The sequence below is a fragment of the Pleurodeles waltl genome, chromosome 9 (genome assembly GCF_031143425.1).
Source record: "Pleurodeles waltl isolate 20211129_DDA chromosome 9, aPleWal1.hap1.20221129, whole genome shotgun sequence".
Taxonomy (NCBI): Eukaryota; Metazoa; Chordata; class Amphibia; order Caudata; family Salamandridae; genus Pleurodeles; species Pleurodeles waltl.
This window is the reverse complement of record NC_090448.1, coordinates 351157437-351229525: the sequence shown is the minus strand read 5'-3', so window position 1 is coordinate 351229525 and position 72089 is coordinate 351157437.

Genomic DNA, 72089 nt, shown 5'->3' with positions numbered 1-72089 from the left:
ATTCATGTGCTCTTGCAGACCGGAGTCCTATGGTGTCCTGTGCCGTTAGTAATTGAACAGACCTCTTTAGCCTTCTGGTAAACATATAGGTAGACATCAGTAATAATACACATTTCCCCGTATCCTCCCAGCGAGAGAGTTGTTCAGGTAAGCAAGTGGCAGATGGGGTTGCGGGGGCTGTTTAGGGGCATCAACTGAGGCAGTTGGTAAAAAGGTATATTAAGAAGCAACAGTGTGTTGGTGGAATTCTCACTGTCAAACAGTGCCTAGCGGTGCAGTTCAGAGTAAGATAAGTAGGCTGTGCTGCAGTGCAGGGGTTATTGTTAGCAATAGTGACTTTAGTAGAAAAAGGACTAAAAATAGTGATGATAAATGATTTTCACCTTTTCTTTACAGTCATGTATCCTGAGCAATTGAGCGCAGCTGCTGCAGGATAGCATGCAGCAGTCTTCAGAATTACTGTCTTCTTTCCTCATGCCTCAGCCCACAGTCTAAGAGTGGAAGTGGAAGCCCTCATGGCAACTTCTACTTTATGAATAGCCTACCATCTATTTTGAGGAGATGTTGTGGCAATAATTGTTTGTGACTGCAATTGTGGTCGCAGGGAATTGATACATTTCAGTGTGATTGTTAAGAGTTGGTGGCACTCCTATCACTCCCACTCTTCCTTCTGATTAACAAGGAGTTGTAATGTCTACATTAGTTGCCTAGATATTTGTGACTCATAATATACTTTGTGTACATTGCTACTTAATATTTTACAGTCACAAAATCTGGGATTTTGTGAATTTCAGCTATGTGACTGTGAAACCCTGTAATACTTGTTCTGTTTGCTACCTGGGGAAGCCTGGATTTCTTTGTTGACAGCTGGAAGTCCAGGCAAGGAAGTGTAGACAGTATTATATTTTGAGAGTTGTTTTCAAGTTAATTCACAAGCAGATATTAAAGTTACTGCAGAGATAAACTCCTTGAGGTAGCATTTACAAAAATGATATTAGAAGAAGCACAATATATATAGTCCAGAAACAAAACAGTGCATTATTACAGTCCACGAAAGGATAATAACTTCAGTGCAATCAAATCTGATAGAGATTGAAACAGAAAAAGATGTTCTGCTCTGGCAGGTCTCAGAGGACACCAAGCCACTATATGAGCACAAACAAAACAATATTCAAATATCAGGAACAAACATTATGTGATTTCCTAGGTTCCTAAATGACATGTGCATACAGACCTCAGATTATCTCATACTTTCAACTTACCCTTCTATTTGTACATTTTTCAAGAACTGTTCTGTGTTGTAACCACCACCACCTTCACCATCTTTTGGTAATGACTTTAACACATACGTAGAGAAACTAGAGTATACAAAAAAAGTGACGGATGGAATGCTTGAATTAGTCTCAGCCACTAACAATAACTTGTGTCCCAACCCAATCCATCATTATTTTTTACACAATGTCTCCTCAGTCTCGACCCAGATATACACAAACCAGTCTTGACCCTTCTACAATCGAACAATCCAGCCCGAACTGTCAAGCCAGCTCCTCCCTGAACCAGAACACAAGCAACCCAGGACTGGGTTCACCCTAGTTAAGGGCTCATCAGCCGGATACAGTTTGATTCAATTGACGCAGTGTGCACAGAACAGATGTCTGGGCATAACCATCTCACTTTGGGCTACACACTAAAGTATGCAAAAAAGTGATAGATGAAGTGCTTGAAATAATCTCAGTCACTGGTAATTACTCGGGCGCATCCCAGTCCTTTGGTTTTTTGCATACCAATGCACCTCAGTTTGGATCCAGCTATATGTAAATAAGTCTTCACCCTGCTCCAATTGGAACAGTCCAGCCCAAACTACCAAGCCAGGTTCTCCCAGAATCAGAACACAAGCAACGCACAACCAGTTTTGCCCTACTTATGGGCTCATCAGCCCAGTACGGTTTAGTTCCATTGACACAGTGTGTGACATCCTTCCAACTTAGGGCAACACACTAAAGTACACAAAAACGTGATGGGTGAAATGCTTGAATTAATCTCAGCCTCTGGTAATTACTCTGGGTCGCATCCCAATCCATTGTTATTTTGAAAACTATGACACCTCAGTTTGGACCCAGCTATATGCAAATCAGTCTTGACCCTGCTCTAATCGGAACAGTCCAGCCAGGACTAGCAAGCCAGGTCCTCCTTGAACCGGAACAACCCAGGGCTGTTTTTGCCCTAGCTATGGGCTCATCAGCCAGGTACAGTTTGGTTCCAGTGACACAGTGTGCACGGCACCCACTTCTGGGTATACACGTCCCACTTAGGGTGAAACTCAACTATACAAAAAAGTAGAATGAATCACAATCCCATACTAACAAGCCCATACAAAATCTTTAGCTGTTATGGTAAAATTGGTATTAGCCATAACAGGAATGCCAGAATAATCAAATACCAATGCCCCCCACAGTGTCAAGAATTCTGCAATTATATGTTAATGCTCTATTGTGTCTCTCATTTGGTATGCAAGCCAAAATGTGTTTTGGATTGTCACTACTTCTTAATTCAGAAATCAAGAGTGCTATAAAGTAAAAAAATGAGGATAAAATGGATTGTCATTTTAATACATCATTTTCCAGGGATGAAGAGTATTTAGTGGCTCCTTGTCACACTCTCACTGCTGGCCATTCAACAGAACATCTTTACAAGGTCAGATGCTTTCTTAGCTATAATAATGTGAGTGCTTCCCTTAAGTGAGTAGTAAGAGGTGATAGTATACGGCAACCACCTATAACACACTTGATGCCACTCCCCAGTCTGCATTTGCAAGACTGGCCTTCGTATTGATGTACTGGTTTGGTGACAAATGTCTGAGAGGGACACAGAGAATAGTGATTCTCCATATTATTTGGTAAGAGAATCTGAATTTAATTAAAGACAAAGAGGCTAACATTATGCATAAATCTTTTTAATGCCTCTCCATGCAGCACTTGAAAATATGTTACATCATAAACAACGCATATACAACAGAACACTGTTGAACAATCTTATTCTTGAATGCACAACTTCTTGAATCATGCATGCTTGCTCTCTTTCTTTTAGCTAGATGATGAGAATATGAAAGCCATCACAACCATTATAGTATACTCAATTACTGCGTATTATCTGAAAAGAAAATATTGTTAAAGATTTTGCAATGAAAAGTGACAAAGGATTATCATATTCAATAAATATTTCTTAAACCACTGTTATAAATTATTGTCATGAAAACACATTATTTCTCTCTCATTTGGTTGTATTGTTTTTATGTTATACGGCTATATGAAACCATGCACAAGGGAAGGTGAGGGAGGAATAATGTTAGCCTCTGTATCTTTATTGAAATTCAGATTCTCTTAGAGTATAATTTTGAGAATCACTATTTCATTGCAAGACCGGAGGCTACCATTATACATGTTGGTAGCTCTCTAGTACCACCAATAGGTTTACAATAATGTTTAGGAAACGTGGAGGCATTATATCAATCAGCTGCTTTCATAATGTCCTCCAATCTACCACCATTCCAGAGGGCTTGACTAGCCATAGCACCTCTCAAGGAATGTGCCCCAAATATATTTAGATCAACACCTGCTTTGTGCATAGTACACATCACTCACCTGACAATAGTTGCTGTTGTCACTGCTTTAAAAGGTTTTCCAAAAGAAATCAATAACTGCTTTACCATCAGGGTGAAATTCGTTCATTCTGGAATCATATTCTCTCATGCAATCCACAGCACACAATTTCTTGTATGAATTATAGCTAGGATAAGAGATGGTATCAGACATAGGCCCTCATTATGAACTTGGCGGTAATCACCGCCAACCGACGTGCTGACGGGAACAGAAGACCACTAGTGGCGGTAGACTGGGCACCGCCGAATAATGATGCCAAAAAGTAAAACTTCCAAAAATCCTGCGCTCACCGCCTACAATGGCCAGGGCCTACAATGGTGGAAAGCCAATACACCACACCCCGCCACCGCCATGCAGACAAATCCTCCGCCCACCAAATAATGAAGCACAAATCAGCGTGGCGGATAGTAGATGCCGAACAACCATTGGCGGTACGGACTGTGATGGCCAGCAATGGGAACCACCAACTTCAAATGCACACATTGGCATCTTTGAAACTCACACACCTGACACACATCCACAACATTATAAAACGCCCACACACATACCCCACGATCCTTTGCATCGCCACCGGCACGACTGAGTTTGACAACACAATAAGCATACAATGAACACAACATAACACAAGTCACACATACAAATACACCACCAAAACACATACAAACCCCAAACACCCTTATAAGCCACACACACAACCACACAACAGCACCCACACCAATACACCCACAACACACCACCCACAACACACACCATGGCACCCCCTAAGCACCCCCGCTTCACAGATAGGGAGCTAAGGACCATGGTGGATGAAATTCTCAGGGTCGAGACACAACTATTCGAGGCACAGGTGCAGCAGACACCCGTGGCCAGGAAGATGGAGCTATGGCAGACAATAGTTAACAAGGTCAATGCAGTGGGAAACCATCCACACACAAGGGATGACATCCGAAATAGATGGCACGACCTGCGCGGGAAGGTTCGGTTAGTAGAATCCAGGCACAACATCGCCATACAAAAGACTGGTGGCGGTCCCCCACCTACACCCCCAGAATACACCGACTGGGATGAGAAGGTCCTGGCTATCCTGCACCCGAAGGGCCTAACTGGACTCACTGGAGGACTGGACTCCAGTAAGTCAACTACAATACCTTAACATTCACCCCACCTCTAATGCATGTATCACCCCACCCCTCTCGCTCCCACCAGGACCCCATCCCCAGTCAGTCACAACACCCACATCCAACTACCTTGCATGCCCACTATCCCAAAAACAGACCTCCATCCTTCCCCCTGTGCACAGCCACCTACCCCTGCATGGATTCCCAGTGGCACTACATCACCCACAATGCACCTCCACCCCCCACAAAAATGCAAAGAAATGTACACGGAGGGACCTTGCATGCCACAACAGGGGAATATAAGCACAAATAAGGCAGAGCAGTGCATCAATTGCCGAAAAAGTACCTGACACCCACATGTACATTCATCCCACAGGTGCCACCACCCATGCCACCCAGACGAAAATGTCAAGGAGTGCCAGCGCCCCACATGAAGACAGATGCCCCACTCAAGAGAGTGCAGAGGGATGTATGGAAATTGAGGAATACCCTTGCCCATCACACAGTCCTGGGCTGTTACCCTTCAGCAACCCACCCAGGATACCACTGACAGCCCTACCACCCAGCCACCAGTATCAGCTCTGGCCAAACGACCCCACACCAGTGTCTCCCAGCCACAGACTGGCAGCCCACATGTACAGAGGCCAGAGAGGGCATCAGTGGCCCGGGGGGTGGCCAAAGGATGGACGCAGCAAACCAGGAGGTGATATCTGAGGTCCTGTGAGCATACCACCTTACCCATGACAGGATGGGCCAGATCCTGGCCACCTTGGAGCAGAATCAGAGGCTGCAGGTAGCATACCACCAGGAGGCCATGTAGAAATAAAAACAACTCAATGCCACCATGGCAGACTGGAGAGGCCCAGCTGGGGAAGGCCTCCCAACGAGGAAGGGGTGCCCGTCAGACCCTAACCCCCTAATGGCTCGCATTCTGGTGGTGGCCTATCCTGATTTGGATGGGTGCTTAAGGGCGGCACAGCAGCCACAAGGGGGTAAGTACTACACCGTTGTGGAACTGCTGAGATAGATGTATGTTGGTGCTGTGATATGTATGCAATCTCGTGCCAGGCACTTGGGCAGTTGTGTTCCTGCAGTTCTGCCCCCTCAAAGTCCCTGTTATGGTGTGAGGGCTAGTTTGGGCTGTCTCAATAGGCCCATGGGGGGTCCCCTTTCTGTCATCTGGTATGCTTTGTGGCCTCATGGACTTATAAGTGCATTGGCTGGGAATGGTCTCTCACGGGTGTACTCCACACAGTGTATCAGGTCAGTGATTTATGTGGGTTATGTGGTGTATTCTGCGGTAATGGCCACTAGTCAGGGGCACAGTCGTGATGTATGTAGTAGGTGCTGCGTGTTGGTGTGTGAGCTGGATAGGAGTGTATGTGGGCCAGAGATGTACATATATTCAGTTTTTGACAAAGTTCTCCCTTGTTTTGTCTCTCCACCCGTGTGCTCTTGTGTCCTTTGTGTACATCAGCATCATCTGGCGAGGGAGCAGTGGCACCGGTGAGTGGGGATGCAGCAGCCAACGGTTCCAAGGAGGCAGAGTCGAGCGACTCCAAGGGGACCAGTGGGTTGGAGGGTGAGGAGAGTACCATGGGGAAGGCAACTACCACTGGAGGTAGTGACTCTGATTCCTCCTCCGATGGGAGCTCCCTGGTGGTGGTGGACCCTACTGGCACACCCATTCTATGCCATCTTCCGCCACCCCCATGCCATCACCTCCCTCCCAGTTGCTCCCTACCCATTTGCCAGTGCCCACTCACCCAGGAGGGTGGGCATCTCCTTCGCCCCAGGCACCTCATCCCCTGCCCCAGTCAGCCCTGCTGCCCTCACGGAGGAGGCTATTGACCTCCTGAGGACCATCTCTGTAGGACAGACAACCATTGTGAATGCCATCCAGGGGCTAGCATCCCAGATGCAGCAATGCAGTGCATATCTGGAAGGCATTCACAGTGCCATGTCTGGCCTACAGAGATCTTTTCAGGCTCTGGCTTCCTCTTTGATGGCAGCCAGTATCCCTGGTCTTTCCATCCCCCTCCCACCACCTCTACCCCTTCCAGCACCCTACTCCCTTCACCCATCCCAAGCACACATACAGACAGCCATGCACATAGATCAACACACAAGAAGCACACAGACAAACACAAGCACCATACTTCCCACCACAGGCAGGCACACACCCAACATACCAAAGCACACACAACAACATCCACTTCCCCCAGTGTGTCAACCTCCCCCGCCACCCTGTCTGTCACCTCACCATGCACACCCACACACACTGCACTTTCAGTCACTGCTGCTGCCCCCATTCATGCAGTCACCACAACATCTGACATCCAGACAAGTACCCCAGACACCACACCTGCACTTACCACAACTACATTGACAGACACTTGCAGCACACTCACCAAACCTGCAGAAACCCAGACAAAATCCATGTATACTGGCAGCTTGTCTTGTCCCACTGTACCCACCCCTCCTCCCAAAACACCCAAACATTTTCATAGATCCACACCACACACATCCACCACACATCAGCATACTTTACAGGCACCTGCATCCATGTCCGGCACATCTACTCCTGATACAAGCACTCCCTCAACCTCTATTTCCAGACCTGCCTCTAAATCCCCTCCAACTGCCCCTAAGAAGCTTTTCCTCTCCTGTATTGCCTGTTCGAACCCACTGGCCCACCCCGTCTCGTCCCTAAATGTGCCCATCTCCTTGCCCAGTCCACTCCTTCCACGTCCAAGTCCGCCCCAGTCCACCCTTCCCATTCCTGTGCCCCTTCCCCAGGGAGGAAGAAGCCCTGTGTTGCCCAGGTCCCTCTGCCACCCCCCAGTCCAAGCCCTCTCTCCTTCCTTCCGAGGGCAAGCCCAAACCCCCTCCACCTACCAAACCTAAGCCCAAGCCCCCCCTTCCAGACATAAGTCCCCACCCCGCCATCCCCTGCCCCTGTTCCCTGAGGTGCCTGGCTGCCCCATTGATACCCCTTTCCAGGGAATACCCTTTGCAGACGTGGGAGTCAAGTTCGAGCTATTGTGGCCCTTCAGGGACTTACAGATGGACTGTCCAATGGCCTTATTTGGACATTCGTTTTTAATTGACAAATCAATATCAGTGCCCAGTAGTGCTGCTGGCAAAATATAAGGACGTTCTTCGCATTTCACTGTAGGGGTGTGGTGTGCACATGTGTGTTCTTTGGTGCAGGTCTTTGTTGGCTTGTATCTGGTAAGTATATTTTGTTATGGTATATTTGGCTTGGGATGTGCGAAGGGTTTGGAGTGTGTTGCACATGTAACTGTGCCCTTTCTTCCCATGTACTAGGCTGTGTTACTTACCGTCATCGTCTTCGCCGCCGGTCACGGTCCTGGAGGTCTCTGGCAAGAGCGGCACTGGCATTATTTCCAACTCTCTCTCCATGTCTGCGTCGGCATGTACTGTGTGCCTTTGGTAAGTGTGTCCTTTTATATTGTTTGTTTCTGCCACGTTTTGCCTGGCAGTGGTGGCCCCAGAACTGCTGGCGGTCTTGTGTTTCATTATTTGGTGTGCGGGTAGGACCTTCCCGCCGGCCTGTGGGGGGCCTCCTCCGTCCTCATCGGGACTACAAAGATGGAGGTGTATGGATGGACCACTACTTGCTTCTCATTAACTCATTATTTGGCGATCCAGACCGCCAGCATGTTGGCAGTAGTTACCGCCACCGCCGGCAGGGCAGTGTTTAACGCCATGATCATAATCACCATAGTCTTAGTTCTTCTAGTAATTTCAGATTTAACTCCAAAGGGATCATAAAGTCAGTTACTTACCTCTAATGCCTTAACGTCAGAAACTCTACGACAAGGGATCAGACAAAGTAGTGAAGCAAGCTTCATAGTAAGTCTTTTTGTTTCCAAGTACCTATTACTCTGCCAAGCGGATTGAGAATCAAATTAATGTCCTATAGAGTCTGATATCTAGGTCTAGGCGGTCATCTAAACCTAATGCTCTTAAGTACTCAACATACTAATACGTTTTTACAAAGCTCTTGCCATTAATCAAACTATGGCTCGCAGATATTGCAGACCTGTAGCAGTTATTAGTCCAATCACTTAAACACTTGTCGAACTGCTCTACTAGGAAATTAACAATCTCAACTACAGTGGCCTCCACAGGATCCAAGTTCCTTTCCATGCCCCAACGTACTCCAAATCCCTCTATACCTGTACTGGGTACCCGGGGCCCAGGATTCCTGTAGGAGGTCTTCAGCTCTTCCCGAAAGGCCTGACATCACTGAAGATCGGCTGACAATTTCCATGCAAGCAGGTTCAAAGTCTGTGTCTGGACTTTGAGGATGTTCCTCTCCATTTACTTCCTTCAGAAGCCCTTCTGAAGCAGGATGAAAAATGAAAATTTGCAAGCCAGTTCCAGGGTCATTGGGAACCATGCTTGTGAGGTGCAAAACGGAGTTACTAGTACAAGGGAGCTTCTCTCTTCCCTCTGTGTCATTGCAAAAGGAGGGAACGCGTCTGCATTCGCCCTTTTCCAACTGTGTAGAAAAATGTTCACCACTAGTGCTCCCACGTCTGGTATCCAACTGTAGTACTTCTTCAGTTGAAAAGCCAGTCTTCTGGCAAATCTTTTTCTAGTGGACACCAGCCTCGGACTAGCCTCCTGAAGCACTCCACATTCAACTTCCAATCGCTATAGTCCCTCAAAAATCTTGAATTCCAGTCCGTAGAAATAGCCAAATACTCTGCCCTCAAACTTATTTTGTGCTCTAAACAATAAAGCCAAAGCTTCTTGGCTAAATCGGCCAGATCCTACGATCTTGTACCTCCCAAGTGGTTTATATATGCCATTGCAGGAACATTGTCCATTTTCAAAAGAACTGGCCGCCTTGTAAGCATATCCTGAAACTCATGAGGGAATAAAGACCTGCTTCCAATTCCAATAAGTTTATATGAAGCAACCTGTCTGTGTTTGACCACTATCCACCAATTTCCTATACACCCAAGCGTGAACCACACCAGTTAGACTTGCATGTGACTACAAAATGAAGTCTGGGGAACAACATAAGATTGCTTGCCCATTCCAGGTGTCCAAGGTCTTCAACCACCAAGTCAGCTCTATCCCTGCCTTGTGATATAAAGATACTCTGTCTCCATATCATAATCCTTGTCAAAGAGCTCTCACCTTTATCCTCTAAAGGGAGCAGTAGTGTAAAGGGCCTGGAAATATTGCTTGAATATAAGAAGACTATAGACCTAAAAGTCTTGCTAGTTCCCTCAGTGTAAGAGAGTGTTGTCTGAGGGCGTGTCTTCCCTCCCTCCGAATCTTGGTTATCTTCTTCAGAGGAAGGAGAAAAACCATATTCATTGCATCTATTGTGAAACCTAGGAATTCTAGTGAACAACAGGGGATAAGAATTGACTTTTCCTTATTTACTATAAAACCCAAATCTTCCAAAAGGCACATGACCATGTTCAAGTCTTTCAGAATTTGTGACTGGCACTGAGGGGTGATTAGGATGTTGTCTAGATAAACTATCATTCGGACTCCCTTCACTCTGAGGTAGGAAGCTACTACTCTCATTATCTTGGAGAAACACCAAGTTACTGGGGCAAGACCAAAGAGGAGTGAACGGAATGGGTAAAGAAAACCCTGCCAAAGAAACTGAAGGTAAGGTTGATGTTCTTTGGCCATTAGAATAGTAAAGTAGGTGTCCTTGAGATCCAACTTCACTAGCTACTTATCCTTCAGCATCAAATCCCCTAACAGATGAATCCCTTCCATCTTGAAGTGCCTGTACACCAAGAACTTGTTAAAGTCTTTTAGGTTTATTACCATTCTCCAATTTTGACTTTTTTCTCCACTTGGAAAAGGGTACTTACGAAGACTTCATTGTTTTTCTTTACTTCTGTAATTGCCCCTTTTCCTAACATAGATTCCCCTTCTTTCTCTTCAAGTTCTTGTTGATCCATCCTCAGGTTTAATTCTCTTGGAATGAGAGATTGAAAGGGTTTTTCTAAGAAATTTCCTTTGAAATCCTGAACCGTTTGTAGGATCCAAGGATCTTGAGTGATAGACTCCCAAACACGGGTAAAGAGTTTTAGTCACCCCCACTCTTCTCCAGGAAGAAGAAAAAAGAGATATTATTGTACTCACCCTGAAAACTGAATGAACTTTGACCACAAGGTCTACTTCCTCCTGCCTGTTGCTGACGTCTGCTCTGGGGGAAGAAGCTGGGAGGTGCTCTGCCTTGGCAGCCTGTACCAAGGCCTAATCTTTATCTGAAGTTATTAAACTGGGACCTTTGGAAACCCTGGCCGGTAGAGAGTCCCCTTCTACCGGCCATTTCAAAAACTCCTTGTCCTAAAACTCTACTGAAAACTCTACGTATACTGGACTGGGCCTTATTGAGAGCAGTGAAGGTAGCAACTTATTTGCCTAAAGTCTTTATCATATTTAGGGCTCCTGAGTTGGGACTAATTTTCAACAGGACAGCTTTGCGTCTCTCTGTGTTCAAGCTGGCATTTGCATTTCCTAGGAGAACCATTGCCTGCTAGCTCCAGCCTCAGGGAAGATCTAGATCTATAGGAAGACCCTTAATATAAACTTCTTCGGACATGTGTATTATCCTAGCCAGGGTTCCAACAATATATAACAGGTGATCCTGACAATGCTTTAGGGATTTTTCTAGTCCTTTTCTGGGATCTCTGCTCAATTTGAAAAGGAACGTGATGAGTTCAGGATCAAGGTTCGATGTAAGACAGACCTTGTCATGGGTGACCGGTCTAGAGCATTCCGCCTTGAGTACATTGCGTACTTCCTTTTCTAAGGGATCTATGATCCATTGCTTGATAAAGTTGCTTACATGATCAAGAGGCCAACATTCAGCACTCCTGGGATGCTTAATGTAGTGGGGAGAGAACATCTCTTCCCCCAGAGGGTTTTTAATGGTGTCTTTAGAGCACAAGGGGGTTGACTCATCATTGAAGAGGTCATCCCCATCAGTATCCTCTTGATCAAGATCAAATACATATTCATCATAGATATCTCCTTCATCAAGTTGGTTGTTCAGCTACTTGTGTGCCACTCTTTTATGAGTTGCTTAGACCTCCTGTCTTGTTTGAAGTGCCTAGACCTCCCATCACAATTGAGGTGCTTTGACCTCCTAACGATTTAGTGGGGTAAATGTTAGACTTGGCATCATTAGCATGGTCTCCCCTAACTTTTTGTCTCCACTTCCCAGGTTGTTTCTCTGTGCTGGACTCTGTTTTTGCTGTTTTGTTTGCTCTGCACCCTTTACCACTGCTGCCCAGTGCTAAAGTGTAAGTGTTCCCTATATAAAGTATATGTGTACTTTGGCTTATCCATGATTGGCATATTTGATTTACTAGTAAGTCCCTAGTAAAGTGCACTAGAGGTGCCCAGGGCCTGTAAATCAAACAATACTAGTGGGCCTGCAGCACTGGTTGTGCCACCACATTAGTAGCTCTGTAAACATGGTTCAGACCTGCCACTGCAGTGTCTGTGAATGCAGTTTTAACTGCCAATCCGACTTGGCAAATGTACCCAGTTGCCAGGCCCAAACTTTCCCCTTTCTTACATGTAAGACACCCCTAAGGTAGGCCCTGGGTAGCACCATGGGCAGGGTGCAGTGTATGTTTAAGGTAGGACATATACTAATGTGTTTTATATGTCCTGACAGTGAAATACTGTCCAATTTGGCTTTTACTGTTGCAAGGCCTATCTCTCTCATAGGTTAACATGGGGGCTGCCTTTAAATATGACTAAAGTGTAGATTTCCTTTGGGAGGAGATAGACATGTGGAGTTTGGGGTCTCTGAACTCACAATTTAAAAACACATCTTTTTGAGAAGTTTGTTTTTAGATTGTGTGTTTGAAATTGCCACTTTTAGAAAGTAGGCATTTTCTTGCTCAAACCATTCTGTGACTCTTCTTGTTTGTGGATTACATGTCTGGGTCAGTTTGACAGTTGGGCTGTTTGCACCTCTTCTCTAGACAGTGACACAAAGGGAGCTGGGGTGTAGCCTGCATATCCTGATGAGCTGAGGGGAGGAGTGGTCACTTACACCTGAAAGGGCTGTGCCTGCCCTCACACAATGCAGTCTCCAGCCCCCTGGTGTGTGTCTGACGCCTGGCCTGGGCAAGGCAGGATCTTAAAAACAACAGAGACTTCTCTTTGAAGAAGGCCTACTTCAAAAGCATAAATGGGTATAAGAAGAGCACCCAAACCATGGAAATCAGATTACTTCTGAAACCAAGAGGAACCTCTGCCAAGGAGAATAGCTGGAGAAGCTGGAGGAGTACTGCCCCTTTGCCTGTGACTGTGCTTTGCTGGGTTGGCCTGCAGTGGCTGCTTCTACCTGAGAGACTGAGAGAGGAAAAAGACTGACTTTTATGTGACTTCCCACTGGTGAATAATCTCCAAGGGCTTGAAACTGAGCTAGCCTCCTGTTGTTGAAGTCTCAGGGACAGCAAAGACTTCGCTCTGCCAGCTCTTGGGCTTTCTGCTGAGAGTCCTGCCTGCCAAGTGGTGCCGTAACCTGTCTCAGGGTCCTTTGAAAGGTGCAGCTGGTGGAAAAGGACATAAATCCACGCAAAGACCACCATGCAGGGAAACTTTTGACGCACCACCCGCTTTGCGGCTGAAAACTGACGTGCCGCTGGCCTCGCAGCTAACTCGACGCTCCACCTGCATCGCGGCTGGGAGATCCACGCAACGTGGCTGTGGAAACGACGAGCAACACCCGCAGCAGCTGCTGTTTATGACACAAGCCCCACGCAGTGCGGTTTCTTGAAACTGTGCGAATGGTTTCAACGCAACATCGCTGGGCGCAGAAAATCAATGCAAAGCCTGCCCGGACCCGAGATGCCTGTCCGGATCGATGTATCACTCTCTTGCAGAGAGGAAAACGATGCACACCGACCCGACTGGAAAAGGATTGATGCACGGTCTCGCTTGCGAGTGAGAAATCGATGCATCGCTGGCCTTTTCCGACGCAACCCAGGTACTTTTTCACGCTCACAGTGGTCTCACTGTTTTCTAAAGGATTCAAGACTCTTATTCTTTAAAAATTCATAACTTGACTAGTGTATGTTGGATTTTTGTTTTTTTTTGTCTTGTTTTGTTTAGATAAATATTACCTATTTTTTGTAAACCTGTGTTGAGTCATTTTGTAGTGTTTTCACTGAGTTACTGTGTGTGTTGGTACGAATACTTTACACATTGCTTCTTAAATTAAGCCTACCTGCTTGTGCCAAGCTACCAAGGGGATGAGCAGGGGTTAACTGAGGGTAATTCTCCTTACCCTGACTAGAGTGAGGATCCTTGTTTGGACAGGGGGTAACCTGACTGCCAACCAAAGACCCCATTTCTAGCAATAAAGACCTTATCTGTACCTGCTTGGTTGTTGCCTTCTTTTTAACCATCTTGTTTGTGGTATCGGACTCTGTCTCAGAGTTGGAACCACTCTCATTCTCTGATTCTCTATAATATCTCTTCCTACTCATCATTTGGATAGTAGTTTCACATACACACTTACACATCTCTTGGAGTATAATTTTCTTGATAATATCCTCATTATTCCTACCTTCAGGAACATCAGGAGAATCTATTCCTTTTTGAGACATGGTGTGCAAAGTATTTTGCAAGCACCAATAATATATACCAAGCACCAATAAAATATCCCAAGCACCAAGCCTAATATATTTAATAAATAACACCTTCTTTAAATAAGCAACTAATATATATTTTTTACAAATATGCCTCCCGAATGCAATCGATATATGGGGACAGACGAGGCTTAGACGTGCCAGCAATCAGCTGAGATGCTGTAATGGCCAAAATGCATGTGACGCATAACAGTGTCTCCAGCGGTAATCTAGGGGTAATTATAGCCTTGCATACCAAACTGAAAAGTCTACAGTCTCACAATGAGACAATCCCTTTGAATGTCTCCTGAACGAGAGATGCGCTCAAGCATGTCCCTGTGGACCTGTAATCCAGGAATGGCCTTCACCTTCTCTGCGGTATGCCCAGCCAAACAAGGTTCGCTGCGCTGGCCTGCCGGCTGCAGTGCAGGACCCATAACCCCCAAGTATGGAAACTGCACTTGGTGCCCACTGGTTAAAATGGAATCAAGACACCAGTGCGGTATGTGGGGCCATTATGGCCGCAGGTTAATGGTTCTTGGGAAAACTTAGGTAAATAAACAAGAAAAAATTATTCAGAGCAACGCTTACTTGAACATTATGATACGATTAAGTTAAATGGTATGATAGTAAAGCAAAGAGTGATTATCAAGTTATATATTATGATAATAATATATAGCAAATAGTATTAAACAAGGAGAGCAAAGTGCTACTTATCTTGTAAGGAGCAGCATTCAAAAGAAGACGATTGTCCTATACTTGGCCTGGTTATGTGTTGCCAATGTTCTGTTCTGGACTGTTCCTGATGCAACATACTTTCAGGTGCTGCGTGGAGTTGCATTAAAAAGATGTATGCATAATGATAGCCTCCAGTCTTGTAATGAAATTCTGGGCAGTATAACAGAGTAACTCAACCTACATTTTGCAGCCCCTTTCTTAACTTCAGTACCAACTTAATATTTTGCACTGTTGAAGTACGTAGATCACATGTCCCCAGGAATAAATGTCATCCACCTTCTTATCCTTTCCCAAGGACCGTGAGGGCCTTTGGTGCCTCCTTGCCTTGCCCTGTATAGGAAGAAATCGGCCTCTGACAATCCGTCCAAAGTCCTCTGTCTCTCCTCACCAGCAATGCCCAATGGCCAAATAGAAGATGTCAGCTTCTGTTAATTTTGTTTTTCACAGAACTTACTCCGTCATGTGTCATGTGTTGCAGGACTAAGGGTCATTAATGCTTTTGGGTATTGATGTTCATTACTGCCTGTGGAAATTGATGTTCCTCATTGCTTTTTGCCTGCGATGAGCGTTAATACCTGCGGCAGTGCGGCCTAATTACTGCTACAGTTTCATGATCTATGGCTTGGGCTCACCCCCCTGTGCCCTGTGAGCATGTGAGCACAGTGCTGTAAACTCATGGGTGCTGAGTTTGTTCTGAGGTAGGAAAAGCTTGCATTTGTCCTGGAAAGTTGGTGTCATTTGGCAAAGGGATTTTTGTCTCTGGAGGACACATTACACAATGATGCCCGAATGCAAGCTACAATTTCTGTAAGTCATCTAAACTCACACGTTGTTAGAAAATGGCAGCAGTTTTGAGAAAACTCATGATTCAGAGCGTTCGTGCATGGTAATCAAGATACTTTGCTGCTGCTGCCAGGACTCGCTACCGGAAACCGATCAATATACAAAGTAGATATGGCAACCGTCAGAATCTGGTCTATTACATATAAAAACCCAGAATGATTTTGTCAGGAAGACGTATTAACACCAAAACAGTTTTAGAAAACACGTTTTTTATATCGAGTCAAAAATCCCCCTTCAAAACGACTATGTAGTGACCTACAACAACACACCACATAGCCATAAACAAAACTATTTTTAGGAATTGTAAGATAAAGTTATATATCAATGTGGTCCAAAAGGTGAACTCAGCACAGTGTTTGTGAAATTGAGGTCAAAACAAAAGACAAATGTACAACATATACTACATCAGTAAGAGCATGTTAACAGTTTTATACAAAGTTTGTCAAATGTGGCAAGTTGTCAACTCCTTGTTTAGCCTCGTAACAATCAATCCACATCAAGCTATAACTTAACACACTGTTGACATTTTGAGCCCTGTATACTTTAGAACCAGGTCTTCCTCGGACAAAAAGGAAGGGATACACCACAGATAATAGGGAAAAAATTAGACATTTTTATGGTTTGAACTGAAGCAGAATACAGAGAAAAAAGTATTCTAAGGATTTGAGTTGTGTTTTTTAAACAAACTTAATAGTTTGAACTACTGATTCTGAGTTCACCTTGTAGGAGCATAGAACTATATTTATGTTGCACACTTTTGGATCCTATTTTTATGCTGCAAAATGGAAAGAATCTGCTTCAACATTTAAGACTTTAAAAATAGTAATGATGCATATATTGTGTTCAAGGCGGTGGTGGGGTAAGAGATGTGGTTGATTGCTATTGTCGCGTGGGCTCTCATTATCCTAAATGAGACTACTGGATTTCTAGTTAACAGGGTCGTTCCGGTTGTGGGGGACTGAGTCTGACCCACTTAGAAGGACCTCTGTCACCTTCAATCCGGTTTTGCTCCGGCTAACTAGCAGTGCCTCATCTCTCCCAAGGGGGAGGGATGATTGGGCAGCCGAGCGCATGACATCTTCAGAACTTCTCAGGGAAGTCGTGGTCACTCAGGCACAACCAGCTCTCTCATTTACAGTATGATGTCATATACAAATGACAAAGGCAGTTTAAGTTTTATAGATTGTTTTTAATAAAACGACTGCATTTTAGATAATAAGGCATGAGCCGCAATAACCAGAACCATACAACACAGTAGGATTGAAATAGTCACGATGAGAGTGAAACATAAAAACAACGCTATCATGGTGTTAATAGATTCTATTCTCTCTCAGTAAGTTATATTTCGAGCACAGCATGTTAAGCTACTAACTTGCCTTTCAGATTCCCCGGGAAGACATCAACCCTCATACCTGAGCAAAGGCCTGCGATCTGGTTCAGCATCTGCAACAGGGCAGTCAGCGTCTAGTTGTGGTTCCCTGGTCAGAATCTCCCTCTTCCGTGTATTAGGACAAGGAAGTGTTTTTATAACTAACATGTCAGTGTGATCACAAAATGTCCCTACGCAAGAATGTATATCTGCAATCCAAAGACTAAACTCCTACCACGTCTATCGGCAATGTACCAGACTGTATCCTTGACTGAAGCACAGAGTGGGCAAGAATGTGTTATTGAACTCCAGAGCTGAAGTAGGCTAAACAGTGTGATATACAAAATAAAACAAGACCGTAGAACTGGCTATTCGAAAAATAACAGTACGAAGCTGAATAAAATGCATTTAGAGCAAAGTGCACAGAGGCTCTATACTGCAAGCAAAGGAATAAAATACATCCAGGGCAAAGTGCACAAAGGCCTAACGCCTGAAGCAAATGTGCAAAGAATACATAAAAATGACCACACTACACCCTCCCCTTGTCGGTAGGAAGTGGTTCTAATCAAACAAATAATAATATGCCCCAGATATCAAATTATACAAAACACATTTCGATATGTCCAGAGGACATGAAAGCACAAAACCAAATTTAAATGTTTAAGCATGTGACGGTAAAGCCGAATCAATATAATGTCAATTTAGTAAAAAAAAAAACATTTCAAATGGAAGTCACGGAAAGCAGGATATTCTCCACTTCGGCAGATGTCAACACCGGAAAATCCTCGCCAAATACTATCATGGAGCAGGTGTGTTCCAAAGCCCCAGAACCATCCAAGGCAGCATCCCGTGCAGGGCCTTTGAACAAGACAATACCATCTTCCTCCAGGAAGGGAATCTCGTAAACTGCCTCACAAAGCAAACGCAACCGTAGTGCACATGTCTGGGAATGAGCCCTAATCGGGAACATCAACAGATTAGCATCAACCACTGGGGGGCGCTGCAGTGAGAGACAGAGAGCCATCGCATGTTCAAACGAGCACCATAGGCACCGAAACACGGGTTGCACACAATCCAAAACTGGCCGGAATGACAGAGACCAGTCACACTCCAAATGTCCCAGGAGTGTTGCTCCAAAATGCTGCATCATGCACTCACAACACAGCTGCGCTGATGGGAGCGACCATATTGGATCTTGTTGCGGGGGGACAGCCACTGCGGAAGAAAAACAGCAATAGCAAAACACCAGCCAATAAAGCCAAAGTTGTCGGAAATCCTCCAAAGATGCTTCCGAAAATAGAATGAATAGCCGAAGGCATCAAACCGAATATGGAAGAGAAGGCATGAGCAAACCCAACGCCAACGGCATTAAAAAAATGTGCAATTCCAGCAGTGCTGGACGTATTAAATATACGTCCCACGAGTTCACCAAAGTGGCTCGGAAAGTTAGTATTTAAAAGGGACTGTATTTCTGCTGATGACCTCGCCACCTGAAGTGCGTAGGTCTCACGTGCAGATGTAAGGGCCACATGCTTTTGAAACAATAGAGCCTTTAGTCGACTCAATTTGTCGAAATTCACCTTGGAAGTAGCAATGTGAGGCCAGATGTCTGCTATCTCCCTAAATTGAGTGGGGGGAAACAACACATTTCCGAAGCACGTAACGGCCTTGGTGGCAACGACCACATAAACTATTCCGGCACGCATGCCACAACAGGCTTCACTGTTAAGAAGGACGTAGCTGCAGTTTGAAAGCACCTGGAATGTGTTTTTAATCACGGGGACTGGAACTCCCTTTAGATAGCAAGCCAAGTTCGCAACCGAGGCATTACATGCCCCATGCAAGGACAGCTGCTTACAAACCATCGAATGGCTGACAGAAGTTTCACATTCGCTACCGCTAAGAAAAATCTCCCTCATACCATTAAGACATCTGTATAAAAAGGGAAGCTCCCACACCTCATGTATGTAACTGTCTCCCAATTTCTCATATTTCACCAGAATATGCTTCAAACAAGAAGTGAATTGCAGAGTGGAAATAGGCAAATTTATAACCCCGTGTAGTAACCATTCAGCTGACGGAATCTCAGCCACAGTAAAAGGCAACTTCTCCAACTTTTCAAAAATCAACATCACATATGTCGCTTCCTTTTTAGCCATCAGCTGCTGCTGACGCGTCAAATTAAAGGAAAAAAATATCTCCCTGGCTCTGATGTGCTGCCACGGAACGCGACCCGCCTTCAATGTCTGTAGAGTCCAACCTAACTGCATACTGGACCGCGTTTGACTCTGCCCATGATATAAAGAAGACATATCGGATCTAATAATGTCTATAGCAGAGGAAACAATGTTGTCAATCGTATATACATGGTCGGACAGGGTATGCATTCCATTATCCACAACAGATAATGCTGGTTTCAAATTCTCCTGATCTATCTGCCTCAACCGGGCCGCTGCCTCCTGTTGTGAAAGTTTCCATATCTCATTGTACACTTCATACAAAAAACGTTTCTTCCGGGGCACTGTTGGACCTGACAAAAATTTTTGCAAGTCAGTATAATTAGACAGTAACATGAGATGTATCCTAACCGCATCTAGCGTGGATGATTTTAACCATTGCTGACAAAGTTTCCCCACGCTATATGTAGTAACAATATCAGCATGTTCTGGTGATATGTAACGAGGGTCTGCCCTACTAGTCCTGAAACCCCCCGAAGAGGTGACAAAACATTGATGACACCCATTAGTGTCTATGGGCCACAATAACCACCTGGACGTGTCAATGAAGTGTTAAGCGTACCATTCAGGACCCAGTCTATAAGCTCACTAAACGTGGCACTAATATAATGCTGCCAATCTTTCATTTTGGAAGGGACAGGTATGCCAGGCATATTTAATTCTCTAATTGTTGCTAAGCCCAAACAGCTAGTCTGTTGTACAGTGTCATTTAAGAAAATCATTTGGACAGGAATAATACATGCCCTAAACAATGTTTCCCTACCCCGCAGTTGCCAATTTCTTGTTCCCCAAACACTTTTTAAATCAACAGTTTTGGACCAGTATTCATATTCTTCAATAGATAGTTGGGATACAAACGAATTGGAATACAGTAATTTAGTATCAGTCAACAACATTTGCTTATTAGCATGCAGAGTAACTTTAAAATAGTAAGACTTAGCACTCTGTTGATGATGCCCAGAAAAATATGCAAATTTGTCAGAATAAGTTTTAGAACTCCCCTGTGGAGGAGTCGGGCAATGTTCCCATTGCATATATTCAAATATCGATTTAGGGCTACTGGCTTTATGAATAAAGTGGTGTCCATAATAATTGTAACAAAACATGTCACCATAATTATCTCTAAACTGGTAAGCATCTTCATTTTCATAGACAGTATAATACTGCAATTCTGTCAACATAGCATCAACTGTCTTCACATCCCAATCATCAGATACAATGCCTGGTATAACTACATCATTCATTGATAACTTTAGAACATACAGTATCTGAATTATTTCAGCGGGCCATATATATCAAACATTACTCTATCCCACACAATCCCGTCCGGAATTGGTACAACAGAAATGTTCACAAAGGACAAGTCTCTTCAAACCATGAAAAATGCGGTTTCAACACTTTCTCCACCTGCTCAATCACAGATCGTTCAGGAAGAAAATGACCATGTATCACCAGAAAAAAGGTAACAACATACCCCAGCCATAGGAAAAAAGCCATCACAGTCAAGAAAAGCCACAGATAGTTCCAAGGAACAACAAAATACGTGTGTTTGAGCCAATACAGCAGCTTATGTGGACCCAGGGCTGGTGTTGAAGAGGACGAAGAGTCCGACACGGCATCATCATTGTTATTAAAGCAGCCGGAGGTAGTTCTCGCAAAAGGTGCAACTGTAAACAAAGGAGCAGATTGTGTCTCTCGCCGTGGTACGCTGTAGATAACACCTTCAGCAACATTTGTAATCACAGCAACTTGATCAAAAGATTCAAAATTATTCGTTGTTAGTGGAACAATCGCAAGATCAGCTTCCACCCTCCCCAAGCTCGGAGAGGAAACAGCGTTGGTGCAAATCACCTGCAGCGGAACATCGTCCCCAGTAGTGAGAGGGATTCGGGAACTATTGGGCGTTCCTCTTGGTCTGCTGTGCAGAATCGGCCACATGTTGTAACTTGACATTGTCGATTGATACAAAGCGATTTTCTTTGGCCCCTTGCAACAGCGGCAAAATCACTGTTCTTGTGCCGTGGATCCCTAGTACAGGGACTGGCGCTCGATACGAAGGGCCAAATTCTTTTTTCACTGCGACCTTTTCACGCACAAGATCCCCAACTCTGGGAATCCAACCAGTAGGCGTTACTGGTTCATCCTTAATTCCTGTGGAGGCAGCACTGGCAGAAGAGTTATCTTCACGGAATTGTTGTAAATCCTGCAAAACAGTGACACGATCGTTTATGTCAAAGGGCGTTTCCGCCGCCTCCACACCAGGACCATCCAGATCTGGAACAAACATTCGTGTTCCAAACAGGCACTCATATGAAGTACGACCCCCCAGGGACCTTCTAAGCAAGTTATTCAGTGCTCTCTGTACTCCATACAGGTGGGCTAGCCAACTACGACCCGTACCTATAACTCTGGCCGTTAAGGATTGCTTTAAATCGCGATTCAAATGCTCCACGACAGAATTTCCCTCGGGATGAAATGGAGATGAGAACTGGAGCTGGACCCCCAACGAAGCCATTGCGTCCCTGATTGCCTTAGAGGCAAAAGCAGGGCCCTGGTCCGAATGGAAAGCCGCAACTGCATATGTATCGACAAAGATGCGCAAATCTTTAATAACAGTTCGAGCGTCAGCCGGGCGCTGTGGCCAGACCCACACAAATCTGGAGCACAAATCTACAGCTACCAATATATATTTGTATGCACTATCTGGTGTCAGCGGACCACAATGATCCAAGTACACACACTGTAATGGTTTACTCGATATTAGAAGGGGCGTCCGCTGCGGGCGTCTAGCCGTGGAAACTTTAATTTGTTGACAGATGTCACAACAAAGGACATACTGCTTCGTCTCTTTATCGAGACCAGGCCACCAGTAACGGGCCTGTAAGAGTGAAATTGTGGCAGCCACGCCAGCATGTGCAGATGCCGCCCCCTCATGAGCTGCAGTAATCAATTGAGGTCACACAATTTTATTGGGCATGTCGCGTACACCAACGCCTGGGATTTTAACTTCAGCGTTTAGCATACCACCCATGGAATAATGATATTTAGAAGGGAATCCTTTAGGATATGTCGTGCCATCAGCCGTAGCCTTTATGGCAGCCAAAATCTCTGTGTCTGGTTTGGAACTCGAATGAGTTACTGCGGCCACAGTGGCAATTGCCACTGCCGATTTCGCGGCTTCGTCAGCCAAAGAAGTACCAGCAACGTGTATTCCAACGCGCTGGTGTCCAAGTGTATGCACAACATCGACCTTAGGAAGCGTTTCCTTCAGATCTGCAACCTTCCCCCACAGTAACCTGTGTTTTATGGTGTTGCCCTTGGAATCTCTGAACCCATTCAACCTCCAGTAATGCAAATATTCATTGAAAGACTGAACACAGTAATATGAATCACAAACAAGCAGTGTAAACTGTGCCGGATCCGCATGTTCCAAGGCTAATAATAGAGCTTTCAGCTCAGCTAACTGTGCCGTACAGTCTCCCAAGGTCTGTGTATAAGTATGTTGGGGGCAGAACTTCTCCCCCTCCATATAGCCGCTCACCACTGCACATGTGGCAGAATACTGTTGTTTAGTCCCAACCGCAGGTTGCGCAGAGCCATCGGTGTACATGACCACTTGATATTTATCAATAGGCAATGTGCCAGCGGGAACTGGGTACTCCATTTCATACTGAAGAAATTCCTGAGTCTGCAGCTTTGGGTCAAAAATGTAAACTACATCAGTGGCTGTCAAAGACGTAGCCCATTGTATCCAATGCGGGTGTAGCGCTTTCGCATTAGGAACACTTGCTTTTGTAACAGCCTCTAAGGCTGGAATCGGGAAAACGACAATGATGCGTTGGCCCTGGGCAAGAGGTCTTTCTTTAATCACAGCCATCTGTACAGCAGTGAGAATTTTCTCAGTTTGTGCAAAACGTTGTTCTGCAGTAGAATACAAGCGAGACTTGTATCCTATCGGGACTGTCTCACCCTCATTAAATGTGACATACGTAAACCCAACGGCCCCAGCTATAACCCTGATGACCAGATGTGTTTTATTGTCCCGTGTGTGTAAATGCTTTGCAGCTAAGAGATCAGTTTGCAAATCTCGAAGAATATGTGTATGCTCAATCGTCCAAAATCTACTCTAAAAATTTGGGTGAATCAACTCGTATAATGGCTTTATACGTGTAGCATAATCAGGAATGTAAGTTGTGCCAAAATTTAGAAATCCCAACAACGACTGGAGTTTCTTAATCGTATTAGGAGGTTGCAACTGTGCACATTTTTCCAAAAAGTGTGGCGCTAAGCTCTTGCCCTCATTCGACTGCTCATATCCCAGGAAAATAACGCTGAGGAAGGCAATTTGTTGACTTTTTGAAGTTAAATTTGTAGCCAATTTCGGCAAATCCCACAACAATGCGGGCTACCCGCCTTAAATGTTGTAGTAACTCATCATCTGTCACATATATATCATCGACATATGACAAAGCTTCAGAGTCCAACTCGTGCAAAATTTCAGTCACACGAGCCGAAAACAGTCCTGGGCTATTCTTATACCCCTGAGGCAAACGACAATTTTTTTTCGGAGAGCCAAACGCACTAATGCTAGTAAAATCTCTACTTTCGGGCACTATATTCTGGCAGAAGAAACCATTCGAGATATCTAAAGTGGTTTTGTATTTTTTACGCACAATATTATTCATGAGTGCTGCGCTATGTGAATTCTGTATAGCATATGTGCGTGCATGTCCATTTAAATGTCTGTAATCCACCACTATCCTATAAGAATGGTCCAGTTTAGCTACAGGAAATAAGGGATTATTCATCGGCGAGAAACAGGGTTCAAGTATCCCCTGGTACTCCAATTGAGTAAGTATGTCCCTTACCGATGCCCTTGCTTCACATTTTATAGGATATTGCGGTTGTGGCTGAGGTTCGCCCTTAATCGGAATTACATGATAAGGTGAATCCCTATCCCACCCCACATGATTTCTATATAAGGCGGGTGCTTGTGCCAGAGCCTATTTAATGCTATAGGACTCAGCGAGTTCTCCCGGAACAAGTGGTGAGAACGAAGGTGTAATAACCTCTTCCCCAACTGGACAGTCGCGAACAAAGTCTGGGGGCCAATCCTGTTCGGCCAGCAGAATGTCATACAGTTTGACTACACGATCCCAAAAGATGGCGTTTATAGTGCGCTCAATGTCCCCTTATAATTGTAAAGTTACTGTATAAACTCTATCAGGATCAGAGACATGCATTTCTGCTGTTTCGGCTTGTATGAAGTCATCAGTTGCTTTCACCTCCAGATGCTCTAGAAGATTCCGGCGAACTATTGTGACCTCTGCCACGCTGTCTAACAGTGCCAGTGCCCATGTCTTGTTCTTCAAGAGAACTCTCTTCTTGTGTGGCATGTCTAACTGAGACCACCGCCACTTTTTTCTTTTTAAACTGCTGTTTTTGTTGGATCGGTTTCTCTTCCTTCTTTACAGAAAACTCCGATGAGCGTTGTGATTCCTGTCTCGGTTTCACGTACTCCGCTCTCCTCTCTGACCGCCCACCTCTCTCACTTCTCTTTTCCGATGAGTCCTGAAAGGAACGAGATGGGCGTGTATCAGTATATTGATATCTATCAGGCTTCTTCAAATTATCCCTATTTCTGAGATCATACCTATTCTGAGGGGTCTCCATTCTCGGAGATTCTCCCCTTTCTTTCTTAGGTGTTTGTTGTTTTTTCTCCCAGCGCTTTTTCATACCCTCAGGTTGCTGTTGTTTAGTAGCATCTTTACTACCCTTACCCTGAAACTGTGGTTTCTGTGGTCTAGCCCCTAGGCTATCATGACCAATACTGGAATATGTTTCCGCTATAATTCTCGGCAGTTCCCGCTCCTGATCGAGTTGCGGGACATCACGAAGACACATACGCACCGCTAGTGCTACTGCCTCCCCTTTTAGATTACTCAAGATGATGGAAGAAACCGTGGAAAAATTGCCCATCAGTTGCATCCCTAAATCTAAGGCCGGGGCAGCCCCATATTCATCTTGAATTTGTTTGAGCACCTCCGGTAAATTAGCCAATGTCGGTGTACCGTGTGCTGTAGTGTAGAGCGCGGCAAACACCGTGCCCAATGTATTACAATGGTCCACTGTAGGAACCATACCAAACGGCAAACACATCGTCAATATTCTATGTTTGTCCTGAGGTCCCGTATGGGGAAATACTGCTTCCAGCGTATACATTTTTTGCGCCAGCCAAAATGGAGTCTCCTCTTGTTTAGCCGGTACTTTGCCCATAACTGAGTGCACAGTGGCCGGATTGATACCCGGAACCACTGCATGTAGTTGTGCCGGAGCAGCATGCGCTGGGTTTGTGTTGAGTGTCTGCATCACAAATTAAACTAATCGTCTATATGTAGCCGTTAATTCTGTATATAAACGACGAACTTCAGCCACCGCCAATTGAGCAACCGCTGGATGTGGTGAATATGTAGCCAATAAAGGCCAGGTAGGACCATCATTACTTAGTGGACCTAGCCTAACTGATGCTATGGTGTGGGGTAGGGTGCCATCAAGCCAATTATTATGTTCTTGATAAGATGGAGGTATTTCTAAATATGCAAATGCCCTGTATTGTCCAGGGACATTTGCAAGAGTGTAATCGTGAAATGTGTGTAAATTCCCATCAACTGCTGGAAATACGACCCAAGAATAAAAAAGCTCTGTTCTATAGGCTGCATGGGCGTCCACCACAAACGTGACTGGACCCCCCCTGGTTCGTTAGACCATGTGCTAACAGATGTACCATGAGCGGGTGTCGCATATTAACTGCAATGTTCATTACTTGGGGATTCGCCATTATGAAAACAGCACTAGTTCAGAGAAGGGACACCAATATCGGTGTTTTCCTTTTAGAGTTCAAGCTTGAACAACCAACCACAAAAAAATAGGATCTACCTATATTGCGGTGGCGGAAATCCTCAGCGCCACGGACGTCTCCGTTAATGGAACCGAGGAATCAATATATATATGAGACCGAGAGAGTCAGCCGGACCCAAAAATTAGAGCCAGAGCAAACGTTGGCGGCGCCATGTCGCGTGGGCTCTCATTATCCTAAATGAGACTACTGGATTTCTAGTTAACAGGGTCGTTCCGGTTGAGTCTGACCCACTTAGAAGGACCTCTGTCACCTTCAATCCGGTTTTGCTCCGGCTAACTAGCAGTGCCTCATCTCTCCCAAGGGGGAGGGATGATTGGGCAGCCGAGCGCATGACATCTTCAGAACTTCTCAGAGAAGTCGTGGTCACTCAGATCCCAACCAGCTCTCTCATTTACAGTATGATCTCATATACAAATGACAAAGGCAGTTTAAGTTTTATAGATTGTTTTTAATAAAACGACTGCATTTTAGATAATAAGGCATGAGCCGCAATAACCAGAACCATACAACACAGTAGGATTGAAATAGTCACGATGAGAGTGAAACATAAAAACAACGCTGTCATGGTGTTAATAGATTCTATTCTCTCTCAGTAAGTTATATTTTGAGCACAGCATGTTAAGCTACTAACTTGCCTTTCAGATTCCCCGGGAAGACATCAACCCTCATACCTGAGCAAAGGCCTGCGATCTGGTTCAGCATCTGTAACAGGGCAGTCAGCATCTAGTTGTGGTTCCCTGGTCGGAATCTCCCTCTTCCGTGTATTAGGACAAGGAAGTGTTTTTATAACTAACATGTCAGTGTGATCACAAAATGTCCCTAAGCAAGAATGTATATCTGCAATCCAAAGACTAAACTCCTACCACGTCTATCGGCAATGTACCAGACTGTATCCTTGACTGAAGCACAGAGTGGGCAAGAATGTGTTATTGAACTCCAGTGCTGAAGTAGGCCAAACAGTGTGATATAAAAAATAAAACAAGACCGTAGAACTGGCTATTCGAAAAATAACAGTACGAAGCTGAATAAAATGCATTTAGAGCAAAGTGCACAGAGGCTCTATACTGCAAGCAAAGGAATAAAATACATCCAGGGCAAAGTGCACAAAGGCCTAACGCCTGACGCAAATGCGCAAAGAATACATAAAAATGACCACACTACACTATCAGTGAGAACTATATAACTCCCATATATTTATTATATTGCAATTTTAAAACAGAGAACCTGGAAGATATATTAAATACAAAGAGTTGTACTCATAAAACTGGAGGTAGGTACCTTTGTCAGAGAAGAGAGTGAGATAAAATCAGATACCTAAATAAATATTGCTTATTTTCCAGTTCCCAAAATGTCATTGTGTAAGGAAATGCATATTTGTGTGTGACCACCCCCCAAAATGTTTGGACTGATGCTGCTTGTTTTTCGACTCTGAAGTGGACTGGGACATGCTGACCAGGTCCCAGTGTATGTGCTCTGACTACTCAGATAGATGTGCCATTGGCTAAAACCTAATTGTTATATTTACTTACCTGAAAGTCCCTAGTACATGGTACACAGTGTACCCACACCTTATAAGGTAAACATCACTAATGGATGGCAGCACTTCTTATACAGTCACAGCATTGACAATTTGAAAACATGGCTCTAGGTCTGCCGCTGCAGCCTAGTCAGGCAGCTTTTAAACTTCCAGCTCAACATGGCAACATAACCCTTTTTGCCAAGTCCAAAACCGTCCTTTTTAACATTTATGAACAACCCCTAAAGTAGACTTTAAAAGTCCACAAGACATGGTTAAGAACATTAAAAATAACTTTTTTTTATGGTTGCCATTTCCACTGTAGCAAGGCTGGTGTTCCCGTTGACTAAAATTGGGTTATACTGGCACACCTAAGTTGTAACTTCCATTTGGGAACACCAAAAATAGTATTCCAAGGTACCAAATTAATTGTTAAATTACACCTGAAATATTGCTAAAGTCAGATTTAGGCTAACTTATAATATAAAGGTGACTTTAGAAAATCAAACACCACATGCACATATAGGAAACTATACACGTCCCTTTAAGCGCTACTTCAGGTACTGCAAGGAGAATCCACTCTTATTCAATAATAATCAATATTATCATAGTTTCATTCCATCCTTCTAAAAAACCAAAAAGTTACAGTTGTCATGAATCATTTATTTTACTAGTATTTGTTTGCACAGTGTGACCATCTTCCAGGTGTGTAACAACTTCATTCCTTAATTTCATTATTTCAATGCATTTCAGGCCTAGGTGACCTTTTGCAATTAATAAAATGAATGATTCATGAAAACTGGAACTTGATTAAGAGTGGAGACTCCTCGTAGTACCTGATCTTGGTGCTTGAGGGTATGCTTATAGTTTCCTATATGTGCAGATGGTGTTTGACTTTGCATCACCCCTGAGCGGAGCGTGATTCACATGAACACATTAGCCGTGGGATTTTGATTAACTATTTATAAATTGGAGTACATTGATAAGTTTGCAGGTTTCCTTCTAATTGTGACTTTAGAAAGTCACCACTTTGGTGCCCAAAATGTTCAGTAGCCATTGCTGTTTAGCTACAGCTGTTGCTGCCTGAGATAGCCTGCTGTTCTCCTGGTAAGAGGTGGTAATAATGGTTCCCAGGAAAGGGTAACAAAAGCCTGTTGGTTGGAGGAGGTGTGACCTCCTCTAGAGAGGACGCCAAAAGGTTGTGGCTGCAAATGGCCAAGTGTCAAAGGGTCAGCCGCCTGTCACAGGCAAATACGAGTCACACCTTAGCCTGTCCTCTCCTTCTCTAGGTAGACAAAGTGTCATTTCTTCCAGCAGCGGAAATTCAGGCATACGCCCATAGCTCCGACCAAATAGGAACATTTCTCACATCTTGGATGTAGTGTGTACTGATAAGTTATTTAGGGCCAATCTTTCAGGGAGTGGTGCAAGAATGGGTGGTGTTGCCCATTGGAATTTTACCCCAATGGAGTCTTTCCCACCCACAAACCTGAGACTGACACAAATGTGGCAGCTTCAGAACACTACTGGACTCAGTAAGAACAGAGGATGGACTGCACCTACTGAACCTGTGGACATCAGAAAGAAAGTTTGCACCAAGGAGGATTGTACCTGCTGAACCAAGTACAGGACTTCCAAAAGAAAGGACTGTTCCTGCTGATAAAGTACTGGGCCTGCTCCCACTTGTGTCAAGAACCAGTGAGTGAACTCCAAGAGTTAGCTGGCAAGCCTCATTTTACACTCCAGAAACACACAAACTAAAGAAGCCCTGCATTTGTAAGTGCCCAGCTGACCAATTACAACTGAATCCTGCTGGTGCATCCTGGGAGATCGAATCCTAGCCCCTAGTAGGTGCACCCCTGATCTTCGATCCTTGACTGGTTCTAGAGTGTACTCTTTCACCTGAAAAGAACTGTGGATTGTCAGCCTAGAGCTCAAAGATAATGGCTTTTGAAAAAGAATCAGAGGCTACCACACTACTGCTACTCAGCTCCCCATCGTCAGTGACTTCAAGTTGCACTCGCTGAAAAACATTGGTGTTTATGGATAACCTTGAATTTCTGTCAGGAACCAAGTCTCATAACGTTCAGCCAAGGCACAGGGACCACTCTGACGAGCCCCACTGATGAAGAAAAAACAGAAAGTTTCTTAGTGCAAAGGTAAAAGTTTGACCAGGACCAACCCAGTCCCTGCACCCGACCTGCACTCCATTGCTGTCAGCCTGAAACTTTGACCACCGCATTTCAGGGTCATAGACTACACATACAAGTGAAATAAAGTTATTTATGAACCTTTTAGAGTGAATTGCTGTGATTTATGAAAAACCTTTAAAAATCTTAATTATGGTACCTTTTAACAGATTGTTGTCACTTTGGTGACAATGTTAAAATAGAAATATGTACTATTTTATAAATTGGAGTGTGGTTAATATTATTATGCAGTGTCATCTGCTCATTATTTGTTTTAGTACTGGTAAATGTTTTAGACTTGTTTTCCATTGAGTGAGCCTGGCTACTCTGTGCCACAGCTACCCAGGACTGAGCTATGGTTTAATTAAAGTAACCGAACTGCACCTGTTATAGGATTGTTACATTATTACCTGGTGAGGTCTCACATCCATACCAACTAATAATCAACTTTCTCACACAGTGTTAGACTAAAACACAGAGAGTTTGAGACATAGAGACAAAGAAAATGTATATCTTTTCTATAGCAAAGTGATGAATGATTCACTACACTGGTAAGGTACTAAAGATATTCATCTTGTGTTTAGATATCTGCTACAGCCAGCAGAAGTCAGCATCGAGAAGAGTGACCCTTTAGAGTGGTGATTTCCAATGTCTTTGTTCTCTCACTTATCCCATTCCCCTTTCCCTGGGTCTACTGCGAACAAACATATTGCTATTGTGTATAATTGAGTGTGGATATCGAGAAGCGTGAAAAGGTTCATGGATGACATTGGATCTGGACCAAATGTTTATTGCTTTCTGACACACAGGGCATTGATGCTGATTACTGTTTGCCTCAATAATGTCTTGGGGCACTAATGGTCGAGACAGCTTCAGTCCATTGATACTATTTAATTCTTGGGCCTTAATGCCTCATTTTATGGGCGCCACTGATGTTCATTACTGCCTCATGCCATTCAGGCTCATTTCTCCTAGGAGAAAGTGCACATTTTTGCAGCCTAGGTCCGTTAATGTTCAATAATTCCAAGATCTATTAATGTTACCTTTTGATTGAAAGACTAGTGCTCAATCATTCTTGAGCCTCTAAGATTCATTACTGCATGTGGTAATTAATGTTCACAATAGCATTAGTCCAGATGAGACCACAGGTGGTAGAAAGGAGGAGCCACAATCAGTACCCCCTCACCTTGGTCTTGCAGGGGTTTGCTGGCTGAACAACTCTTTTGCTACCCTATGATAGAGGGGATATAAATGTACTGTGACAAAGTGCACTACATGTTATTAACTATTCGTCTCTCACCACTACCCTCTCATGAAATGCTCTTTGTTAGACCAGCGATCCTTGGCATGGTATTCCACCAAACTTTCACTTCCTTACTATGCTGAACTTGTTTGTGTTGGCATTAGGACTTTGTGCACTTTACCGCTGGAAACCAGTGGCTAAATGCTTGTGCTCTCTCCTTTGAACATGGTAAAATTGGACTATGCCTAATTGGCAGATTTATTTACTTATAAGTCCTTAGTAAATTGTGCTACATGTCTCCAGGGCCTGTAAATTAAATCGTACTAGTCAGTTGCAGCATACATTGTGCCACCTACTAAAATATCCTTTTTAAAAGATGTCTCAAGCCTGCCACTGCAGTATGTAGTGCACTTTTAAACTGCCATTTCAACCTGGCAAAATAAACCTTTTTCTAGGCCTAAACCATCCTTTTTAACACTTATAAATCACTCCTAAGGGAGGCCCACACCACTCATAGGGCAAAGTGCATGGTATTTCAAAGGTAGGACGTGTGAGTTTAAATTGCATACATCTGAGGGGATTGGTGCAATAACCCTAAACTAGTTTTTCACTTTTATAAGGCTGTCTCTGCATAGACTATCACTCGGATTCCTTACTACACTTAATAAGTGGTAACATCAGATTGGGAGCTGATAGAGAAATTATGTTTACACTCACATGATTTGTAAATTAAAATCCTCTTTAATGGTAAAGTTGAATTTAAGGTTCCACTTTTAAAAATTCCACGCTTAGAAAGTTTGCATTTTGCTGTTCAAACCAACTGTGCATTTCTGCCAGGGTCCTGGATTAAGTGACTGTGAATGGCTTTACTGTTATAGGCTGTGTACTGCTTCCAAACAGTGAGACAAAGAAAGCCTAGGTGTGAGGGGAGAGGGTCTTCCTGATGGCATGAATGGGGAGGAGTTGTACTCTGCCCTGATTACACTTCAAAGGGGCCTGCCTGCAGCACACAGAAAGTAACCTGACAATAGGCCTGCCCTTGCCTTTGTCACCCGAGACAATTTGGAGCCAAGACCAGGGGAAGGGGGAGAACGATCAGATTTGGGGGCAGGTCAGAGAAGACCCCCACACAAAGACTGACACCAGGTATAAATGTAGAACCTTCAGAATATCTCACCAAAACACTATCCCTAAAGCACACTGTCACCTGCAAGGGTATCCTGGTGCTCCTTGACTCTAAGGGTCAGTTGGGTGGCTTCCTGTGTGAGCTGCAGGGATACAACGCGTTTTTAGAGGGCTCCCTGCAAATTCCCAGCTCTCTGGCACCAACTGGACCTGTTTGGACCTGCCTGAGCCCTGCTGCTGGCCTCAGCTGGGGTCAATTCTGATCCCCATTAGGTGCATCCTAGATCCCGGACCCTTGGCTGGCATCAGTAAGAACTCCTCCTTAAGAAAAGGTGAAGTTACAGACGTCTTGGGCTCTTTGTGACCACAAAGTGACCTCTTTCTGCCAAGAATTGACTGTGAGTGACGACTACCAAAACAAAGCTCAAGCGGAACATACTCTTTGCGCTGACACAGACTGTCTGCAATAACTGGCAACGCAAGACCTGCACTTCACACCAGCAGCAACTGCTTGAAAAAATCACCAACGCAAAACCCCAGCAATGACTGGCTCTTTATTCTACATTGACTGTCGCAACACACGACAGGCTCTCCGTGTTACATTGATGACCGTCCCCAACACTGGACCTGCTCTTTGCACTGACAGTCTGCTCCTCGCAGCGTCGGTCAAGGCGAGCGGGGCCCTTCGTGCCGGACTTGGGAAGGTCTAACTAACCTGATCCCTGTATCTGATCACGCATCATCGTGATCAGCCTGAACATGTGACTTTTTCCACATCTAGCATGACTAGCTAAAGATGAGTTGTGCTTTGTGCTTCTTGGCACAATTGTCACCTAAAACTAAAAACTCATATCTCAGGCCTTCTGCTGGGATTTTTGCTGTTTTGGGGTCATTTACTCTTTTCTTTTCAAATATTTTGAGATTATTCTTGTGTTTTCACTTTATTACTGTTTGAGTGCTCCTTAAATACTTTACACGTTGCCTCTAACTTAAGCTTGACTGCTTTTGTGTCAAGCTACCTGAGGGTTAAGCACAGGTAAATTAGAGGCCAGATGTATGAAGGATTTTTCTGGTTGCAAACAGTCCAATTTACAGAATTGGGCCATTTGCGACCAGAAAAATGCCTCTTGGTATTTAACAAGCCCTATTTGCGATTGGGTTATATATTACTGAATCACAAATTTGGTTTGCGATTCGGTATTAGGAAGGGCCATGTTTAGGGTGTCCCTTCCTAATACCAAATCGTAGTGGTATGTATGAATGTTTTGCGAGTGAAGTGCAGTCGCAAAACATTCACATTTTACCATCAACTTCAAGTTGGTGGTAACTTATTCACAAACGGGAAGGGGTCCCTAAGGGACACATTCTTCTTTGAGAATGTTTGTAAAAATATTTTTGGGAGCAGTCAGTGGTCCCAGGGATCACTTCCTACTCCTAAAAATGAAAAGAAAACATTTCATTTTTCTTTTGAAAACAGGCTCCATTAAAAAAAAAAATATTGCTTTATTTAAGAGCAATCACAGACATGGTGGTCTGCTGACTATAGTAGGCCACCATTCCTGTGACTTTTGCCATTCCCAATGGGTCGCAAACCAAGACCTACCTCATGAATATTAATGAGGTAGATCTGTTTGCAACCCGCTGGGAATCACAAGTAGTGTTAAATACACTTTATTTGTGTTTACAATTACCAAATAGCAATTCGCAAAAATGTGCTATTTGGTAACACAAATGATTTCCTTTGTACATCTGGCCCTAAGTCACTTTTTCAGTTCACACAGGCAAGGATTGTTTTTATTATTTGAGTGGGGCTTGCAACCTTCTCAACTAATAACCCCATTTCTTAAACCCTTTTTACTCTACACCATGACTAGCCACCTTATCTTTTGCCATCCCACACCACCCTCCCTACTTAAATTGCACAACTGCACTATGCATATTTGTGAGAGCGAATCTCTGTCCCCTTTGTTAAGCAGGCTGGGTGTTTCCTGTGCTGCAAAAGACAGAGAGGCAGCTTTAGAATCAGCCTACTTTCACTAATGCACTGCACTGCGAGTTAAGACTGCCCAGAGGGCAACACATTATATGTAATAGAGTGCACTGTCCCTGTTTGTTCCCGGTGCAGTCGCAGCTCACTGGGGTTAAAAGGGATGGGATGGTGCATGGCAGGAGGAATATAAATAATATAAAAAATAAAACTAGTTTAAAAAAAATACCTGCTATGCCGCTCCGGCATGAAAGCAGCATTAGGATTGGCTGGAGAGCCCAGCCACGGCGCTCCCTGGCAGACTGGGAGCCTGTGCCTGCTCTCTACAGGCTGGGTTGGAGAGAGCACAGTGCACATGTGTGTTTGGCCCGCCCAAGACGGCCGGCCAAACACACATGTGCACTGAGGGGAGTGCACAGTGCACTCTCCCTCAGCCACATCATCCCCCATGGCCCGCCTCTTTAATAATGAAACGATAATAAACATAGTTTATTATCATTTCGTTGTTAAAGGTCTGATGCAGCAGCTGCTGTCAGGGGTGCAACACTCCTCCGTCATACCAGAGGTGCCAACGCTGATAATGTGGCCTCTTGTGTTTTACGAGGAGAGGAACTTCATACTAAATTGATTATCCACAAAAGGATCAGAGACAAGTCCAGTGTGAGCTGCACTAATACAGGGACAGACAAAGAGGGATCCAGATCGTAAGAAGAAGGCCCATCAATATCTTCCGCACAACGATCATCAGCACACATGTAGGGACGCAATCAACAAACACTCAGATCACGCTAATGGCTCTAACACATACAAGTTAATGAATAGTGGACTCAGGCCACCAGATCCTCCTCCTGCTATCTCCCATCTGGGCTTCATAGGCTACCCATCTCCTAGTCCACACTGTATCCACATCTGTGGCACACCAACTACATAGGTGAAATGAGAACAGTCTTCCATGTGATGCTGGGTAGATATGTGGATAACTGCATGGAAGCATACACTCGTACATGGAGTTGAACATGAAGAAATACTATTGTGATGCCTATCCAAAGGGTAACAAGGCTAGTGCTGGCAGATAATGAAGCTGGGAAAAAGAGCTCACCCCTGAGGACCCTGATGAAAGGTAGTGGGTTGAACCTAGGGTAGATGCCAACAGAGAGCTGGTGGCCCTAGTGGTGCCTAGTTCTTTTACTTTTCCCCTCCAGGGGTCCGCAGTACCGCACTGTCAGCCAAGCCAAGTGCCATTTATCCTCAAGATTGCAAAAGTGGATCAGGCCAACCAGAACAGCATTGTTCACCCGGGAGAATCCTTCCAGGAGTCTTACTCAGAGGTTCTTCTGTCATTGTTCTTTTGCTAGGCAGAGAACTCTTTCAATCTGAAAGTGCATTCCAACTAAGGCAGATATCAAACACTTCCAGTAACCTACCCGAGCAATCACTCTCTCACACAAGGCACACTGGCGGGCAGGTCATATAAAGCAGCATGCAACCCAGAATGTTACACCTTCCTAACAGAGATCTAGTCACCACCTTCACGTACTCACTTTTTGGGATCAACCCTTAAAGAAACTACTGGATTTCATGTAGCCTCAGCAAAGGAAAACCGAAATGGTTGTGTTTGGACACTGAAAATGTGAACAGACCTTCATAAATGAAGAAGCTGAAGAACAGCACAGATATAAACCAATGTAAGGTCCTAAACATTCAGTGTGTACAAAAGTCTCCGAAGTCTAAGGATGTGATCTGTATGACATACCCGGGCCTTCCACTACAAAGTGGAGCACTTTGATAACAGAAATGAAGGATACTGAAGAGGGATTACTAACAATTATAACAAGCATTTGCAATGCAATGGGTCTCGCGTTTGCTCGAGTTAAAGCTATTAGCGTTGTAAATTCCTAACCGGACTTTTCTTGCCACATAAGCTGAAAGGTAAAACAGTTTCACATAAGTGAGCTGACAGCCGCCATGAGCACAAAGCAAACATACAAAAGGAAACAGAAGCTCGCTCGCAGTGAAACGTATTGAAAAAGTGCAATTATCCATGTAACCGGCAAAAGTGCAATTATCCATATAACTGGCAAAAGTGCAAATATCTATGTAACAGGGTTGATGTCATGCAAAGGGCTCTACTACTGCCCAGTGAGATCGCGCTGCCTACGAAATTAATCGAAAAAGTAGTGCAGAAACCATACGGAAAACATGGAGCCTTGTATGTTTTCAATAGTTGACCGTTGCGCTCTAGACAGGCTAAACACTGGGAAAGGCATGACGTATGCATGCCTTTCACCAATTAAATCAAGCTAATTTTAAAAGGCAAGCCCAAGAACCAACCTAACTGATGGGCTTCACATGAGCGTGGTTAAAAGCCCACAGAGCGATTTCACCACACTCTACCCTAAAAGGTGTGCTTCCCTACCTAAAGAAGCTGAGCTAGGCGAAATGATTTGCAGAGGCTCACACGCTCTTAGTTAAGTGGTGGGATGCTAGGGTTAAAAGTCAGATTTGCAGGTTCCAGTGGCAGCTTCGGCTTTGGTAAAGAACTATCTCTGTGGTTATTACCAGTCATAAGATAATAAGGGCTGAGCTTGCATTAATATCTTGGTGACTCAGTTTCTGCTGCCAAGCTCCTCAAGCATGCAGTGAAATACCGATTTACTCCTGTACTCAATTGAATCAAAGGAGCGAATTATAGGTGTGAAAAAGCTATGCACCTTGCTATTTGTACCCCAACCTCGTCATTTATTATGTTTTATTGGATTAACCCATAAAATACATTCCTGGGGCGATTCCTTTTGCCGAAGATTGTTAAAAAGGTGCGCAATCACCCATTAACTTACTCACATGCCCACTCAATCTCCTACTCCAACTACATTAACAATTCGAGCCATATATATTAGTGCCTAAATAAACAAACAGTGTGCTTGACAAACAGGTACAGCACAGGAGAATGGATCAAAAGAAGGCAAAGCTCACTTTAGCCCTCTGAGACCGCTCAGCGTGTATTGTGCACCACAAGTGACTTTAAAAAAGTCACAATCAGTCGTACTATTCCTGTGCACGTGTGTCTGGAAGGCAGTGTGAGCGTGGGTGTTTTTTAATTGAAATCTACCATGTTTGTCTTTACGCCTATATTTATTTATATATAAGTATTTCTACCGGAATCTATATCCACTGCTATGGGACGAGGCTATGCTTTATAAGTTGCATAACATCTGAGCTCTCTGTATCAGTCTGTATGTTTACTCCAAGTGTATCAATAGGTGCCACTTGAGACGCACTCTGCTTATCTGCCTAGTCAGACCCCATCTGTGTGCTTTGTGAACGTCAGTTTTTGACTGGGTTATTGTGTTTTGGGTTTGCCTTAAGTGCACTTGTGTATTTCTGCTGGGCCCAAATATGTGGGTGTGCTCTTCATGAGTATACATCTCAGTAGGCTGTTAAATGTGTGCATACATCGGAGTGTGCATTTTGCATTTGGACATATGCAAGTGTTTGTAGCTGATGGCTAACAGTCCTCTAGTCCTAGAAGTGCCCGGTGTGCCCATCCATGCGCGTTGTCAGCACATATGCTTTACTGAATCTATCTGTTTCTGTGTTTTTATCTCCTGCGTGTGTGGTATGACTCGGGCACGGTGACTACTTCAGGCTGCTAGCTCCCTGGCATCTCTGAGGTGTGCAATTTACACTACTGTCAGTTGTTAATATCGTAACTTGTTCTTCGTCTGTCTGCCATGTACTAACAGACAAATGTAAGCAAAAATAAACTAAAATGCCCGTCCCAAAAAAGGCAAGGCTCAGATTTAGAACTACTCAGGCCCATATTTCTATACAACCGCTATCTGGAGGCCGAAGGTATGTATGCGTGGCACGGTCCCCCACCTCGCCCATTGTTCGCCTCGGCTGTTCTTTCTGACTTTCCCCCAAGCAACAACTAGTTAAACAAGTGACATCGTGCTGCGAAAATAGAGAACAAGTAGTCCACAAACCTGACGGGAAACAGGGAGCCTCGCATGTTTTCTGTACTTGGTCGCTGCGCTCGAGGAGGGCTAACCACCAGAAAAGGAATGAGATATGCGTGCCTTCCACTAATGAAAGCAAGTAGATTTTAACAGGCAAGCCCACAAACCAATAAAAGACACTGACGTGAGGTGGACGGGGCTCTGAGCCCTTTTCTAATTCCTAAAGCGTCTCACAAGCGATACGCATGCGCAAGCGCATGCGACGCAGGCTCGACCCTAAAAAGGATATCATGAGACCTCTACCTCAAACTGATGAGTGCAAGACCAGAGAATGATACAGTTTCCAACAAACGAAGCAGAGAGGCAGGGATGTGTTTTAGTGGAATTAATTCCATTAACTATGCAGTGCTAAACCGGCCACTATACAATTAGTCAGTGCATGCCGATTAGTTGAGGATTTTTAATCTTACACCACAAAGGCCTCAAGAAGAATAAGTAAAAACTAAAAGAACCTTTTAATCCGAAAGTGATAAAGTTTGTGAAATAATACTAAATATTTCTGGACACTTGGGGCCAGATGTACCATCACGGCCCATTGCGATTCGGTAATAGCGATTTTTAAGAAATCGCTATTACCGACTCGCAAAGGGCCATGTATCACATTTGCGAATCAGTAATAGCGATTTCTTAAAAATCGCAAATGCTATTACCGAATCGCAAACTGCGATACCGGCCCCATTCGCAGCTATGGCCTGTTGGCCCATAGCTGCGAATATTTTGCATTTCCAAAATTGCGATTTCTGAACCAGAAATCGCAATTTTGGAAATGCAAAAGGCCAGGGTGCTGGGGGCCTAAGGCCCCCTCTCCTGCACCCCCAAAACTTTTTTTTCAACATGTAAGGTACACACATGCCAAAAGGGCATGTGTGCTTTAAATGTTTAATTTAAAAATGCAGTTTAATTGCATTTTTAAATTTTGCACCAGGTTACCACTTGGGTGCAAAGGATGGTATTTTGCAAGTGCAAAATGCCTTTTTTGGAAAAATCGCAATTTGTGATTTTTTCCAGCATATCCTTGCGACCTGGAAATTGCGAATCGCAAATTGTGACTCGCAATTTCTATGTCGCAACGCAAGAAATCGCAATTTTAGCGATTTCTTATATGTGGTCTGCATGTGTATGAATGTGAATGCACTCGCAAACGGACGAATTTACCGATTCGTACCGTTTGCGAGTGCAAAACTTTTTAATGCATCTCGCCCTTGGACACAGTGGCCCTCAATACAACATTGGCGGTAAATGCTGCTTACCGCCGTGCAGAAGACCGCCAACACACCGCTGCGGCGGCGGATTTCCGCTACAGCTATTACGACCCACAGCTCGGAATCCGCCATTATCCAGACACCCACACAAATCCACCACATCAAAGGTCAGTGATAAACTGGCGATAAAAAAAAAAACCTCCACCGTCACGACAACAGGAATACATCCACACTATCACGACCCACGAATCCACGCGGCGGTCTTTCAACCGCGGTATTCCATTGGCGGTACACATCGCCGCGCTTAAAATACACATTTACAAAACACAACCACATTGGACAATTCGAAATACACACACCTGATACACATACACACACCACTCCCACACACCCAATCCAATATAAAACACACACCCACATCACCCACAAACCCTTACTACCAAAAATTCCGAAAGAAGGCCAGAGAGAGACACCACCAGAAACAACACGAGCATCCTCACACAATGTCATCACTCACACAACATCCACGCACCTCAAACAACACACAACGACACATCCCCTCACACATCACAACACACACCACCTCACACATCACCCACACCACATCATGCCACCTCAATGACACCCCAGGTTCTCTGAGGAGGAGCTCAGGGTCATGGTGGAGGAAATAATCCGGGTAGAGCCACAGCTATTCGGATCACAGGTGCAGCACACCTCCATTGCTAGGAAGAAGGAGCTATGGCGCAGAATCGTCGACAGGGTCAACGCAGTGGGACAGCATCCAAGAACACAGGATGACATCAGGAAGAGGTGGAACGACCTACGGGGGAAGGTGCGTTCCATGATCTCAAGACACCAGATTGCAGCACAGAGGACTGGCAGTGGACCCCCACCTCCTCCCCCACAACTAACAACATGGGAGGAGAAGGTCTTGGCAATACTGCATCCTGAGGGCCTCGCAGGAGTAGCAGGAAGAATGGACTCTGGTAAGTCAACTCAACTATTATATCCCCCACCCTACCTGCATGCCATCACATACCCCCACCCTCACCCTCACCCCCATCATTCCAACACCTCACATATGTCCCACTATCACAACTCACCCATCCCAACACCAAGCCCTGCATGCAACACCAAAGCAAGGACCCCCATCACCAAAGCATGTCCACTACAGATACCCACACAGACCCCAAACCAAATATCACATAAGGACCAAGACAAGAATGCAAGCACTGGAGTACAGGGTCACTCACCCATTGCACATGATGGCACACACAGATGCAATAATCATGCCTTTACACCCCTGCAGGACCCCTACCCAACGTCACTGGACAGGAGGTTCCAGACATATCCAGTCCCCCCACAGAAGAGGCCCACAGTGATGACAGCAGCTTTGCACAACTGGATCTTGATGACTAGCCCGGCCCATCTGGGACCTCGGGCAGTCGGTTCCCCTGACACTGGCACAAGCCACCACAGAGCCTCCCCCCTCTGGAAACACCACTACAGCACCCACCTAGCGGGCCCATCCCTCTGTCCCCAGGACACGTCAAGCAGCAGTGTGTCTACCACTGCAGGGAACCCAGGCAAACCCACCACCCCAAGAAAATCAGGGACATGGGGGAAGTGGCAGTGGGCACACGGTTCAGGGGACAGAGGAAGAGGAAAACAGGGGAACTGGGAGGACAGCTGTGCGACAGGGGGAGGACAGGCCCAGGGAAACCACTCTCCACGAGGCCCTCTCCAATGTCATGGTAGCGTACCATCATTCCCAGGAGACGATGGCAACGGTACTGGCCAACTTTCAGGAGACCCAGCGGCTGCAGGAGGAACACTATCTGGGGATCAGGGAGGAACTGAAGTCCATTAACACCACCCTGGTCACCATTGTAGGGGTGCTGCAGGACCTTGTCAACACCAGGAGGGACACTGTGGCACACCAAGGGGCCCCTGACACTAGCCTGGGTGATGAACAGCCTTCCACCTCCGCCGGCGCTAGTGGACAGGAGGCACCACCACAGGACCACAACACCAGCACCCCACCCCCTGCAGATGGAGAGCCACCCCGCAAACGGTCCCTGAGATCCAGGAACAAGACAGAGAACATTGCTAAGACCCCCACCAGGAAATGAGACCCCCCTGAATGTCACCCTTCTGTCCCACTTTGTCACCCTGTCCATCCTTCAACTGCCCCTTTGGACAATGCACCTGTGAAACAAATAGACTGCACTCTGCCATGGACATTTTACAACCCCCTGCGCTTATTTGCACAGAAATAAATACACATCAATCACAAAACAATCTGGAGTCAGTCTGTGCTTTCACAAATGTGTAATTGCAATAACTATGGAATATAGCAATGTCAATTTAATTGTCCACATACCGATGAAACACAGCTGTAGGGCTGGAGAAATTATAGCAGAGGTCACAAAGTGGGACCCATATCTGTTAAATGGAAAGGCAAAGTGACAAGTCAGGGTCCATACACTGGGTGAAAATGACAGACTTATGATAGCTCAAACAATAGTATGAGATGTGTGAGGCAGTGACATCTTCTTACCTGTGTCTCACTGGAAGTATTGCTGGATAACGTTATTTCTGTTGTCAATATCCTCTTCTTCTGCCTCCTCTTTTTCACTGTCCACAGGCTCCACAGCTGCCACAAGACCTCCAGCTGGACCATTCTCCTGCAGAAAAGGCACCTGTCGTCGCAAAGCCAGGTTGTGCAGCATACAGCAGGTCATGATGATCTGGCACACCTTCTTTGGTGAGAAGTAGAGAGAACCACCTGTTCCTGCAGGTCCTGTCAGTACTCCATTTCCTGCAAGTGGGTCTTTTCAAACAACAGTGGCCATTGCATCAGGGATGTCCCAGCCAATGTTCTCTAACGTGCTGTCCAGAGTGTTGTCTGCAATGCTGAAACACATGCGCAGCTACTTCGTTTTCCCTCAGGTGGAGGATTTGCCTACAGTGAAAGGTGACTTATATGCCCTGGGACATATCCCCAACATCATAGGTGCCATTGATGGGACACATGTGGCCTTGGTACCCCCCGCAGGTGTACAGAAACCGGAAGAGCTACCATTCGATGAATGTGCAGATGGTGTGTTTGGCCGACCAGTACATCTCCCATGTGAATGCCAAATTTCCTGGCTCAGTGCATGACGCTTACATTCTGAGGAATAGCAGCATCCCTTATGTGATGGGGCAACTCCAGAGGCACCGTATGTGGCTAATAGGTGAGGACAAGGACCCTATACAGTGTGAATAGTTGTCTGGGCATGGGGTTGTCCCTATGGGTTAGTGTGTGTCTAACAGTTGTCCCTCATCATTTACAGGTGACTCTGGTTACCCAAACCTGTCATGGCTACTGACCCCAGTGAGGAATCCCAGGACAAGGGCAGAGGAACGCTACAATGAGGCCCATGGGCGAACTAGGAGGGTGATCGAGCGGACCTTTGGCCTCCTGAAGGGCAGGTTCGGGTGCCCCCATATGACAGGTGGATCCCTATTCTACTCACCAAAGAAGGTGTGCCAGATCATCGTGGCCTGCAGTATGCTTCACAACTTGGCTTTGCAATGACAGGTGCCTTTTCTGCAGGAGGATGGTCCAGATGGCAGTATTGTGGCAGCTTTGGAGCCTGTGGACAGTGAAGACGAGGAAGCAGAGGAAGAAGACATGAACAACAGGGACTCAGTGATCCAGCAATATTTCCAGTGAGACACAGGTAAGAGTACAGACCTGCCTACTACATGTACTTTAACACTACTGCCTCTCTACTGTCTGTCTTTTTCACCCAGTGTATGGTCACTGAGTTGTCACTTTCCCTTACGATTTCACAGATGTGGGTCCCACTGTGTGGCATCTGCTTAGATTCGTCATGGACTAGAGCTGTGTGTCATAGGTATGTTGACATTACAATTGAAAGAGCATTTTGTCACTGTAATTGCTAATACACTATTTCGAAATCACAGACAGACTCCAAATTGTTTTGTGCTTTAAGTGTGTTTATTTAAGTGCTCAATATTGGAGGGGGTAGTGAAATGGTGAGGGGTGATGGAGGAGAAATGTCCATAGCAGAGTCCAGTCTATTAGTCTCACAGGTGCGTTGCCCATATGGGCATAGGAAGTGGAACTGGGGCAGTTTAAGTATGGACAGGGTGACAAAGTGGGAAAGTAGGATGACAATCAGGGTGGTCTCATTACTTGGCGGGGGTCTTGGCATCGTGCTCTGTCTTTGTCCTGGATCTCAGGGAACGTTTGCGGGGTGGTTCTCCCTCTGCAGGGGGTGGGGTGCTGGTGTGGTGGTCCTGTGGCGGGCGTCCTGTCCAATAGCGCCGGCGGAGGTGGTGGCCAGTTCATCGTCCATGCTAGTGTCAGGGGCCCCTTGTAGTGCCACAGTGCCCCTCCTGGTGTTCAAAAGTTCCTTCAGCACCCCTACGATGGTGCCCAGGGTGGAGCTGATGGTTCTGAGTTCCTCCCTGAAGCCCATATACTGTTCCTCCTGCAGGTGCTGGGTCTCCTGAAACTTGGCCAGTACCGTTGCCATCGTCTCCTGGGAGTGGTGGTAGGCTCCCATGATGGAGGAGAGGGCCTCGTGGAGAGTGGGTTCCCTTGGCCTGTCCACCACCTGTCGCACAGCAGCCCTCCCAGTTCCCCTGTGTTCCTGGGCCTCCGTCTCCTGGACCGTGTGCCCACTGCCACTGCCCCCAGGTCCCTGTTGTTGTTGGGGTGGTGGGCTATCTTGGGTTCCATGTAGTGGTGGACACACAGCTGATTGACGTGTCCTGGGGATGGAGGTATGGGCCCACTGGGTGGGTGCTGTGCTGGTGTTTCCAGAGGGGGGAAGGTCTGTAGTGGCCTGTGACTGGTTGAGGGGAACCGACTGTCCCGAGGTCCCCGATGGGCCGGGCTGGTCATCTAGCTCCAGCTGGACAGAGGTGCTGTCATCACTGTGGGCCTCTTCTGTTGGTGGTGTGGACATGTGTGAAACCTCCTGTCTGGTGACGTTGGGAAGGGGTCCTGCAGGGGTATAAAAGGATGGTTATTACATCTGTGTGTGTCATGGTGTGCAATGGGTGGGTGACAGTGTACCCCAGGTGCTTGTATTCCTGTGTGGGACCTTGTGTGATGATGGTTTAGGGGGTTGTATGGGTATGTGCAGTGGGCATGCTTTAGTGATGTGTGTCCATGCTTTGTTGATGCATGCAGGGCTTGGTGTTGGGATGGGTGGTTTGTGATGTTGGGACATATGTGAGGAGTTGGGGTGCTGGGGGTGAGGGTGGGGGTATGTGCTGGCATGCACATAGGGTGGGGGATGTAATAATTAAGATTTGTCTCACCAGAGACCATTCCTCCACCTACTTCGGCGAGGCCCTCAGGATGCAGAATCGCCAAGACTTGCTCCTCCCATGTTGTTAGTTGTGGGGGAGGAGGTGGGGGTCCGCCACCAGTCCGCTGAACTGCCAGGTGGAGTCTTGAGACCACAGAACGCACCTTCCCCCGTAGGTCGTTCCACCTCTTCCTGATGTCCTCCCGATTTATTGGGTGCTGTCCCACTGCATTGACCCTGTCCACTATTCTGCGCCATAGCTCCATCTTCCTTGCTATTGAGGTGTGCTGCACCTGTGCTCCGAATAGCTGTGGCTCTACCCGGACGATTTCCTCCACCATGACCCTGAGCTCCTCCTCCGAGAACCTGGGGTGTCTTTGCCGTGCCATGGGGTGGTGTAGGTGATGAGTGGGGTGGAGTGTGTGGTGATAAGTGTGCTGATATGTAGTGGGGTGTTGTGTGAGGTGCGTGGAAGTTCTGTGGGTGATGGTGTTGTGTGCCTGTGGATGCTGTTGTTCTTGCTGGTGCTGTCTCTCTCTGGCCTTCATTGGGAATTTTTGGTCATAGGGGCTTGTGGGTGATGTGGGTGTGTGTTTTATATTGTAATGGGTGTGTGTGAGTGGTGTGTGTATGTGTATCAGGTGTGTGTATTTTGAATTGTCCAATGTGGCTGTGTTTTGTAAGAGTGTGTGTATTTTGAGCGCGGCGGTGTGTACCGCCAATGGAATACCGCGGTTGAAAGACCGCCTCATGGATTCGTGTGTCGTGATAGTGTGGGCGTATTTCTGTTGGCGTGACGGTGGAGGTTTTGTTTTCGCCAGTTTATCACTGATCTTTGGTGTGGCGGACTTGTGTGGGTGTCTGAATTTTGGCGGATTCGGAATTGTGAGTCATGATAGCTGTGGCGGACTTCCGCGGCCGCGGCGGTGTGTTGGCGGTCTTCTGCACGGCGGTATGCGGCTTTTACCGCCAATGTTGTAACGAGGGCCTATATTTTTTAAGAGAAGGCAGTTGTCCCAAGGGCCACTGACTACTCTTACAAAATTAAAATGAAACTTTGAATTTTTTATTTTTAAATGCATTCTGTTTTCCTGTATGGAAAATAGTCTGCATTGGAAAAAAATGTTAAAAAAAAAAAAAAAGCAATCATAGACATGGTGGTCTGTTGACCGCACCAGACCATCATCCCTGTGATGGCAGCAAATCCCAGCGGGTCATAAATTGAGACCTACCTCATTAACATTCATGAGGTAGATTTATTTGCGACCCATTACTAATGTGGATCAGAGATTACTTTTGTACATTGGTAGTAGCGATTACCAGATAGCAATTTGCGGAAATCGCTGTTTGGTAGTTGCTATCATAATCCTCGTACATCTAGCCCTAAATTTTGTAAAGCAAAGACCAGGACAATCCACAAACATAAAAGAAGGACTATCATTTTGCAGGCACCTAAGGGAACAGATGAACACGGTTGATAGCACTCACTAACATAGAAAACAACAAGAATGAGGCAATCAAATGACTTAAATGCAACTCTTACACACAGAATCATCTGTGTTAACTGAGTTGAGTTCTGCTAGCGGCTGTTAACTAAATTCTGTGCTGGAACACATTAAAATGCACCTCCCTCTGTGTTCAGGCGACACTTTCTGAGAATTAGAACATGTGCTAAATTTAGTGAAACTTACAGAGGAGAGCAGAAGTGTGTTTACCGGGTGTGTGAGAAAGCATATGATATATGCCTACCTGTAACTCTTGTAAACAAAGTATGGCCATGTTTAATTTCACCAGAATTATATTTATTTCCTCAGTAAGTATGTTGATTTTGTGACCTACTCTGTGATATATTTGTATTCTGGGTGGAGCCTATGGTTTGGAGCATTCGTATGGTCTAACTCAATAGGCCATGCCCTTTGAAGGATCGCATATGGAGGTTGTATGTTAGGTCTTCTGGTGCTTGATTTGGGTACTCTCTGTAGTGAGGGTGTTGGCTTATCATGTGGGTGAGTGGAAGACTTTACAGAAAGGATGGTGACTTGGAGTCTTCCCCAAGTCGTGGTCCATGATTTTTAGAGTCCTGGGCTATCCTCATTTGTGTTGGGAGAGATCATAGTGGGATGCCATTTCACATTGACTGGATGGTGGGCTGTGTGGAGCTGTGTCAGAGATCTACCCACATAGTCAATAGACAGTTAGTTTCCACTGAAGTAATACATTCAGTTTGGGATGCTGGTGGACAGGTTACGTGTGATGGTATCCTGTGAATGGAGCAAAGTGTAGGCCCTGCGCTGCAATGGGTGACATGATGTCAGTTCACGTAGGCTAACTGATTTGGTTGGGTGATAGTAGTTAGGTTGCAGTGCAGAAGTGTGGTATTGGAATTTGCGTGGGGTTTTAAGAAATCTGACATACTGTGGTGAGTGGTTCGGTGTTCCCTGAAGGATGTGTAGGCTTTTAACAAAAATTCACACATTTCGATCCAACGCTTGTGGTCTTCAGTTCCAGCTGGGAGAACCATGTGTGCCACCTCAGCGAGGTGCTTCAGGCTCTGCAAAGGGCATGTCTGACTATGAAGGCTAGTAAGTGCCTGATAGGGCAGGGCTCGATGGGCTACTTGGAACACCAAGTGGGAGGAGCCATGGTGCAGCCCCTCTGGCCCAAGATTGATACCTTTCTGTCTTGCGCACACCACCAAGAACTAGACAGAGGCGAGAACCTTCTTAGGCTTCACTGGTAATTACAGGTGATTTGACAAGGGGTATGGCAACATTGTTGCACCCTTGGTAGAGATGACTTCTAAGAAGTAGCCCAGACAGGAGATCTTGAAGGAGCTTTTCACACCCTGAAGGAGGCCAAGTGCACAGCACCCATGCTGAAGGCTCCTGAGGTCTCAAAATCGGTAATTGTGCAAACAGACACCTCAGAGATGGTAGAGGCCTTGCTGTCACAGCTAAATGAAGAGGGCCTGGATCAACCTGTAGCCTTCATTAGTATGAGGTTACCTTGCCAGGAACAGTGGTAGAGTGCAATAGCTGGGGAAGCCGTTGCAGTGGTCTGGGCACTGAAGAAGGTGAGACCATACCTGTTTGGTGCTCACTTCAGACAGACCACAGACCCATCAGATGGCTAATGCAGATGAGACATGCAAATCCCAAACTGTTGAGGTGAGCTATCTCCCTACAGGGAATGGTCTTTATGGTGGAACACCATCCTGGAACAGATCATGCCAATGATAGTCTCTCCATGTTCCCCTGCCTCGGTGAAGAGAACTCCCAAGGGGTTGGGTAGTTCTCCCCACTTTCAACTGAGTGTGGGACACGTGTTAGACCTGTAACCCTTGGCATGGTTTTCCTCCTAAGTTTTTTGCCTTCAAACCTCCTGTTTTTGCTGATTTCGTTTTTGTTGGCCTTAGGACTCTGCACATTTAGCCACTGCTACCCAGTGTTAAAATGCTTGTGCTTGCTCTTTAAAACATGTTACATTGGTGTCTACCTAATTGGCATATTTAATTTACTTTTAAGTCCCTAATAAACTGGCACTACCTCTGCCTAGGACCTGTGAACTAAAAGCAACTAGTAGGTCTGCAGCACTGATTTTGCCACCCACTTCAGTAGCACTTTAAACATGCCCCAGACCCTTCATTGCAGCCTGTGTGTGTGCAGTTTTAAACATCCATTTCAACCTGCCAAATTAAGCCTTTTGCCAGGTCCAAACTGTCCTTTTTAATAAATATGTCACCCTTCCTTTTTAATAAATGTAAGTCACCCTTAGAGTAGATCCTGGACAGCCAAGAGGATAGGGTACAACATATTTAAAAAGTGGGACATGTACTTATATGTTTTACATGTCCCATTAGTAAAAAACTTTTAAAATTGATTTTTATTACTGCAAGCCCTACCTCTCTCATAGGATAACTCAGTAATTTTTAAAAGGAAACAGATAACCAGTTAATGTTTGGTGTCTCAGAATTGTAATAAAAACTCCTAACATGTGAACTTAAATTACAATTTTGAAATGCCACATTTAGAAAGTTGGCATTTTCTTGCCTTAGGCATTTGGGGCCAGATTTATACTTTTTTAGCGCCACAAACACGCACAAAACACAAAAACGGCACAAACCTAAAAAATTCAATTATATGTTGTACGTTTGCACCGCTTTTATGTAAAAAAAATTACGCAAATGTGGCACTAAAAAAGTAGAAATCAGGCCCTTAGTGTTTGCAGCCTGCCTCTGGGTCACATGACTGGGTGTAGGTGACAGCTGGGTGTGTGTCGTGTGTCTAGACAACCACATACAAGGGAGAGTTTTGGTGTGAGTGGATGGGCCATCACTAGCAGGATGGGAGGAAGGAGCTGGGCCCATTCCCACTTACGCTTGAATAGGCTGTATCTTGTCTCTGCTTAAGGGCTGCATACCTCCTGTAGTTAGTCTGGAGCCAGGCCCAGGAAGGCAGGACACCTGTGCACTTTAAAGGGATGCCTCTAGAAGCTTCTCCCCATTTCTGAGGCACTTCTGGAGCTGTGGATCCTTTGCAAGAAGGATGGACTGCTGTGTTGTTGAAAGGACTGCCACTCTGAAGGACTGCTGCCCTACTGTGTTGGCCTGCTGCCTTCTTGCCTGGGAGAGAAGGACTGAACCTGCATCTCTTGATCTCAGAACCCAGAGTGACTTCAAGGGCTAGTTAGCTGGCCTCCTGATCTGAACCCTCAGGGACACAACAGGCTTCTAACAATTTTGCACCTGCACCTGTACTCTGCCATCTGTGAGTCTACACTGCCTAGTGGTGCCACCCCAGTCCTGGGCCCTTGGAAGTGGGCTTAAGGTGCTCTGCCAATCTCTGTACATCCAGCGGAACTGACACATCTCCTATGCAACGCAAACCAAAGCAGAACTGACGCATCGCCACCGCAGAGTGGATTGAGCCCATCGTAAAGACCAGCATCGCATTGCAGTCTCATCGGAACTGCCGCTGCACAATGCATCCTTGGCGAAGGTACTTGCATCTCTCGTCAATGGCAGCGTCGACGATGGCGCTGGACTCTGCATTGCAGCCTCGCAGCTCCTCAGAAGAGATGCATCACTCTAACTGCATGCCACATCCTCAACCCCAGACTTTACTTTGAAAGCCGAGTCAATGGGATCCTAGATGACAACACAGGCCCTTGCATCACAGCCTCACTGCATCTTGGAAACTGACGCATCACTACGGCTGAGCAACCCATCTTAGACAAGGATCCTCACAATGCTCCACAACCAGGGTTTTAAGGTACTCTACTCAGCTAGCTTAACTGGGTCCCTGTAGCTGACTCATGCTCCATTACGGTTTGGCTGAACTTGTGACTTTGCCCCGATCTGGCACAACCAGATATCCACATTTGGGACTTTATGCCATTTGCCGCCATATTCAATAAAACCTTTCAAACTGCATACCTCCGGTTTGGATTTTTGTCGATTTGGTCTTGTTTTGTTTATTAAAAGAAGTTCTATTTTACTAACAGTGTGGGATTCTTTTTTTTGTGGTGTTTTCACTTTACTACTGTTTGAAGTATTGCACAACTATTTTGCACATTGCCTCAAAGTTAAGCCTAACTGCTCCATGCCAAGCTACCAGTTCTTGAGCACAGGTTACTTTAGGGTTGTCTTGTGTCTCACCCTGACACTGATTATGGTTGCTGCTTGACCAGGGCTCATATCCCAGTCAACCAACAACCCAATTTCTCACACTTGGTATTCAGCAGCCCCCCATATACAACAATACTTTGCAGGCTGCAAAGAAAAACTTTTGCCCCATGCACTTTTTTCTTTTAACGAAATAAGCTCTTCGCTTCATCCTAGTTTGTACAGTAGCGTCCCATTTGTAGAAACTGGTTGCGAGTACGTAAGAATCTTTAAGACCACCTATATAACCTTACAGTTCATGAGGTATTGAGTTATAATTTTGGACTGTACCCCAAATCTCAGATCCTGAGTTGCACCCACTGAACCATTGAGTTGTGTGACAACTCCAGGGGCTAGGCTACACTCTCAATGAAAAACCCAGAAAACAATTGCTATTTTCTTAAGTAAGGAGAAAGCATGATACCCCTCTGAAACCCAGTGCTTGGTCAGCTGAAGCACCTTCCTAAAAAATGTCCTAATGGGACAAGTTGGGTCTGTAAGTGGTCTCCCCTGAACATTGTCTAGACCATTGACTACCAGTGCCAAAGCTCCATGAAAAGGGATAGTGATATGTTTAGATGTTTATCACCCTCCTTTTGACTTGAGTAGAGCCCACTGTTCACTTTGAGTGGCACATTTTTGAATGACACAGAGGTGGTCATTACAACCCTGGCGGACGGTGTTAAAGCGGCGGTAAGACCGCCAACAGGCCGGCAGTAAAAAAATTGCAATTACGACTGTGGCGGAAACCGCCAACAAAGACAGCCCCTTTAAGACTCCGACCGCCACGGCGGTACAAACAAACACAGCGGCGGTCACCCCCAACAGACAGACGGGAGACAATATACCGCCCACACTATTATGACAGGCCAATCTGCCACCTTTTCCGGGGCGGATCTCACCGCGGATAAAAACACGACTGAAGCAGGAATCCCTAAGGGAAAATGCTCACCTCTACACACCCCACGAGGAACGAGGATGCCATGGATCCGGAACTCCAAATTCTACCTGCAATAGTCTTACTGCTCCTCTACCAGGAGCACGAACGCCGGCAGCGAAGACCACGGTGAGTACTGTACCTACAACACAGGGGAGGGGGGAGGCAAAAAACAGGGACACACACGCAACACCCCCACCCTCACCCACTACAACACACACACTAATGCATATCAATACATGACAGTTACACCCCCGAAGCCCCCCGGAAGAATGCAAATACAATAGAAAATTAGTGTAACCATTGTAATATATTAAAACAAGTAGGCAGAAATATATATATACACCATGTACATAATATATACCAAGCATAGTAGTCCAGGTAGTGCTCTAAGAAAGTCCGTGGAACACTGGGACCACACGGTACGGTGAGGCCCACACAAGATCCCCGACCATGACGGAGAGAACACTGCAGGGGCATCAGAGAGCAACGAAACAGGCACCTCAGGGGGAGGGAAAGGGGGGAACCTCAGCCTCTTGAATGCATGACGCCAAATCCACGTGGGGGCCACATGCCCACTGTTACATCCTGGCGAGTGCAAAGCCACAGTCTCTCAAGTGTCTACAGTGGGTGGGTTGCCCACTGCTGTATCCTGGGGAGTGCAAAGCCACAGTCTCTCAAGTCTATACAGTGGGTGGGTTGCCCACTGCTGTATCCTGGGGAGCTTAAAGCCACAGTCTCACAAGTCTCTACAGTGGGTGGGTTGCCCACTGTTCAATCCTGGGGAGTGCAAAGCCACAGTCTCTCAAGTCTCTACAGTGGGTGGGTTGCCCACTGTTCAATCCTGGGGAGTGCAAAGCCACAGTCTCACAAGTCTCCACAGTGAGTGGGTTGCCCACTGCTGTATCCTGGGGAGTGCAAAGCCACAGTCTCTAAAGTGGACAACAGTCTCCACTGGTTCTGGAGGGGGCATGGTGCCCAGAGTGCTTCATCCTGCTAAGGACAGAGGTAGTGGATGAGAGTCTCCACTGGTTCTGGAGTGGGCATGGTGCCCAGAGTGCTTCATCTTGCTAAGGACAGAGGTAGTGGATGACAGTCTCCACTGGTTCTGGAAGGGGCATGGTGCCCAGAGTGCTTCATCCTGCTAAGGACTGAGGTAATGGATGTGATACTCCATTGGTTCTGGAGGGGGCTTGGGGCCAGATGTAGGAAGCTGTTTGCATTGTGCAAACTGCGAAAATCACAGTTTGCGCCATGCAAACGGCCTAACTCGATGCACATCCACAAATTGCGAGTTGGTACTGACTCGCAATTTGTGAATGCGACTCGCAAATAAGAAGGGGTGGTCCCTTCCTATTTGCGACTCGCATCGCAATTCAGAATTGCTTTGTGACCGCGAATGCGGTCGCAAAGCAACTCGCAGTTACCACCAGTGTCACACTGGTGGTAACTCATTCGCAAAAGGGAAGGGGTCCCCATGGGACCCCTTCCCCTTTGTGAATGTTGCCCAGAATGTTTTTTCAGAGCAGGCAGTGGTCCAGTGTCACACTGGTGGTAACTCATTCGCAAAAGGGAAGGGGTCCCCATGGGACCCCTTCCCCTTTGTGAATGGTGCCCAGAATGTTTTTTCAGAGCAGGCAGTGGTCCAATGGACCACTGCCTACACTGAAAAAACGAAACCAAATGGTTTCGGTATTTTTTTCATTTTGCAACTCGTTTTCCTTTCAGGAAAACGGGCTGCAAAATGAAAAAAAAAACTGCTTTATTTAAAAAGCAGTCACAGACATGGAGGTCTGCTGACTTCAGCAGGCCACCATCCCTGTGAGTGCAGGGACTCGCTATGGGGTCGCAAAATGCGACCCACCTCATTAATATTGATGAGGTGGGTCTTTGCGACCCCATAGCGAGTCGCAGACGGTGTCTGAGATATCGTTCTGCATCCGAGATTTTTTCCGAGTCGCAATCTCGGAGTTTGCTACATGTGGCCCTTGGTGCCTAGAGTGCTTCATCCTGCCAAGGACAGAGGTAATGGATGTGATACTCCACTGATTCTGGAGGGGGCTGGTGCCCAGAGTGCTTCATCCTGCTAAGGACAGAGGTAGTGGATGACAGTCTCCACTGGTTCTGGAGGGGGCTTTGTGCCCAGAGTGCATCATTCACCCCGTCACGGACTCAGTTGCATCAGTGCCCTTGCCGCTCATGGACCAGCGGTGCTTGAGACAGCGGTGCCCTGTTTAGCGGTGTTTGAAACGGTGGTGCCCTGTTCAGCGATGCTTGAGACAGCGGTGCCCTGTTCAGCGGTGCTTGAGACGGCGGTGCCCTGTTCAGCGGTGCTTGAGATGGCGGTGCCCTGTTCAGCGGTGCTTGAGACGGCGGTGCCCTGTTGAGCGGTGCTTGAGACGGCGGTGCCCTGTTCAGCGGTGCTTGAGACGGCGGTGCCCTGTTCAGCGGTGCTTGAGATGGCGGTGCACTGTTCAGCGGTGCCCTGTTCAGCGGTGCTTGAGATGGCGGTGCCCTGTTCAGCGGTGCTTGAGACGGCGGTGCCCTGTTCAGCGGTGCTCGAGATGGCGGTGCCCTGTTCAGCGGTGCTTGGGACGGCGGTCTCCATTGCAGGGACTCAGCTGATGGCGGTCGTTCATGGCCCAGCGGGGCTTTTGCTAGCGGTCCTTCATGCCCCAGCGGGGCTTGTGCTGGCCGTGGCCTCCTGGGCAGCTGGGCTTGTGCTGGCGGGCCTGTCCTGGGCAGCTGGGCTTGTGCTGGTGGTCCCACTGTCCTGGGCAGCTGGGCTTGTGCTGGCGGGCCTGTCCTGTGCAGCTGGGCTTGTGCTGGCGGTCCTGTCCTGGGCAGCTGGGCTTGTGCTGGCGGGCCTGTCCTGGGAACCTGGGCTTGTGCTGGAGGTGGCCTCCTGGGCATCGGGGATGATGGCAGTCTTCTCCGCCGTGCTGCTCTTCCCAGACTTGCCCGGTTTCTTGTGGCCCTTCCCCACCTTGGAAGGTGTCACAGCTGACTCCACACTCCCACCGGGACCTGTGGGAGCGGCTTTGGTGGCTGGAGTCTTCACAGGTGGGGACTGTCTGTGCTGTGGCTCCGTGCCACACTGGCTGCCCTGGTGGCCGGTGCACTCCAGATTCCGGTGACTACAGGCACCACTGGTCCCGGAGATGTTGTGGCTGAGGTGCTAGTTCAGGACCTAGGAGATGGACAGGGTGGGGGAGGTGTGGGAAAGAGGTCAAAGTTGGACAGGAAAAGTTTTTGGGACACACTGGGACGGGTAGCTGGAGGGGGTTTGGGAGTGGAGGAAGAGGTTGTGGTTGTAGGAGGTGTACGTTTGGTGACTTTGGGTGAAGGTGCATGCGCTGGAGGCTGTCGTGAGGTGGATGGCTGTTGGGTGGGTATGTGCCTGCATTTGTGTATCTTGGGAGAGGGAGTCACAGACACACTGGGAGAGGACACAGGGGACGTGTGAATGGTAGTGGGGGTGGTGACTGCACGTGAGCGGGGTGTGGTGGTGGGTGTGCTGGAGAGGGACGTAGTGGCTGTAGAGGTAGTGCATGCAGCTGTGAGTGTAGACGAGACTGGGAGGGAGGAGGGAGACGAGTAGGAGGGGGACACAGTGGAGGCGGTGGATGTTGGTGTGTCTGCATGTGTGTGATGCTTGCGTGAGTGCCTGTGGGATATGTGGTGCTTATGTTTGCCTGAGCTTCCCTTGTGTGTTGACGTGTGTGCATGCTGGTCTGTAGGTGTGCTTGGGATAGGCTGAGGTAGAGGGGATTGGGTCGGGGTGGAGGAAGTTGGAGGGGGGAACCTAGACACAGGGACAATGGCTGCCATCAGTGCTGAGGCCATAGTCTGAAAAGCTCGCTGAAGGGCCGCCTGACCAGAATGAATGCCCTCCAGGAATGCATTGGTTTGTTGCAACTGCCTTTCTACACCCTGGATGGCATTCAAAATGGTAGACTGCCCAACAGTGAGGGACCTGAGGAGGTCAATGGCCTCCTCACTGAGGGCAGCAGGGGTGACTGGGGCACGGCCTGAGGTGCCTGGGGCAAAGGTGATGCCCACCCTCCTTGGTGAGCGGGCACGGGGCGAAGGCTGAGGGGCTGCTGGGAGGGCGGTGCTGGAAGGGGGGGGTGGCGGCTGTACCTGTAGATGGGGGTGGCACAGATGCTGCCGCCACCACAAGGGCGCTCCCATCAGAGGACGAGTCTGTGTCACTGGTCTCAGCTCCTGTCCCTGCCGTGGAGCTCCCCTTGCCCTATGTCCCACTGGTGAAGTCCGAGTCCGTAGTGTGGCCCTCCAAGACCATGTGGGATGCAGCCCCCTGGTGCTCCGGTGCCACTGCTCCTCCGCCTGATGATGCTAATGCACACAAGAACAGGGAGACCTTAAAAAAAGGGGGGGACGACAGAAGATAGACATGTTGAGTGCATGCATTACCTCTACAGTTGGCGGACACGACATACACAGAAGCCCCCTGCACTACGCCGCTCTCTTGGGCTCCACTGTTCAATTCCAGGGAAATGGCCTACAAGGCTATGGATGACATCTGCACACATAGATGACACAGGAGCCTGACTAGGTGTACTTGGCACTCTACAGAGGTGGGGTGGGGTGCCACATGGCCTGCCTTACGGAGGGGCCTTGCCTACGGAACTCGCCCTGGCCTAGAGAAACCCACAGCCCACCTCCCCCACCCAGACCCCTCCACTGCGCGCAAAGTCAGCAGAATGCGAGTGTACTCACCCCCTTGTGTCTGCTGTGATGCCCTCAAGCGCCCATCCAACTCCGGGTAGGCCACTGCCAGTATCCTGAACATCAGGGGGGTCATGGTGCGACGGGCACCCCTCCCATGTTGGGAGGCCATCCCCAGCTGAGCCTCCACCGTCTTCTTGCTCCAGCAGCGAATGTCCTCCCATCTTTTCCGGCAGTGGGTGCTCCATCTGTGGTAGACCCCCAGGGTCCGGACGTCCTTCGCAATGGCACGCCAAATATATTTTTTCTGGTGGGGGCTGACCTACATGAAATGTACAGGGGGAAGAGTAAGTAATTACTGACAGCACCGTCAAACTGATTGGCCCCCATCACTACCCTTGCCATGTGGCACATGCATTCACCGTCTTTCATGCACGCAGCATTCTCCCCCTTCCTTCTTACATCCACCCCACTCCACACAGGCATAGCCCATACAACATGCTCCCTGTGTACTTACCTGTTTGTCTGGAGGACGTAGAGTAGCGTGTACTGGGGGAGGACCCCATCCACGAGTTTCTCCAACTCCTCCGATGTGAAGGCAGGGGCCCTTTCCCCAGACACTCGAGCCATTGTCTCTTCCAGACCAAGGTCACAGCAGCACTTGCAGTGTAGGTCCTCTCCTGTCGAAGATCAGGTATCGAGTGATTGAACAGATAGAAAATGGCGGTCACGTCCGCGGTGGTGCGTACCGTCACCGCCGGCGTACATCGTCATTGGCTCCTGGGACCCATAGGGTCCAATGTTAACCAATCCAGCATTGCGCCGCAGTCTTCGACCGCCTACTGTGATGGTGTACAATGCCAGCGCAGTTACCTCACATCCCATTGTCCCACTTTAGAGGTCAGGCAGCCGCCATTTAGGGGCCCACATGGCTTCATTTTCAACTGCGTCACACATACCTAGGCCTAGACTCAACACACATACAGGCCACCTTTTGTGTTTGAATGGTGTTCTTTGTAAACTGTGGGTACGTACCTCTGAGTTGTTTGACTCTGTGCTCGCTGTTGTCCTTCATATGCACGTCCGCTGGGGCAGATGATGAGATGGCGTCATCCTCCAGTATACAGACCCCTGGTGGACCTGTTGACAATGAAAGAGAGACACATCATTATCACCTAGAGACTTGATCGTGCCACAATCCATGAACTGTGTGCCAGTTGGAGCCAGACCTGATGTCAGCTATCCGCCATCCCACAGGAATCCCCCCTCTAGTGCAGGTCCTGTCAGTACTTTTCAAACAACAGTGGCCATAGCATCAGGGATGTCCCAGCCTATGTTTTCCAACGTATTGTCCAGAGTGTTGTCTGCCCTTCTGAAACACATGCAGAGCTACATCGTTTTTCCTCAGGTGGAGGATTTGCCTACAGTGAAAGGTGACTTCTATGCCCTGGGACATATCCCCAACATCATTGGTGCCATTGATGGTACACATGTGGCATTTGTCCCACCCAACAGGTGTACAGAAAACGCAAAAGCTACCATTCGATGAATGTGCAGATGGTGTGTTTGGCAGACCAGTACATCTCCCATATGAATGCCAAGTATCCTGGCTCAGTACATGACGCTTACATTTTGAGGAATAGCAGCATCCCTTATGTGATGGGGCAACTCCAGAGGCACTGTGTGTGGCTAATAGGTGAGCCCAAGGTCCCAACACAGATTACATAGGTGTCTGGGTATGATAGAGTCCCTAATGGTTGGTGTATGTCTCACAGTTGTCCCTCTATATTTGCAGGTGACTCTGGTTAACCCAAGCTGTCATGGCTACTGACCCCAGTGAGGAATCCCAGGACAAGGGCAGAGGATGGCTACAATGAGGCACATGAGCGAACTAGGAGGATAATTGAGCGTACTTTCGGCCTCTTGAAGGCCTGGTTCCGGTGCTTCCTTCTGACAGGTGGCTCCCTATACTACTCATAGATGAAGGTGTGCCAGATAATCGTGGCATGTTGTATGTTGCCCAACCTGGCTTTGCGACGCCAGGTGCCTTTGCTGCAGGAGGATGGGCCTGATGTTGGTCTTGTGGCAGCTGTGGAGCCTGTGGACAGTGAAGAGGAGGCAGAAGAAGAAGATATAGACAACCGAAACAACATCATCATGCAATACTTCCAGTGAGACACAGGTAAGAGACTGGCACTGCTCCTCTCATATCAGACTACTGTAGGACATTGCATGATTCTGCCTTTTTGCCTCTGTGTATGGACACTGGCAGTTCACTTTGGCTTTCCATTTTACAGATCTGTGTACCACTTTCTGCCTTCTGCTATGTTTTGCTGCTGCCCAACAACTGTCTAACATTGGTATGTGAAAATGAACATTGACATTGCTATTTTTCTGAGAGGTTGCAATAACAAATTTGTGAAAGTACAGACTGACTCCAGATTGTGTTGTGATTCAAGGGTGTTTATTTCTGTTCTAATAAGTGGAGGGGGCTGTGCAATGGGCTGGGGTGATGGTGGAGGAATGTCCATGGTGGAGTCCAGTCTATTGGCATCACAGGTGCATTGTCCAAGGGGGCATAGGAAGTGGAGTAATGGCAGTTGAAGGTGGACAGGGTAACAGAGTGGGACAGAAGGGTGACAATCAGGAGGGTCTTATTTCCTGGCGGGGGTCTTGGCAATGTTCTCTGTCTTGTTTCCCGATCTCAGGGACTGTTTGCGGGGTGGTTCTCCTTCTGCAGGGGGTTGGGTGCTGGTGGCCTGCTGTTCCTGTGGCGGGACCTCCTGTCCACTAGCGCCGGCGGAGGTGGAGGGCTGTTCATCGTTCAGGCTAGTGTCAGGGGCCTGTTGGTGTGCCACTGTGTCCCTCTTGGTGTTGGCCATGTCTGCCAGCACCCCTGCAATGGTGACCAGGGTGTTGTTAATGATCCACAGGTAGTGTTCCTCCTTCAGCCGCTGGGTCTCCTGAAACTTGGCCAGTACCGTGCCCATGGTCTCCTGGGAATGATGGTATGCTCCCATGATGTGGGAGAGTGCCTCGTGGAGAGTGGGTTCTCTGGGCCTGTGTAGGAGGCTGGCCTGGCTTGTAGTGGGTACCAAGGGGTACTTACACTCTGTACCAGGTCCAGTTATCCCTTATTAGTGTAGAAGAGGTGTTTCTAGCAGCTTAGGCTGATAGAAGGTAGCTATAGCAGAGCAGCTTAGGCTGAACTAGGAGACATGCAAAGCTCCTACTATACCACTGGTGTCATATGCACAATATCATAAGAAAACACAATACACAGATATACTAAAAATAAAGGTACTTTATTTTTATGACAATATGCCAAAAGTATCTCAGTGAGTACCCTCAGTATGAGGATGCCAAATATACACAAGATATATGTACACAATACCAAAAATATGCAGTAATAGCAAAAGGAAGTAATGCAAGCAGTGTAAAGTTACAATAGATTGCAATAGGAGCACATAGGTATAGGGGCAACACAAACCATATACTCCAAAAGTGGAATGCGAACCACGAATGGACCCCAAACCTATGTGAGCTTGTAGAGGGTCGCTGGGACTGTAAGAAAACAGCGAGGGTTAGAAAAATAGCCCACCCCAAGACCCTGAAAAGTAGGTGTAAAGTGCACCTATAACCCCCAGAGAGCACAGAAGTCGTGATAGGGGGATTCGGCAAGGAAGACCAACACCAGCAAAGCAACAACAGTGGATTTCCGGACCTGAGTACCTGTGAAACAAGGGGACCAAGTCCAAGAGTCGCAACAATGTCGAGAGTGGGCAGATGCCCAGGAAATGCCAGCTGAGGGTGTAAAGAAGCTGCCACTGGATGGAAGAAGCTTTGGTTTCTGCAAGAACGAAGAGGACTAGGAACTTCCCCTTTGGAGGATGGATGTCCCACGTCGTGAAGAAGCTTGCAGAGGTGTTTGCATGCAGAAAGACCACAAACAAGCCTTGCTAGCTGCAAGGATTGCTGTTAGGGTTTTTGGATGCTGCTGTGGCCCAGGAGGGACCAGGATGTTGCCACTTGGATGAGGAGACAAAGGGGGCGCCCAGCAAGTCAGGGAGCCCTCACAGAAGCAGGCAGCACCCGCAGAAGTACCGGAACAGGCACTAGCAAGAGGAGTGAACCGGAGTCCACCCAAAGACACAAAAGGGAGTCCCACGACGCCGGAGGACAACTCAGAAGGTTGTGCAAAGCAGGTTAGAGAGTCGGGGACCCAGGCTTGGCTGTGCATGAAGGAAATCCTGGAAGAGTGCACAGGAGCCGGAGCAGCTGCAAATCACGCAGTACCCAGCAATGCAGTCTAGCTTGGGGAGGCAAGGACTTACCTCCACCAAACTTGGACTGAAGAGTCACTGGACTGTGGGAGTCACTTGGACAGAGTTGCTGAGTTCCAGGGACCACGCTCGTCGTGCTGAGAGGGGACCCAGAGGACCAGTGATGCAGTCTTTTGTTGCCTGCGGTTGCAGGGGGAAGATTCTGTCGACCCACGGGAGATTTCTTCAGAGCTCCTGGTGCAAGAAGGAGGCATGCTACCCCCAGAGCATGCACTACCAGGAAACAGGCGAGAAAGCCAGCAGGATGAAGCAATACAAGGTTGCAGTAGTCATCTTTGCTACTTTGTTGTGGTTTTGCAGGCGTCCTGAGCAGTCAGCGGTCGATCCTTTGGCAGAAGGTGAAGAGAGAGATGCAGAGGAACTCTGGTGAGCTCTTGCATTTGGTATCTGAAGAATTCCCCAAAGCAGAGACCCTAAATAGCCAGAAAAGGAGGTTTGGCTACCTAGGAAGGAGGATAGACTAGTAACACAGGTAAGAGCCTATCAGAAGAAGTCTCTGACGTCACCTGCTGGCCCTGGCCACTCAGAGCAGTCCAGTGTGACAGCACACCTCTGAATCCAAGATGGCAGAGGTCTGGGGCACGCTGGAGGAGCTCTGGGCACCTCCCCTGGGAGGTGCAGGTCAGGGGAGTGGTCACTCCCCTTTCCTTTGTCCAGTTTTGTGCCAGAGCAGGGCTGGGGGATCCCTGAACCGGTGTAGACTGGCTTATGCAGAGATGGGCACCATCAAAGCATTTCCAGAGGCTGGGGGAGGCTACTCCTCCCCAGCCCTGACACCTTTTTCCAAAGGGAGAGGGTGTAACACCCTCTCTCTGAGGGAGTCCTTTGTTCTGCCTTCCTGGGCCAGGCCTGGCTGGACCCCAGGAGGGCATAAACCTGTCTGAGGGGTTGGCAGCAGCTACAGTGAAACCCCGGGAATGGCAGTTTGGCAGTACCCGGGTCTGTGCTAGAGACTCGGGGGATCATGGAATTGTCTCCCCAATGCCAGAATGGCATTGGGGTGACAATTCCATGATCTTAGACATGTTACATGGCCATGTTCGGAGTTACCATTGTGACGCTATACATAGGTAGTAACCTATGTATAGTGCACACGTGAAATGGTGTCCCCGCACTCACAAAGTCCGGGAAATTTGCCCTGAACGATGTGGGGGCACCTTGGCTAGTGCCAGGGTGCCCACACACTAAGTAACTTTGCACCCAACCTTCACCAGGTGAATGTTAGACATATAGGTGACTTATAAGTTACTTAAGTGCAGTGGTAAATGGCTGTGAAATAACGTGGACGTTATTTCACTCAGGCTGCAGTGGCAGGCCTGTGTAAGAATTGTCAGAGCTCCCTATGGGTGGCAAAAGAAATGCTGCAGCCCATAGGGATCTCCTGGAACCCCAATACCCTGGGTACCTCAGTACCATATACTAGGGAATTATAAGGGTGTTCCAGTATGCCAATGTGAATCAGTGAAATTGGTCACTAGCCTGTTAGTGACAATTTGGAAAGCAGAGAGAGCATAACCACTGAGGTTCTGGTTAGGAGAGCCTCAGTGAGACAGTTAGTCATCACACAGGGAACACATACAGGGCACACTTATGAGCACTGGGGCCCTGGCTGGCAGGGTCCCAGTGACACATACACTAAAACAACATATATACAGTGAAATATGGGGGTAACATGCCAGGCAAGATGGTACTTTTCTACACAACCCCCCCCCAAACGAAGAACAATAAGACTAGCCATGACCTGATGAGTCTTCATTGTCTAAGTGGAAATATCTGGAGAGTCCATCTGCATTGGAGTGGGTACTCCCAGGTCTATGTTCCACTGTATAGTCCATTCCCTGTAGAGATATGGACCACCTCAACAATTTAGGGTTTTCACCTTTCATTTGTTTTAGCCAAAGTGGAGGTTTGTGGTCTGTCTGAACAATGAAGTGAGTGCCAAACAGGTATGGCCTCAACTTCTTCAGTGGCCAGACCACAGCAAAGGCCTCCCTCTCTATGGCAGACCAACGCTTTTCTCTAGGGGTCAACCTTCTGCTGATAAAAGCAACAGGTTGATCCTGGCCCTCAGAATTGAGTTGTGATAAGACTGCCCCTACCCCTAATTCAGATGCATCATTTTGAACAATGAATTTCTTGGAGTAACATGGGCTTTTTAGGACAGGTGCAGTGCACATGGCCTGTTTCAGCTCCTCAAAAGCCTTCTGACAGCTAGCTGTCCACAATATTTTTTTAGGCATTTTCTTGGAAGTGAGATCATTAAGTGGGGCTGCAATGGAGCCATAGTTTTTAATGAATCTCCTGTAATACCCAGTGAGGCCTAAGAAGGCTCTCACCTGGGTCTGAGTTGTAGGGGGAACCCAATCCATGATTGTCTGGATTTTCCCCTGAAGTGGTGCAATCTGTTCTCCACCTACCAGGTGTCCCAGATAAACCACTTTCCCCTGCCCTATCTGGCACTTTGAAGACTTGATAGTGAGGCCTGCCTTCTGCAGGGCCTCCAAAACTTTCCACAAGTGGACTAGGTGATCATCCCAGGTGGAGCTAAAGACAGCTATATCATCCAGATACACTGCACTAAAAGCCTCCGACCCTTGCAGGACTGTATTCACCAACCTCTGAAAAGTGGCAGGTGCATTTTTCAAACCAAAGGGCATTACTGTGAATTGGTAGTGCCCTCCAATAGTCGAAAATGCAGTTTTAGCTTTAGCATCCTCTGATAACTTGATCTGCCAATACCCTGCAGTCAAATCAAAGGTGCTTAGATACTTGGTAGATGCCAGTGTATCTATGAGCTCATCTGCCCTGGGTATAGGGTGAGCATCAGTTTTTGTTACCTGGTTGAGACCTCTGTAATCTACACAAAACCTCATTTCCCTTTTTCCATCTTTGGAGTGAGGCTTTGGTACAAGCACCACAGGAGAGGCCCATGAGCTTTCAGAATGTTCAACCACTCCTAAGTCAAGCATTTTCTGAACTTCTTGTTTTATGCAGTCTCTGACATGGTCAGGCTGCCTATAGATCTTACTTTTGACAGGCATGCTGTCTCCAGTATCTATAGTGTGCTGACACCAAGATGTGGTGCCCGGCACAGTAGAAAAGAGTTCAGAAAACTGACTTAGGAGATTTATGCAGTTGTCTTTTTGCTCAGCAGTAAGACAGTCTGCCAAAACTACACCTTCCACTAGAGCATCCTGTTCTGTGGAAGAGAAGAGATCAGGGAGAGGGTCACTCTCTTCTTCCTGTCCTTCATCTGTTGCCATGAGTAGGGTGAGATCAGCCCTGTCATAGTAGGGTTTTAGGCGATTGACATGGAGCACCCTAAGGGGACTACTGGCAGTGCCCAGGTCAACCAAGTAGGTGACCTCGCCCTTCTTTTCAACAATGAGATGGGGTCCACTCCATTTGTCTTGGAGTGATCTTGGGGCCAAAGGCTCCAATACCCACACCTTCTGTCCTGGTTGGTACTGAATCAGAACAGCCTTCTGGTCATGCCATTGCTTTTGGAGCTCTTGGCTGGCCTGAAGGTTTTTACTGGCCTTTTTCATGTACTCAGCCATTCTGGATCTTAGGCCAAGTACATAGTCCACTATGTCTTGCTTGGGAGCTTTTAAAGGTTGTTCCCAACCCTCTTTCACAAGTGTTAGGGGACCTCTTACAGGGTGTCCAAATAGGAGTTCAAAAGGGTTGAAGCCCACTCCTTCCTGTGGTACCTCCCTGTAAGCAAAAAGGAGGCAAGGTAACAGGACATCCCATCTCCTCCTGAGTTTTTCAGGGAGTTCCATTATGATTCCTTTGAGGGTTTTATTAAACCTCTCTACCAGTCCATTTGTTTGTGGATGATAAGGTGTGGTGAATTTGTATGTCACACCACATTCCTTCCACATGGCCTTCAAGTATGCAGACATAAAGTTGCTACCCCTCTCTGATACAACCTCTTTTGGGAAACCCACCCTGGAAAAGATTCCCAGGAGGGCTTTTGCCACTGCAGGAGCTGTAGTGGTCCTTAGAGGAATAGCTTCAGGATATCTTGTGGCATGGTCCACTACCACTAAGATAAACGTATTGCCTGAAGCAGTAGGAGGGTCAAGGGGGCCAACTATGTCAACCCCTACCCTTTCAAAGGGAACCCCAACCACAGGCAGTGGAATAAGGGGCGCCTTTGGAGTGCCACCAGTCTTGCCACTGGCTTGGCAGGTCACACAGGACTTACAAAAGTCTTTTGTGTCCTCTGACATCCTAGGCCAGTGAAACGGGGGACAAGCCTTTCCCATGTTTTAATCTGACCCAAATGTCCAGCCAAGGGAATGTTGTGTGTCAGAGTTAGGAGGAACTCTCTGTACTGCAGGGGAATGACCATTCTCCTGGCTGCTCCAGGTTTTGGATCCCTTGCCTCTGTGTACAAGAGGTTGTCCTCCCAGTAAACTCTATGTGAATCACTGACATCCCCATTTTGCTGTTTGACAGCTTGCTGTCTGAGACCCTCTAACGTGGGACAGGTTTGCTGTGCCACACTCAGCTCCTCCCTGGCAGCCCCCCCCACCCAAAAGTTCAGCAGTGTCTGCTGTCAGCTCCTCTGGTGAAGGTTCTGCACAGGGGGGAAATTCTTCTTCCTCAGAAGTTGAATCATCTGTAGAGGGAGGGATAGTGGGTAGTGATTTACCCTTACTAACCCTAGCTTTAGGGAGCACTTGGTCCATTGTTCCAGGATCCAAGTCACCCTGTCCTTTTTGCTTTTTGGCCTGAACCCTTGTCAAAGCAAAAATATGCCCAGGAATGCCCAGCATTGCTGCATGAGCCTCCAACTCCACTTCTGCCCAAGCTGATGTCTCTAAATCATTTCCTAGTAGACAGTCTACAGGTAAATCTGAAGCAACCACAACTTTCTTTGGACCAGTAAACCCCCCCCCCCCAGTTGAGATTCATAACAGCCATGGGGTGGCTAAGAGTAGTTGTTATGAGCGTCTGTCACTTGGTACTGGTGACCAAGTAGGTGTTGTTCAGGGTGTACCAGTTTCTCTATTACCATGGTAACACTGGCACCTGTGTCCCTGTAGGCCTGAAACTCAACACCATTGATTAGGGGACGTTGCTTGTACTTATCCATATTAAGGGAACAAGCAACCAAGGTGGCCAAATCAATGGCACCTTCAGAGACTAGCACAGCCTCTGTGGTCTCCCTAACAAGACCAACCCCAACTAAATTACCAAAAGTGAGCCCAGCTACTCCCTTGGATTGGCTATTAGTAGGTTTGCTCCCACCACCACTGCTATTACTAGGGGCACTAGAGGTTGCAGTAGGGGTTGTGGTAGTGGGAGGCTTGGTGCTTTTCTTTGGACAACTGGCATCAGTTGTCCAATGGCCTTTTACTTTACATAAATAGCACCATGGTTTCTTTACTTGATTAGAAGAGGATTTGGACCCACAACCCCCACCAGAGTGTTTTTGTGGGCCTGATGAAGACTCATTTTTAGATTTGTCCCCACCCTTGTCTGAAGACTTATCATCCTTCTTCTTGCCATCCTTGTCACCCCCTGTATGAACTTTTCTGTTCACTCTTGTTCTGACCCATTTGTCTGCCTTCTTTCCCAATTCTTGGGAAGAGGTCAGATCTGAGTGCACTAGATATTGGTGTAACAAATCAGACACACAGTTATTCAGAATATGCTCTCTCAGGATTAGATTGTACAGGCTTTCATAGTCAGAAACTTTACTGCCATGTAACCACCCCCCCAAGGCCTTCACTGAATAGTCAACAAAGTCTACCCAGTCTTGTGAGGACTCTTTTCTGGTTTCTCTGAACTTAATCCTGTATTGTTCAGTGGTTAAGCCAAATCCATCCAAGAGTGCATTCTTAAAAACTGTACAATTATTGGCATCACTTTCCTTTACAGTAAGGAGCCTATCCCTACCCTTTCCACTGAAAGATAGCCATAGGATAGCAGCCCATTGCCTTTGAGGGACCCCCTGTACCATACAGGCCCTCTCAAGTGCAGCAAACTACTTGTTAATGTCATCCCCCTCCTTGTAAGGGGGAACTACCTTGTGCAGATTCCTGGAATCATGCTCTCCTACAGGATTACTATCAGGAATACTGCTGCTGCCACCATGAGGTCCAAACCCCAACCTCTGTCTCTCTTTTTCTAAGTCTAGGGATTCCCTGTCTAGAGCCAGCTGTTGATGTTTAAGCTTCAGCCTGGTCTCTTCCACTCTCAACTTATTGAGTTCCCTTTCTAACATTTTGTCATCAGGGTGGGTGGGTTGGGAATGTTTTGACACAGAAGAAAGATTAGAATAAGCAGAGGGAGACCTGTCCCTAACAGTTGGCACCCTAACAACCTGGCCTACAGGAATAAAACCATCCCTACTATGATGGGAGCTTCTATTACTACCAGTTATGCTAGGTGTTCTGCTAAGGGGCAGATTAGGAAGGGAACCCTGTACCATTCCATCAAGGGGCTCCCCTGAGTCAGAGTGTGAGCTATCTCCTAACTTCTCAATGAGCATGTTAGACAGTAACTTTCTAGAAGGGTTCTTTCCTACCACTAAACCTCTATCAATGCAGAGACTCCTTAGGCTCTTAAAGTTAAGATTGTCATATATTGTACTGACCAAATTAAGAGGAGTTCCTACACCAGACATGATAGAAAAAGGTTTAGAGACAGATAAAAGATAGAAAAAGTTTCAGGACTTTTTAAAGAACAGAAAAAAAAACATTTTCAACTTTTTTTGAAACTTTTAGAAAGTTTAGGAGTACTTTTCAGCACTTAGCAGATAGTGTAAGAGAAGAAAAGCAAAACTTTTTGGTTAGGTGTACATACACTGAACTTGTTTTGTATATTATTCTCTTATGAAAAGTACACAATGACAAAGAGGTAAGTAGTTGCAAGTACTTATCCCACCGCTGCCACCAATGTAGGAGGCTGGCCTGGCTTGTAGTGGGTACCAAGGGGTACTTACACTCTGTACCAGGTCCAGTTATCCCTTATTAGCGTAGAAGAGGTGTTTCTAGCAGCTTAGGCTGATAGAAGGTAGCTACAGCAGAGCAGCTTAGGCTGAACTAGGAGACATGCAAAGCTCCTACTATACCACTGGTGTCATATGCACAATATCATAAGAGAACACAATACACAGATATACTAAAAATAAAGATTTTTATGACAATATGCCAAAAGTATCTCAGTGAGTACCCTCAGTATGAGGATGCCAAATATACACAAGATATATGTACACAATACCAAAAATATGCAGTAATAGCAAAAGGAAGTAATGCAAGCAGTGTAAAGTTACAATAGATTGCAATAGGAGCACATAGGTATAGGGGCAACACAAACCATATACTCCAAAAGTGAAATGCGAACCACGAATGGACCCCAAACCTATGTGAGCTTGTAGAGGGTCGCTGGGACTGTAAGAAAACAGTGAGGGTTAGAAAAATAGCCCACCCCAAGACCCTGAAAAGTAGGTGTAAAGTGCACCTATAACCCCCAGAGAGCACAGAAGTCGTGATAGGAGGATTCGGCAAGGAAGACCAACACCAGCAAAGCAACGACAGTGGATTTCCGGACCTGAGTACCTGTGAAACAAGGGGACCAAGTCCAAGAGTCGCGACAATGTCGAGAGTGGGCAGATGCCCAGGAAATGCCAGCTGAGGGTGCAAAGAAGCTGCCACCGGATGGAAGAAGCTTTGGTTTCTGCAAGAACGAAGAGGACTAGGAACTTCCCCTTTGGAGGATGGATGTCCCACGTCATGAAGAAGTTTGCAGAGGTGTTCCCACGCAGAAAGACCGCAAACAAGCCATGAAGGAAATCGTGGAAGAGTGCACAGGAGCCGGAGCAGCTGCAAATCACGCGGTACCCAGCAATGCAGTCTAGCGTGAGCAGGCAAGGACTTACCTCCACCAAACTTGGACTGAAGAGTCACTAGACTGTGGGAGTCACTTGGACGGAGTTGCTGAGTTCCAGGGACCACGCTCGTCATGCTGAGAGGGGACCCAGAGGACCGGTGATGCAGTCTTTTGTTGCCTGCGGTATCAGGGGGAAGATTCCGTCGACCCACAGGAGATTTCTTCACAGCTCCTGGTGCAAGAAGGAGGCAGGCTTCCCCCAGAGCATGCACCACCAGGAAACAGGTGAGAAAGCCAGCAGGATGAAGCGATACAAGGTTGCAGTAGTTGTCTTTGCTACTTTGTTGTGGTTTTGCAGGCGTCCTGAGCAGTCAGCGGTCGATCCTTTGGCAGAAGGTGAAGAGAGAGATGCAGAGGAACTCTGGTGAGCTCTTGCATTCGGTATCTGAAGAATGCCCCAAAGCAGAGACCCTAAATAGCCAGAAAAGGAGGTTTGGCTACCTAGGAAGGAGGATAGGCTAGTAACACAGGTAAGAGCCTATCAGAAGGAGTCTCTGACGTCACCTGCTGGCCCTGGCCACTCAGAGCAGTCCAGTGTGACAGCACACCTCTGAATCCAAGATGGCAGAGGTCTGGGGCACGCTGGAGGAGCTCTGGGCACCTCCCCTGGGAGGTGCAGGTCAGGGGAGTGGTCACTCCCCTTTCCTTTGTCCAGTTTCGCGGCAGAGCAGGGCTGGGGGATCCCTGAACCGGTGTAGACTGGCTTATGCCGAGATGGGCACCATCTGTGGCCATCAAAGCATTTCCAGAGGCTGGGGGAGGATACTCCTCCCCAGCCTTGACACCTTTTTCCAAAGGGAGAGGGTGTAACACCCTCTCTCTGAGGAAGTCCTTTGTTCTGCCTTCCTGGGCCAGGCCTGGCTGGACCCCAGGAGGGCATAAACCTGTCTGAGGGGTTGGCAGCAGCAGCAGCTGCAGTGAAACCCCGGGATTGGCAGTTTGGCAGTACCCGGGTCTGTGCTAGAGACTCGGGGGATCGTGGAATTGTCTCCCCAATGCCAGAATGGCATTGGGGTGACAATTCCATGATCTTAGACATGTTACATGGCCATGTTCGGGGTTATCATTGTGACGCTATACATAGGTAGTGACCTATGTATAGTGCACGCGTGAAATGGTGTACCCGCACTCACAAAGTCTGGGGAATTTGCCCTGAACGATGTGGGGGCACCTTGGCTAGTGCCAGGGTGCCCACACACTAAGTAACTTTGCACCCAACCGTCACCAGGTGAAGGTTAGACATATAGGTGACTTATAAGTTACTTAAGTGCAGTGGTAAATGGCTGTGAAATAACATGGACGTTATTTCACTCAGGCTGCAGTGGCAGGCCTGTGTAAGAATTGTCAGAGCTCCCTATGGGTGGCAAAAGAAATGCTGCAGCCCATAGGGATCTCCTGGAACCCCAATACCCTGGGTACCTCAGTACCATATACTAGGGAATTATAAGGGTGTTCCAGTATGCCAGTGTTAATCGGTGAAATTGGTCACTAGCCTGTTAGTGACAATGTGGAAAGCAGAGAGAGCATAACCACTGAGGTTCTGGTTAGCAGAGCCTCAGTGAGACAGTTAGGGGGTCATTCTGACCCCGGCGGGCCAGGGTCGGCGGGAGTACCGCCGACAGACCGGCGGTGCCCCGCAGGGCATTCTGACCGCGGCGGTTCGGCCGCGGTCAGATGCGGGAAACCGGCGGTCTCCCGCCGGTTTCCCGCTGCCCTGCAGAATCCTCCATGGCGGCGGAGCGCGCTCCGCCCCCATGGGGATTCTGACACCCCCTACCGCCACCCTTTTCCTGGCGGGTCTCCCGCCAGGAACAGGATGGCGGTAGGGGGTGCCGCGGGGCCCCTGGGGGCCCCTGCAGTGCCCATGCCCATGGCATGGGCACTGCAGGGGCCCCCGTAAGAGGGCCCCACAAAGTATTTCAGTGTCTGCTATGCAGACACTGAAATACGCGAAGGGTGCCACTGCACCCGTCGCACCTTCCCACTACGCCGGCTCAATTCTGAGCCGGCGTCCTCGTGGGAAGGTTGATTTGCCCTGGGCTGGCGGGCGGCCTTTTGGCGGCCGCCCGCCAGCCCAGGGCAAATCCCAAAATACCCTCAGCGGTCTTTCGACCGCGGAGCGGTATTTTGGTGGGGGAACTTTGGCGGGCGGCCTCCGCCGCCCGCCGAAGTTAGAATCACCCCCTTAGTCATCACTCAGGGAACACATACAGGGTACACTTATGAGCACTGGGGCCCTGGCTGGCAGGGTCCCAGTGACACATACACTAAAACAACATATATACAGTGAAATATGGGGGTAACATGCCAGGCAAGATGGTACTTTCCTACAGCCTGTCCTACCCCTGTCGCACAGCTGTCCTCCCAGCTTCCCTGTTATCCTGTGCCTCTGTCCTCTGAACCGTGTGCCCACTGCCACTGACCCCAGGTCCCTGAGTGTCTTGGGTTAGTAAGTTTGCCTGGGGTCCTTGTATTGGTGGACACACTGCTAGTTGACGTGTCCTGGGGCCAGAGGGATGGGCCCGCTGGGTGGGTGCTGTGCTGGTGTTTCCTGAGGGAGAAGGTTCTGTGGTTGTTTGTGACAGTGGCAGGGGAACCGACTGTCCCAAGGTCCCAGATGGACCAGGCTGGTCATCTTGATCCAGGTGTGCAGAGCTGCTGTCATCACTGTGGGCCTCTTCTGTCGGGGGACTGGCTATGTCTGGCACCTCTTGTCCGGTGACGTTGGGTAGGGGTCCTGTTGGGGAGTAAATGCATAGTTATTGTATCTGTGTGTGCCCTCTTGTCCAATGTGTGAGTTACCCTCTACTCATGTGGTTGGCTTATTGTCTTTGCTCTTGTGTGATTGTTAATTTTGGGGCCTGGGTGAGTATCTGTACTGGACATGCTTTGGTGATGGGTGTCCATGCATTGGTGTGACATGCAGGGCTTGGTTTAGGGATGTGTGGATTGTGATAGTGGGGTATCTGTGGGGTGTTGGTGTGATGGGTGTTAGGGTTGGGCTAGGAGTTTGTGATGGCATGCAGGTAGGGTGGGGGGGATATAGTACTAAAGATATGACTTACCAGAGTCCAGTCCTCCTGCTACTCCTGCGAGGCCCTCAGGATGCATGATCGCCAAGACTTGCTCCTCCCATGTTGTTAGCTGTGGGGGAGGAGGTGGGGGTCCACCGCCAGTCCTCTGTACTGCTACCTGGTGTCTGGATACCACGGAACGTACCTTCCCCAGTAGGTCGTTCCACCTTTTCCTGATGTCATCATGGGTTCTTGGATGCTGTCCCACTGCTTTGACCTTGTCGACAATTCTCCGCCATAGCTCCATCTTCCTTGCAACGGATGTCTGCTGCACCCGTGATCCAAATAGCTGTGGCTCTACCCGGATGATTTCC